The sequence below is a fragment of the Medicago sativa genome, chromosome 2, assembly GCF_051527215.1.
Source record: "Medicago sativa cultivar Bolivia chromosome 2, Bolivia_mono, whole genome shotgun sequence".
In the NCBI taxonomy this organism is placed as follows: Eukaryota; Viridiplantae; Streptophyta; class Magnoliopsida; order Fabales; family Fabaceae; genus Medicago; species Medicago sativa.
The window spans coordinates 20,184,490-20,256,359 of record NC_140750.1 but is presented as its reverse complement, the minus strand read 5'-3'; the positions used below and the strand labels follow the sequence as shown (position 1 = coordinate 20,256,359).

The 71,870-nt window shown below is 31.9% G+C and overlaps 7 protein-coding genes and 3 long non-coding RNA genes across 10 annotated transcripts in view; 4 read left to right on the top strand and 6 right to left on the bottom strand.

The window, feature by feature from the left end:
- The window catches only part of LOC146945362 (topless-related protein 2-like), a 7,663-nt gene extending 5,850 nt beyond the window's left edge, over nt 1–1,813 (top strand). Inside the window, exons 20-24 of the mRNA XM_085748057.1 lie at nt 32–154; nt 247–342; nt 467–652; nt 927–1,102; nt 1,437–1,813. Of these exons, the coding sequence (XP_085604183.1) occupies nt 32–154; nt 247–342; nt 467–652; nt 927–1,102; nt 1,437–1,560 (705 nt within the window). The 3' untranslated portion in view covers nt 1,561–1,813. The remainder of the gene's footprint in view (nt 1–31; nt 155–246; nt 343–466; nt 653–926; nt 1,103–1,436) is intronic.
- A 10,998-nt stretch (nt 1,814–12,811) lies between these two features.
- On the bottom strand, nt 12,812–13,650 carry LOC146945361 (uncharacterized). Its single transcript, XR_015028026.1, has 2 exons — nt 13,191–13,650; nt 12,812–13,054 (listed from the first exon to the last, which is right to left on the bottom strand). It is a non-coding gene; the product is annotated as an uncharacterized LOC146945361 (long non-coding RNA).
- A 5,208-nt stretch (nt 13,651–18,858) lies between these two features.
- On the top strand, nt 18,859–22,750 carry LOC146945360 (putative polygalacturonase). Its single transcript, XM_085747897.1, has 6 exons — nt 18,859–19,016; nt 19,781–20,092; nt 20,626–20,746; nt 20,847–21,021; nt 21,112–21,182; nt 21,631–22,750. Exons 1-6 carry the CDS (start codon nt 19,011–19,013, stop codon nt 22,302–22,304), a joined length of 1,359 nt encoding a protein of 452 aa, XP_085604023.1. The 5' UTR covers nt 18,859–19,010; the 3' UTR covers nt 22,305–22,750.
- Nucleotides 22,751–25,260: 2,510 nt separating this feature from the next.
- Nucleotides 25,261–25,676, bottom strand: LOC146945359 (uncharacterized). The gene is made up of 2 exons (XR_015028025.1): nt 25,537–25,676; nt 25,261–25,431 (listed from the first exon to the last, which is right to left on the bottom strand). It is a non-coding gene; the product is annotated as an uncharacterized LOC146945359 (long non-coding RNA).
- A 4,832-nt stretch (nt 25,677–30,508) lies between these two features.
- Nucleotides 30,509–31,719, bottom strand: LOC146945358 (pathogenesis-related protein STH-2-like). Its single transcript, XM_085747895.1, has 2 exons — nt 31,459–31,719; nt 30,509–31,002 (listed from the first exon to the last, which is right to left on the bottom strand). Exons 1-2 carry the CDS (start codon nt 31,640–31,642, stop codon nt 30,704–30,706), a joined length of 483 nt encoding a protein of 160 aa, XP_085604021.1. The 5' UTR covers nt 31,643–31,719; the 3' UTR covers nt 30,509–30,703.
- Nucleotides 31,720–35,456: 3,737 nt separating this feature from the next.
- On the top strand, nt 35,457–40,585 carry LOC146945357 (uncharacterized). Its single transcript, XM_085748056.1, has 6 exons — nt 35,457–36,130; nt 36,242–36,983; nt 37,367–37,896; nt 38,801–38,862; nt 38,991–39,268; nt 40,448–40,585. The coding sequence occupies exons 1-6, from the start codon at nt 35,457–35,459 to the stop codon at nt 40,583–40,585; spliced, it is 2,424 nt and encodes an 807-aa protein (XP_085604182.1).
- Nucleotides 40,586–42,537: 1,952 nt separating this feature from the next.
- LOC146945356 (major strawberry allergen Fra a 1.08-like) lies at nt 42,538–43,678 on the bottom strand. Its single transcript, XM_085747896.1, has 2 exons — nt 43,320–43,678; nt 42,538–43,101 (listed from the first exon to the last, which is right to left on the bottom strand). The coding sequence occupies exons 1-2, from the start codon at nt 43,498–43,500 to the stop codon at nt 42,803–42,805; spliced, it is 480 nt and encodes a 159-aa protein (XP_085604022.1). The 5' UTR covers nt 43,501–43,678; the 3' UTR covers nt 42,538–42,802.
- A 4,171-nt stretch (nt 43,679–47,849) lies between these two features.
- Nucleotides 47,850–50,435, top strand: LOC146945355 (uncharacterized). Its single transcript, XR_015028024.1, has 3 exons — nt 47,850–48,016; nt 49,239–49,325; nt 50,213–50,435. It is a non-coding gene; the product is annotated as an uncharacterized LOC146945355 (long non-coding RNA).
- A 4,409-nt stretch (nt 50,436–54,844) lies between these two features.
- On the bottom strand, nt 54,845–56,804 carry LOC146945354 (pathogenesis-related protein STH-2-like). The gene is made up of 2 exons (XM_085747893.1): nt 56,519–56,804; nt 54,845–55,319 (listed from the first exon to the last, which is right to left on the bottom strand). Exons 1-2 carry the CDS (start codon nt 56,700–56,702, stop codon nt 55,021–55,023), a joined length of 483 nt encoding a protein of 160 aa, XP_085604019.1. The 5' UTR covers nt 56,703–56,804; the 3' UTR covers nt 54,845–55,020.
- A 13,331-nt stretch (nt 56,805–70,135) lies between these two features.
- LOC146945353 (uncharacterized) lies at nt 70,136–70,738 on the bottom strand. Its single transcript, XM_085748055.1, has one exon. It carries the CDS (start codon nt 70,736–70,738, stop codon nt 70,136–70,138), a length of 603 nt encoding a protein of 200 aa, XP_085604181.1.
- Nucleotides 70,739–71,870: the final 1,132 nt, after the last annotated feature.

Genomic DNA, 71,870 nt, shown 5'->3' with positions numbered 1-71,870 from the left:
GTTGTTGTGACAAATTATTGTTGAATTTCAGGTAATGTCTGAAATTTTGCCAGATCCACCAGCTGCAACATTCCTTGCATTTAACCCTGTAGACAATAACATTGTTGCAGTCGGAAGGGAAGATGGGGAGATTAGTATTTTTATGCACAGTAAGGTAATTACTTTAGAAATTCAAAAAACCTATAAAGTATGAATTTAGATAGTTTCAAGAATTCATATAATGATTTTAACCTTTTTGCCTTTTAGCTTATGTTGGAACTAAGTGGCCACCAAAAACACATCACTGGTATAGTGTTTTCTCCTCGACTGAATACAATGGTAACTTCAGATGCTGATGCTCAGGTATGCTAACCGTAACCTCCGTAAGATTATTAGTCAGTGTTGATAAATAGCAGTGCTATGGCATAATACATTTTCTATTTACAGCTTGATCATAAAAATGAATATTTCTTTGATGTATTTGTAGCTTTTCTCTTGGTGCACGACGACATGGCTTAAGAAGAAACAAGTGTCAATCCGAATGCCAGGTGGTGGAAATGCACATGCAGGTGATACTAAAATTCAATTTCACAATGATCAAGTGAAGTTTCTGGTATGCCATGAGACACAGATAGCGATATATGACGCTTCGGAAATGGAACTGATTCGCCGGGTAAGCAGATTGTTTCCTCGTGTATTTTTTAAGAAGAAAAAAAAACAATTATCAAATTTTCAGAAAATGCTTGTTTTCGAAATTCAATATCAAATTATTATTTTTTTCAATTATATATCCTTATAGAAAACATAGCATGAAAACATGTAATGCAAGTTAGGATATCAAACTGAGGGAGTACATATTTATTTGTATGAAAGATTTTTTAAATGCAGCTATATTTTGTATTACTTATGACTGAATCAGTGACATGTTTTATGTTTGTATATAATAGTGGCTTCCACAAGGTGGATTGTCTGGTTCCATATCATCTGCAACATACTCCTGCCATGGTGAAGTAATTTATGCTGCTTTTACTGATGGAAACATTGGAATATTTAATGCTGACAACCTCATACCACGATGTCGTATTTCTTCGTCTTCATACCTATTTCAGACTCCATCAAACAGGTTTTTTAACTATTTCATGTATTTAAACTCTTTAGTTTCCTTTTCCTGTGATAACTATTTGTTTGCGCGATGAAATCACGAGACATTTAACAAATGATAAGTAATAAGGTAGATTGGGCCAAAAATATCGGTGACGAAAATCATAAATTAAAGATTTATAAGTGTTCCATTTTTTGTCACATGCTTTCAATTCATGTTTGATTTCATGAAACTTGGCCAGTTAGAGAAGTCAGAATTTGTTTACCTTTAACCAAGCTTATATAAATTTTCTTACATGATTTTTGCCAATTTTCTGCTGAAGATTAATCCTTAAACCTTTGTCAATTTTGTGCAGTCAAAATGTGTACCCTCTTTTTATCACAAGACATCCACAAGATCGCTATCAATTTGCAATTGGACTATCAGATGGGTCTGTTACAATTATGGAGCCCAAAAAGTATGAAGCATGGTGGTGGTAAAAAAGTGTCTGTTGTTAAAATGGATATGATGTGATTCATTTGCATCATTTTAGTTTTTTTTTTTTCTTCCAATTATTGAGTTATTAAACAGTTGTTAAACTTTATGGTTGGATGCTTTTCTATTGTGAGACAATGTTGGGATGCCCATGAAGATGTTTTGGTTAAGTAACCAACCTTTATGCTTAATTATGGGTTATAAATACATTATGTTGCATGAATTATTCTATATATTAAATGTGATAGATTTGAAGTACTATTTTCCGCTTAGCAAAGTTTGTTACTATACTAGTCTAAATTTTGATCTTCGAACATTTGAAGTGGCTTAACTTATACCTTTGTTGCTAATCTTTACTGGGGTTTTCAATTTGGGCTTTTAGTCCTTTTTGTCACAAAAAAAAAAAGTTAATAAATTGTTATTGGTTGTTTTTTAATTGTTTTTATCTTAACTCAATGGTACTTAGGACATGGAAATTTAGAGTTCGATCAAGGCCTAAGTAACATCAAACCAAAGATTATATTAATTGAAATTCGATCTCGTATCTTATAAATCATTGATGTAGAACAGTCTTAGAGCCTTGGTAGTCAATATGCTATTAGAATTGTCCAACCATCTATAAGTTGCACTTGTGGTTAGGATCATATTGAGCTCTCTCTTTTTTGGGCAACACCATATTCAGTTCTTCCTTCTTCTTTTTTCTTTTTTTTTCCTTCCTTTTATAATAATTTTTTTCAGGAATTCCTTTTAAAATATATTGATCTCTATACATTGTATTAAATTTTCTTATATAACCCTATTTTGTAACAAACAAGTATTTATAAATTATTAAAAAAATTGGAGAATGAAGGAACTTTTATTAATTAAAATTGTAACAATAAGACTATTTTATAACTGTTTCCGGGTGGATTTGGACTTTATACCTTGTCAAAGACTAAACTTTTATCATTGAGCTAACACCTCAAGTGTTTATTCAAATGAGCATATTTAACATTTTTCATTTGGTAAACATTTTGATACCCTAAAATTTAGTTAGGTACATACATATACTACAATCATCTAATATATTATTCTTTATATTTAAATATTTTACAACTAAATTCTAGAGGATAAAAGAACTCTCCTTTTAATTTTGGTGAAAGGGAATGTCATTGGTGAAAGAGTGACATTGATGTTGGAGTTAGTGTGGTAGTTAGCACTCTCATGTACTCATGAATGTTCCTTTCATTATTATGTGCATGCACATCAATGTTCCAAACCATATGTCTTGTGTGGATAATACTAGTACTAGAAAGCTTTGAAATTTGACTTAATTGGTCTCTTAAATTATGAAGAGTAATCAACGGTAAGTAACTAGATTTAGGGAAAAGCTAAATTAAATGTAAAGTCCCTATCAAACATAATTTAGGGGTATATTTGGTGTTGAAATGTTGTTGGCAAACCACGTGCGAATATTTGTTTTTTGGTTGGCATAAAAGTGTTGATAGATTCTTCCGAGATCCGCGGCACATAATGTAATTTTGTTTCTATCTAACGGCTCTGAATAATTGTCCCTCTTATCAAAATTTTGACTTTGATAAACTATAAGTTATCTCTTCTTCTTTTTTTTTCTTAGCCAAGCTAACACTGCTAGAAAAAAGTTACATCTCTTTGTTACCTTGCATATGTTTTTCTTTACCATCTCTTGTCTCTTCTTATTTTGTGTTTGCCAAAGAAAACGCTTAGACATAAATACGATGACAGCAATTTCCTTCGGGTATAATCATTTCTTTCTTTTTGACATAATAATGGATGAAAAAACTAGTAGGGGAAGAGAAAGTGACTGGTGTATGTTACTTTAGGACCTTTTCTATTTAACTCCTCCTAGGAATTTAATAGGAGTAAATATTCATGTTAATCTATAAAAAGTTATAAAGATAGGAATGTTTCAAAATCTATTCGTGAGCATAGTTCAATTGGTAGAAACATTTCATTACAAGGACCATGATTCGAATCATAGATTTCTCACATATTCATCTTATGAAATTCTAGCCAAAAGGTTATTTGACTAAAAAAAGAATGTTTCAAAATTAATTTTAGAATTGTAAAGTGTAAACCAAAGTTGTCATCTGTTTGTATTCGTTATTAATTACATTTCAGATATTATTCACTTAACTTCTAAATACATTTCCTACATCACGAACTTCCGTCGTTGTAATTAACAACATAGAGAAACTTTGATTAATATTTTGTAATTTCATATATTATTTTAGAACATTTTTTTGAACAAGGCAAAATGGAACTATAATTACAACAGAAAAAACAAACTACTCCGCACAAGGCGTGCGGAGTATATGCTTAAAAGTTCAATACAAGGATTATCAAAAATCCAAAACAAAATCAACCAACCCTCATACAATCAAAGTGAAATTGACACCAACTAGCGAAATCAACAAAAAATCCTACATGTTTTGCCTTCAACCACCAAAATGAAGTTAGTTTAACATTATCTAACGTTTGCATTATAGACTTTTCCTTATTATTAAAAACTCTAGCATTTCTTTCCTGTCAAACAGTCCAAACACAAGTGAACCAAATTAAGTGCATAAATGAACGTCGCACTTTTGAGCCAGTTGCCAAGAATTCAAATTGAGCATAATGATCCTGAATATCGAGCGGATCGACTAATGAGAACCCAAGCCAAGCATGAAACAAAAGCCAAAGTGAACCGAAAAAATCACAATGAAGGACTAAATGAGATGTCGATTCGGGTTCATGGCACCCACTCGTACACAATTGATCTTCAATAGTAATAACACGGTGACGCACCAAATTGTCTTTAATCGGTAACCTGTTACGAAGGAGGCGCCAAACACAAACAGCCACCATTAAAGGAATATCTTTATGCTAAATCAAATTTCTATCGTGGGTAATTCTACATATACCTAATAAATATGGATCCAATTGTTATTTCTACTTTTGGACAAACTGCAAATATGCTCAGTGTCTCTTTAATCGTGAAGTTAATAGTCAGGGGTCAGAGGATATGTGGACATTTTTTTTTCACACACATGGACATATAATGTGGTTATATATATGATGATCAAGGTGTTCAAAGGGACTCCTTCTCTCATCCTATAGAATTCTCGTGCGTCATATACGGTTCAGATTATATAATTTAAACGGCATAAACATCTCATAAAAAATTTTAAAACACGTTAAAACATTTCAGATTTTAAAATCTGAATAGAATGTGCGAGAAACGAATAGGGTGAGAAAAGTAATGACCAACAGCAGTAGAAATCAAAATAACTAGTTGGGCCCTACAGCGTATTGGTCTTGTATTCGCACGTAGTGTGTCTAGTTCATGTGGCCTACTTCGACCTCAGAGAATAATCATGCGGTGTACTAGTGTAGGGTGGGTAAGTAAAAACTAATAATATTACTCCCCCGCATAAAATGGTGTATGTTTTTGTTTTAAATTTGAACTAAATGCATTTTATTTTATTTACACGTAATGTGAGTTGTAGTCATCATTGAATTCCCAAAAAAAAAATGGTGTTAGTTTCCGATTTCATGAAGAAAATATGAACTTGCATGTATTTGAGCCTCCGAGTATATATTACATGATTCAACTATATAGATAAAAAAAAATATATATCTTACAGTAATGAATAATGCTTGCATTATGAAGTTCGGATGGTCCATAGGTTCAAGTGTGATGATTTAACCATATACGGAAGAATATTGTTAACGTTGGATGAGTTGACAACTTTAAAATCCTAGGATATTAAAATGGAAGAAGTGTTAAAGTAAGCCAATTTTGTTAGTATTAGTTAGTCCATTAGAAAGTGGGTTAGGGATTAAATAGTAGTTGGTGCAATTGAATTGTAAAACTAATACATTTAGTTATATGATTTATCATCTTTTTTAATCAAATACTTTTTTTGAAGAAGCTAAATAGCCCACCTAAATTGGCACCGGAGAGAATCGATCCTGAGACCTTGCGGAGGAGCACACTCCCAAGACCCAAACCAATACCACCAGGCCAAATACTAACAATAATATGTTTGATGATGAGTAGGTTGTGAAAGGATTTTGTTCATATTCAATTTGCATTGTCGGATTAGTTTAAGTAATAAGGAAGATTTACTCATTTTATTTTTCAGACTACTGCAATAATTTTCTAATGTGCCTTAAATCAGTTTTTTTTTAACCCTCTGATTTATAGGGAAACGGAATCCTTGTAATCTGAAGTTCGGCCGAAAGATAAGTAAGGTCTAGCCAATAAATATTCTTATCAAGAATCGAACTCTGGTCCTCTTGAATGATTCGTCCTTGGGTTCATATTAATTACTAGCCCAAAATAACTGCATTTAAAAGTGAAGTATTTCTCTTTTGTTTTAGATAGATTAAATGACAAAGTTATTATAAACTTACACACAAGTAGAGGTGTCGGTGTTCAAACTCCGGCCTAACAATTTCTGCAATTTTACCAGTTGAGTTAGAACTTGTGAATAAAAAGTGAAGTATTTCTCTAACATGTAGAAATATTAAATGAAATGACTATCTTAAATTTAGCTGTAATATATGTATAAAAAGGAGAAAGGTTAACATGTAGAAGTTGAACAAGAATAAAATTGATCAAAAACCCTATTATTGAGAATAAAACTATAAAAAAATATAATAATAAATGTAAGCGACCAATTTAATAATAAATAAATATAATATTGATAGATGGGCTCTTCTCCTGCCCTTTCTCTCATGTTTTCTCTCATGTTTTTTAAATAGAGGGAGGGAGAGAGAGGGAGGGAGGGAGGGAGGGAGGGAGGGAGGGAGGGAGGGAGGGAGCGAGAGAGAGAGAGAGAGAGAGAGAGAGAGAGAGAGAGAGAGAGAGAGAGAGAGAGAGAGAGAGAGAGAGAGAGAGAGAGAGAGAGAGAGAGAGAGAGAGAGAGAGAGAGAGAGAGAGAGAGAGTATTATATTTTACTTCAAGTTGAAATGGTAAAATTTTGAGGTGTAAATTTTGCATATCCCTTTCTTAGCATGAAGTTTGGAGTGCTTGGCCATCCCATTTTTGATGTGGACCAAGACAGTACAGCGTGCATAGACATACACAATCCTTCCATTGATTTCCCTTGGAATGTAATCCACGCATCCAAGTACTAAAGAGTTAATACATCCCATGTTTACAACTAATGTTACATCACTCTTGTTCTGCAATCTGTGTCTAAAAAGGCTAATAACAACAAACATGTACATAGAAAGGAATCAAAAGGACAAGCATGACAAGATTTCTATTCCATTCCATGGATCATAACTAGTCATTTTACATGACATTTAACTTTTAGGTCTCTGGCTATGTCTGTGATGACTTGAATGCTGAAAATATAACAGTTTCTAAGTAAAAAAAAGAACTTAAGTTGCTTTTCAGTTTCCATTATTGTACTCTAAATTTAGGAGACGCCAAGCCTTCATACTAATAGTCAAATCCAATGTCTTCTTCATTGCATGCATTAATTAATCTAATAAGACAAGATCTTGAAATTAAATATGATTGCTGCGGTTGTACACTACAACATATTCAATATTTAGCAACAGAGTGATGCTATTTATCTAGAAAATTTTGATCCCGAGAGCACCACGAAAAACTTTTAGCCAATTAAAAGCATGCTTGTCCACAAATCATGGGGGTGATGGATGAAATATAGGAAATATATTGAAAAGTTACACTGTCGTGAAATTATCGCTATCCCATTCCTCGGGATACATATCATTTTCCTTAGCAACATTTGAAAAGACCGTGTTTTTGTAAACTACACAACCATGGTATATGTACACATCTTATTTAGATTCATGTAACATTTAATTTTAATTTTTTTTATCACATTATTATCTATCACTCTTTTTTATCTCTCTCTCTTTGAGTGTACACATTCACATAGAGTGTACACCAAACATTTTCCTTTATGAAAAGTGTGTACCATTAGTGCTAAATCCGTCGAAATGGAGCGGGGAACAGATGGGTTGATCCATTAACCATATTTTAGTTTGGACTAAGCAAATAGATATATTTTGGGTCCTTACCATTTAACCCATATTAAAAATTAGGTCAGATTCCATTGAACTTTGGATCGTCCACTATCAATATCTCCATATGCAGTGGCGGAGCCCTTCATGGGCTGAGGTGGGCCACGGCCCACCCCAAAAATTAAAAAATCAACGATTATAGGTCTATTTTGCGATATTTTATACAATTTTGTGTCGGTTTTAGGTTTCGGTTGATCCAAATTCCCGCAAAGTGATGTAGTGGCCCACCCGAAAAATTTAAATAATTCAATTATAGGTCTATTTTGCGAGATTTTATACAATTTTGTGTCGGTTTTAGGTTTCGGTTGATCCAAATTCCCGCAAAGTGATGTAGTGGCCTACCCGAAAAATTTAAATAATTCAATTATAGGTCTATTTTGCGAGCTTTTATACAATTTTATGTTGATTTTAGGTTTCGGTTGATCCAAATTCCCGCAAAGTGATGTAGTGGTCCACCCAAAATTTAAATAATTCAATTATAGGTCTATTTTGCGAGGCTTTAAACAATTTTTCAACGGTTAATTTTAATGGCCCACCCTAGCTTTTTTTTCTAGCTCCGCCACTGTCCATATGATTCTTGAAAAATTAAAATTAGAAAAAAAAAATGAAATGGGTTGGGGTGGCCCGTAAGAGTTATGATCGTCTTCATTTCTCAAAAGATATACAATGACACAAGAAATTTGAAAGAAAAAGAAAATTTAAAGATAGTGGGATCTACTCGTGTCTATCTCCCAAATAAACATCTCAAATTTTTTTTATAAATGAAGATGATCTCAACACTTTGTATGCAGTTATTGGAGGATGTTTAATAATGTGCAACCCAATAATGAAATATATATTTGATTTAAATGTCATATTTGTGTAATTGAACCATCAAACCAACCCATTCCATTACTCTAATTAGTACTCATGTTTCAATTCTCACTATTAAAAATAAATGAATTTTGATACAATCATACTTTTTTTGAGAGGTTGATGCAATCATAATTGAAATACAATACTTAATACAACAAAGGCCTCTAATATAATTGAATCCATGCACATTATTTGAATGTCAGTTGTCTGGGCAATCTGGAAAGAGCGTAATAACAAAGTTTTTCAGAGAAAAGAATATCAGCTTCAAGCAATTTGCGAAGGGGTGAAGCTTCAGTCATTTTAGTGGTTGAAATCGAAATATACTACTTTCGATTTTGATTATCAATTATGGCGGCAGAGTCCTTTAGCTTGCTTAATGTCTGTTTTTTTTAGCTTGTTTCTTCTGTTTTCTTTTTACTATTTTCTCTTCAGTTCGCCTTTGTGGTGATTGCACAGTTTGTATGAACTCTATTTTGTCTAGGCCCTTACAAAGGCCTCTACAATTTTAGGGTTTTATAATACAAGAAAACCTAGAAAAGAACATTTGCCAAACTCAAATTAGGCTTTGTACCAACGACTGGATCTACCAAAAAATAAACAGCACCAATAGATTTTAAACCAAGATTTAAACCAATATAAAATGACATGGTTACCCCACCCATACTCATAATCTATAATAGAAAATGACATATGGAACTATCATTGTTATTTTTTTTTTTATATATAACTTCTATAGGATTCGCATCTTGAGTTTGTGTGATTTTTTTTTTTATATTAGCTCCATATAATAACTATATTCCACTATTGATGGCTACTTAGCTATAGCTTTCTGTGTTCGCAACATGCCTTGATGCACATATATAGGCCAAGGGCAGAAATAACGTGCAATCTTCGGTATGTTTAAATTGACAATTCATGAACAAATTTGATACAGTTGAGATTTGCTTGAATTGCTCTTTCACTAAAATAGTTGCAAGCACGTACACCCAACTGGTAAGTTATTTATTTGACATGAGCACATGCACTTGTAATAGAATTACACTTATTAATGTGATGAACGTTATAAGATGAAAGGATTGCCTAAAGTCTAAACTTTTGTTTGAGCATGAACAAAACAAAGAAATACTAGCTGTGCAATAATCATGTGTGTGATTGTGACTTTCTACTGTTGGAATGTTAGAATTGCTTCTTCACAAAGAAAATAAGTGGAACAAATTTAGGGTTGTAGCAATTTATTTTTCCTTTTCCAAAACCAGCAAAACTTACCATTGACCAGCAAGGTACAGCTAGTGGAACAGTTATGCAAATCTGAATTTACAAACCTGGTAATAACATTGACCTTCACAAGAATGCTTAAAGCGATAGGAAAGGTAGCTAGCCAAAATATATATTAATATTGGAGGTCTATAATTTGTATCTAGTCTAAAACTATTTTTATTTTTTTGGTCAAGGGTCTAAACCTATTTTTAATACGTTTAAATAAAATATTATATATGTTCTCTATTTTTTAGTATTATAAAATTCATTTTTTATTAAAACTAGTAAGGGTCACATTTGAACTATTTTTTGAGAGGTTCCTATTAGACACATATTAACATTTGGCCAATTTTGCATGTTTCGAAATTACATCACTTATGAACTAACTAAGTATCATAAGTTCACATGCATTGTACCCATTTTGGAACATGACTGCATGGCATTGGCAGTCAATGTTGGACATCGTACATAGGAGACGGGGAACTTGGAAAAATATGTTAGATTATTATTTTATTTTTAAATGAATATGTTTGGTTAATTATTTAATCAATCAAAGTAGAATTGACATAGTCAATTATTCATGAAACATTGTTAATATAAATTATGATCAATTGTTATTGAGCATTAGTTATTGATGAATTGGTTCATTGACATTTGTTTTTAATTAGATCATGATGAACTATGGATGGATAGGGTCATGAATATTCTAAGAAGTAGTATTATAACGGGGTAATTCAGATATTATTTTTTTATAACTCTAGATGGATAGGGTCATGAATATTCTCGACCGTACAAATATTTTTTTTTTTACTAAACATCGCTTATAACATTTCATTGCTTGATATGTGTTTAATATATTTCGAACATCAACCGAAAAATGACCGCCTCAGCACGATAGTGACCAACCACATTTGTTTGGCCTCCGAACAAACTCAACACTAGAGTTTACATAAAAAAAGAGAAAGTATAGTTTTGTGATTATGCAATATAACACCAAATTATGTTAAATCCTTCTTGTTATGGTGGGAAATATCCACTATCAATTTAGTGTCCAATCCAAAACCAATAGGACTTAAATTAAGTTCATGAACCTAGTTCAGCGCCGACAAAAACTTAAGAGTTTCACCAATATGCACCTCACAACTCGGTCCATACCATTCAATTTCAGGAAGTATAAAAACACCATTCTCATCTCGAATACAAATGTCAATTCCAACATGATTATTGTCAGGTGGAAAGGTGGAATCGATATTGCACTTTACTCTCCCCGAAACTGGTTTTTGCCATTAAATAACAATCGGCACATTACCCGTTCGTTCTATATTGGATTGAATCGAAGTATGTAGAAAGGAAATATCAGCTAACTCACTAGGAAAAAAAAATTATAAGCAATTTTAGATGAGTAATCACCATCTTTTTTGCCCTTCAAATTTGCTTACCCTCTTACCATAGGAGATAACAGTGTATTGACAATATTAGCCACATTATCATTTTGATCATCAACTACAGATGTAATCAATAGAATGTTCTAAGACTTATCATGTGGATTCAAGTTGTCACTAGGGATATTAATAAGATCATCTAGCAACGAGCCATCACTTAACCATCTATCATTCCAAAGAGAAATATTATCACCCTTAACATCGACTTCCTTCCCTAACAAAAAATTATGTAGAACACAATCTCCTCTTCACAAAAATTGGGTTATGTTCAATACTAGTCTTCAAAAAATTTGAATATGGAAACACACAACTTTTAACATATGAGCAGTAAGAAGAATTTTTCATGATGCCCCAATTTTTTTTAAAGCATGACTAAATCAAAAGCAATAGGTCTCTAAAGCTCCTACCATCATCATTCTTCTCAACATAAAGTTTTTTTAAGGTTGTCTAATGAATGCCTTTGTTTTGATTACCATAATGGCCCCCCAAAAATAATTCATTATCTCTTTTATCTCATCATAAAGAGACGAAGGAATAAGGAAGATGCCCATGAAATATGTTGGAATGGATTGCAACAAATATTTAATTAACACATCAATACATCATGACGTGCTCTAGTTACTACTCTATGAATTTATCTTCTTCCATACTATTTTCTTAATAAATCTAAACATATCTTTTTTTTCTTCTCCCTAATATGGATGGAAGACGCAAATACTTACCGATACAAAGAACTAGTTGAACACCACGAATAGTTATGATGGCGTCCCTAGTATCACTACAAGAAAGCTCTCTAATTCCAAGGCACAAAACTCCTTGGAAATCATCAATATCTCCTCGGAATACCAATATTTTCCGAGGAACACATGTCCTGGAAAAATAGTTGGTTGCAATCCTATTACCGAGGAACTTTCCGAGGAACTTTTGTTTCCGAGGAAAAATGTCCTCGGAATAATGATTTGACAGCGGCATTCCAGACTGACGCATCTGAAAAGCTGTCACTGAAGTGACTAGCATTTCCGAGGAACTTTGTCCTCGGAATGTATTTAATTTTATAAAAAAAAATTAAATTATTTTTTTGGTTACCAAAACTTTTGAATTTCAAATTTTTAAAAGACAGCCAATATTATTTTCAAATTTCAAAAAAGCGCTAATTTTATTTTCAAATTTCAAACAACATAATTTCAAATAACTCAACACTCAATCAACTTAATTTTACTAATTTTTCACGCAAAAAAAAAACTAAATTTTCACTACTTTCACACTTGCAGGAACTTATTGTTCAGTTTTTCACAAATTTTGCATCAATTCCACAATACATAAAAATAAAAACATGATTAAACACTAAAAAGTTGAGGTTATTCTAGATTGAATACAATACAACATAGATAATGCACAAAATTGAACATAATTGGAACTAAATCAAAGAAGTTTGTAACAACAACATAGATAATGAACAAAATGGAAGAAGTGTTAACACCAATACATAATGAACAATGGAGATTATGTTTTTTTTACAACATATTATATATATGAAAAGAGCTTCCACAAAGATAGTATGTAAAGAATACACATGGCTTTGATTCGGTTGTAAACCCAAAACAGAGAAATGATTTTTCATTTTCAATGAGAAAATAATGAACAAACTTCAAAACACTACCATAATGATAAAGATGTAACAAAAATAAGGAGTTTCAATCTTAAATAACACTTGGCCTAAACTAAATTACAAAGGCTTATATTCAGTGCTTGCAATATAAAGTATCAAAATTTAATGAGTGGTGTTTTCGCAGATTGAACTCTACTTTTTTTGTTTTCGGTCCTGGAAACTTTCTCAGCAGACTTTCGGCCAGCAAAACAACACAGATCGAGCCTCCCCTAAAGAACAAAAACACAAACAAAACATGCGATTCTTGTTACCATGAAATCAAATAGGGAAAAATGGAATTTTGGGGAAAAGGGTTTTGTGGGTTCAGCAAAAAATCAAAAACGAAAATGGAAAATGTTAACTCACCTTGATTCTTTTTAGCTTCTATTGAAGGATTTAAGAAGAAAAAGATACATGGAAAATTTCAATTGCTCAAAAATGGAGGTTTTGTGAGGTATGGGTGAGAGAGAGCATGGTGCGCAGTTGAGAGAGAAGATGGAGCACATGTTCAGTTTTTTTTCTTTTTCTTTTTCTTTCTAAGTTTCAATATTTTAAACTATGCAATATGCTATATAAAATCCTTGTTTAATACATTACAACGCTCATACACGCTTTGAAAAGAATTTAATAATGATAACATATTTTCCGAGGAACATTTTCCTCGGTATTTAACTTGGAAAAGCGCGCCGCCCTGATTTTTGCAGGAGAGAGGAGCAGAGATTCTGACTTGTACATACCGAGGAAAAAGTTCCTCGGAAATCCTTAATTTTAGCGAGAAACCATTGTTCCTCGGAAATTTTTGGTCGGAATACACAAACTTTCTTGTAGTGTATGTTGACTAACATTTGTGCAACAAAATATTTCAGACTTTTGAAAATTAATTTCTTAATTCACGGGTCATTCAAATATGTAGGGAGTGCCATTTAAGCTCACTCACCATAACTTCGGCTCTTTCCGCTGAACGTCACTCATTTGGTAAACGATCAAAGAAATATTTGATGTGTTACCTCATGAATTCAAACCCTAATAACTCTCTTCTTCGCACTCTGCGTGTTTAAGTCTTCGACTCCAAGTAGTAACCCACAGTATCTATATTAATTATATTATTTGATCTCAATATATGAGACCAGTCACCCTGTGCCGAAAAGTATTGGTTCTTTAGTATTATAATTTCATTTTAACTTTTTTAAAAAAAATATGAGTGTCTATGGGGCACTCTTTAAAGGTCATATTTCATTTTAACTTTTTAAAAAAAAAAAATGAGTGTCTATGGGGCACTCTTTAAAGGTCATAAGTGATAAGTATTTATGAAAACATGTATATTCAATGCATTGAAAATTGAAATATTTGAATTTTTTTAAAATAATCGTTTATTTTAAAATGCTTAAAGAGTGTCTCAAGAGCATTTGATAACAAATTGTTTTTTTAAAAGAAAATGCTAACAAGTACTATAAAATTGCTTTTTAAAAAGTTTAAGGAGAAAGTTTTGCACTTAAAACTTATAAATTATTTACTATTTTGAATCATTAACAAGTGTCTTTAGAATATTCGTTAGAAAAACCCATTTTAAAATTAGAAAAGAAAACATGAGTTGTTTAGGAGAGAGTGAAAGTAGGCATGGCAACAAAACCCATACCCGTGGTTATCCGCCCGAACCAAACCCAATTTGACAGGTTTTCCCCGTTTTGACTGGGTTTGGATATGGGTATGGGTTTTTCCCAATTTCAAAACACGGGTATGGGACGGGTAACGGGTATATAGGTACCCACCCCGAACCCATACCCAAACCCGTCCCAAATGTAAAAAAAATACTTTATGTTGATATGTCATGTTATTTTGTTTGATAATTGTCATGTTAATAAAACTACCATTGATATTTAAAGGATCAACTAAATCATTTCGTCTAACAAATGTTAAAGTAAGCGTATTGTTTGATAATGTATTACAACGTTGCTCTTGGGGATGCAAAAAAACTTCTATTTTTTATTAAAAAAAATTATTCAATGCGGGGACGGGGATGGGTCGGGAATACCCGAACCCATCGGGGACGGGGATGGGATTCAATTTCTCATCCCCGTTGGGTATGGGTAGGGTATCGAGTAAGTATATGAGAATCGGGTATGGGGACGGGGAAGGTAAAACCCGTCCCCACCCCGCCCCATTGCCATGCCTAAGTGAAAGTGAGGGCTCCGTTTTCGGTGGAAGACCTTAATAGGTCTCCTATAGTAGGATACATTGTTTTTGTTTTTTTTTTTTTATAAAAAAATTAATATGAATCATTGGATAAGGGTTAATTAACCCTTGGATTAAAATGCTTACTATACACCTTCATCACTCAATTACTTTCTTTTATTTTAAACGAGTAGTGTATTTACTCGACGTTGTTCGGGTTAGACATAATTAAGGACGAGAAAAATTTTGTATGCAAAATATCCGCATATAAAATTTACCACAAATCGGTGCAGCACAAATATCTTAATGGGTACACACGAATAAAAATAAATAAATATTTCCAGTACCCGTAAATTAATAGAATGAAATTAATTGTATGTTTGGTCCTTTATGTTTATTTTAGCTTTCAAGTTAGTCCCTTATGTTTTAAAAGTTTCAAGTTGGTCCTTTATGTTTCAAACGTTTCAAGTTGGTCCAAAACATTATTCATAGTTGAATAAGTTAGTCCCTTCAACCATGTAATATTGAGTTTAATAAGACAATAAAAAATTTAAAAATATTTTAAAATTGATTTTGTGAATAAGTTCAAAATCGACACTCATATTCTCAACCTATATCTCTAAACGGAAAAGTGACAAAAGGACTAATTTATTTCAATTCGAGTAACGTTTTGGACCAACTTGAAACTTTTAAAACATAAGGTACCAACTTAAAACGTTTAAAACATAAAAGACCAACTTGAAACCTAAAATAAACACAAGGGACTAAACATACAATTAAACTTAACAAGATTTAATAAAAAAATTGACAAACTGGATTTAGTAAAATTATTAACACATAGAATAAAATACATTTTTTAAGTTCCCGGACTTGCAGAAATTCATACCTGTTATTAAATTAGTAAAATTATACGATTGTTGTATTACTTAAATAAAAATCTCATTGTCATTAACAATAGATGATGGTAATTTTATAACATAGCTCATTTCCCTATCTAACATAAACATCCCAACAATCCATATCTACTTTTATTTTATTGTCCAAATATTTTATATGTTTGTTTTTATTTTATAACAAGAAGATTTTTATTCATATAAATACACTAGTTTAAAATAAAAGAAAGCAATTAAGTGTTACACTAGTTTAAAATAAAAGAAAGCAATTAAGTGTTGAAAGTATATAGTAAGTATTTTATTTCAAAGGTTAGTTAGTCCTCATCCAATAGTTCATATTCATTTTAAAAAAATATATATCTCCTACTATTTCTGTTTTTGGACCAAACATGCCTCCTACTATAGAATACCTATTATTAGAATACCTATTAAGGTGTCTCCTTAGCCGAAAGTGAGTTTTACCATCACCAACTCTTCAAACTTAAAATACCAAGATGGTCATGTTCCTAATTAATAAGGTTAATGATATTTGTACAACTATTTTATAATAATTTTTGTGAGTCTGCGTGAACTTAACTCAGTTGGTATGGACAATGCATAATATATGTAAGGTCTGAGATTCGAATCCCGGCCACCACCAAAAAAAATAATAACTTTTGTGATAACTTTTTTCTTTCTCTTTTTAATAATAACTTTTGTGATAACTTTTTCTTTCTCTTTTTATTGATAAAAAAACAATAGAGAGAAAAAAAATCATATAATTATTATAAGAAAGATGGTTTTTTTTTTAAGGGTATAAATATAAGAGAGATGTTAAAAAGTTATTACTCCCTCCGTCCCGGAATAACTGACCTATTTTCTAAAAAAAAGTGTCCCAAAATAACTGACTCATTTCAATTTTCAATACAACTTTCATCATTCCCAATACAATATAACACTAAATAATACTACTTTTATCATTCCCAATACAATATATTCCACTTTCCCCTTTATTTATACACTTTTCTTAATCTGTGTGAAAAACCAAAGTAGGTCAATTAAACCGGGACGGAGGGAGTACAAAATAGTAGTAGTTGTATAAATATCTTTTCTCAATTACTAAACATGTAGTACAATTGAAAACACTTTTTAAGAAACTAAAATTGAATTAAAAATGGGATAACCTAAGAGTGGCTTATGTCCCTGACTCACAGTCTAGTTTGACATGTCCTGTCAAGTGAATGCTGCCAGGCTAGCATCTTCTCCATGATTGGAGTGGGCACCACCATTCTCCTGTTTCTCTTCTGTCAATCCACATGCTCGACCCCTTCTAGTTCTAATCTCTCTGCCCCATTCACTCCTCTAACTTATTTGTTTTCATTTATTATATTGTCATCATTATTATTTTTGACATTTTTTTGTCATTATTATTGTTAATAATACGTTATACTACTACTATTATAGTATCATTTTTTTGGTCTTATATACAGATATAAATAACTACTACTAGTATTTTAAAATATGATTAACTTAGATTTAAGTTTTCAATAGTTTTCTATTATTATGGAATAAGTTTCCTTGAAATGTAATTTGAAAATAACAACTTGATAAAAATAATTAACTTTTGTTTATATTTATAACCAACAATGATAGGTTGTGTTGGTTGTTGTATTTGACATTATATAGATAGTGGTAGTATACTATAAGGAAATACTAACATAGTGCATTTGTTAAGAAATTTAAAAAGAAAATTTTATCATATGAATATTGCATTCAACATTTTAAAATTTTAAAAATTGATTTGTTCATTTTTTTTTTTAATTTGTTCACTTTACCATATAAATATTATATTCTCTTTTCGTATACCCTTCAATCTTACTGGACATATCATCGAGCGTCCAAATTCAACTCGTTAACATCGGTTTAGATCCTCTTCACATACTCTATCCTTCATTTAATGGAGAACATAAAATTCAAATAAAAACACGCTACACACATAATTATCAATTCAATCACTAATTTAAAATCAAACATCTCAAATTAAATCAAATTTAAACAACCGTGATTATTGATTTAGATCAAACAATTCAGATAATAATTTTGAAAAAAAAAAACTCTAATGCCACCATTCTATACCACCTGGCACTGCCAGCATGACTTTGAATAAAACTTTATCAATTCTCCACTCAAAAGTCCTATGTTCTCACCACAAATCAGAATCTTACAAATGTAAAAAGAACAAGAACGTTTTTTTGTTGATGATGTGTTTTCAAACACTGTCACAAACACACACACATGAAGGAAAAAAAAACACACACACATAAATGAGGCTAGTAATAATGTAATAATTCTCTGACAAGTAAAAACACCGAACAGAACACTATGCAGCCACAATCCATGAAGCCGTTTCAAACAATTTTGTCGGCGAAAGACGTTACTAATCATTTTCATTAACAGGTGCAATCACCAATTAGTGCTAATTAATTTATTCAATTTTATTCTTTTCTTGTCTTTTTCTTCTTCCTTAAGTAGAGTATTCTATTTACTCATTTAAATAATATTTTATTTACTATTAGTATTAGACTATAATAATTGGTATTTTTCGACTTAATAAAGGTCTTGAATTCGAATCCAACATTAATAATGCATTAGTGTTAAATATCTTGAGTGAGGATTTTGTTACTCGTACAAGTCCTACTCGATTCAAGATATTAGTGTCTGATGTTACGCGCATAAAATATTGTGTACCTCATAAGTTTCTCGATTAGTTGTTGCTAAACGACGATAAAAACTTCGCACCAATAGCATGAAATGAAAAAGCTGTCATTTTATTATTAATACAATTTAATTTTTTGTTTAAAAAAAAAATATTTCTTACCAAATATTTGTACGTATATGAAAGGACCATTAATCTTCTTCATTTGCTGTCATTTTTTTACATTGGTAGATTAATTCTTGTATAATAATACTCACAAAAACTGCATAAAGCTGCTTCTTTTCCTCTTGTTCCTGCTTCTTCTCTCTCTCTCTCTCTCTCTCTCTCTCTCTCTGCATTTTTTTGTTACTTGTTTTTGTGTTGGCATTAGTACTAGTTCTTGTCTCCTTTAGTCTCTGACCCTTTTGCCAGCTTTGACCTGAGAAGATGCTTGTAAGTACGTTTCACTCGGGTTTCATTTTATTTTTTTTGTTAATGCTTTCTTTGCCTTTTGAGTTTTCACCTTAAACTAGTTCCAAATCTGGGACTATATTGCTTTGTTTTTCATTTTAAGGGTCTCTTCAAGTTTTTATTTTTGGTTGGAATTTATATGTTTAAGTCAAAGTTTTTGTGTTTTGTTCATATGGGCCATGTTCAAATTTTATGTATGAGATTTGTTCTTTTGGGTTTTTTTTGTTCCTTTTGTTTGGCTTGTATATGCCAATGGTGATTGTTGTTAATCAAATTTTAATCCATTTTGATCTGATATATTGATCTGAATAATTTGCATTTTAGTTTAATTTCATCTGAGAATTCACTTTTGAAGTTTTTTCTCATAAGCTCTTGTACCTTATAATATTTTTGTTGAAGTGATTCTCTCATTGATTGGTGTGTGAAAATGAGCATTTTTGTTGCCTAGTTCTTTCATTGTTTTTGCTATCAATTTTCTTGATTCTTCTATTCATTTGTTGTGTTTGTTCATTCTTGTTTCAGATGTGTTCTTAACCTCTGTCAATTTGAAGTGAATTGTTTTCTTCATGAACAAATTAATTATTTGCTTATTAATTACATTCAATTAATTTGTTTGATCAAATTATTATCCGCGCTGATCACGTGTATGTGTTAATGCTTCATAGGTTATGTTTGGTTTTCTATGTCGTTTTAAATCTGGGATACTTTCCTTCTGGTGATTAATTGGTTTATGTGACCTTTTTCAGGTGGCATTGCTCTTGCTTCTTGCATTGAGCAATGCCGTGAATGTTTATGGAGATGTTGAGATATGTCGTTTGAATCCTAAATTGGATCCTAGGCCACACAGTGTCTCTATATTGGAATTTGGTGCAGTTGGAGATGGTAAAACACTGAATACAATTGCATTCCAGAATGCAATTTTCTATCTCAAGTCATTTGCTGATAAGGGTGGTGCTCAGCTCTATGTGCCACCAGGAAACTGGCTTACTGGTAGTTTCAATCTTACTAGCCATCTCACCCTCTTTTTGGAAAAAGGTGCTGTCATTATTGGATCTCAGGTACTTTTACCTCTTGCTTCATTTTTTACCAGTAACTCCTGAAATTTGATTAGTTTCGTCTTTTTTATGTGCGAGGCATTGTCACTATAATCTTTGAATGTATTGAAATTGGGCAAGCATCCCTGAGTAAGAATTTTGTTAGTGGTTTCGTGGACTAAGCTGACTAACAAAAGAGACACGAGGATCAAGCTTATTAAGGGCACACGTATCCAGGGATGTTTATGAAATTTCAATACATTCAAGAATTATAGTGAGACGCTTGTCACCTTCAAGGTCCAAAATGATTTTTTACTCATGGTGAATGTGAAAAATTATAGCGTAGCAGAATGTGAATGAATTGTGTATTGTTCCTATTTGGTACAAAATGTTGTCAAATGGCGGCTATAACAGTGCTATATTATTATAGCGTATCGGAAATTAAACAAACTACTATTTTCTGTGATTTGCTATTGATAACACTGATTTCTTGTGTATAAAGATATTTCATGTGAAACCAATTTGAGGGTAATTGAGGAGTGGTTTTTCTTGTTTAGGATCCATCTCATTGGAATGTTATTGAAGCTTTACCTTCTTATGGCCGAGGGAAAGATGTTCCTGACGGAAGATACAAGAGCTTGATAAATGGTAACCAGTTGGAAGATGTGGTCATAACAGGTTTGTCAATTCTGCTCCAAATTTGTTCTTGCTTCTATCAAGTTTTTGGCTTTTCTCTTTCTATATTGAATTTTCATATTTTTCATTTAATTTTTACCAGGCAATAATGGAACCATTGATGGCAATGGAATGGTTTGGTGGGACTGGTTTAAGTCTCATTCCCTTAACCACAGTCGTCCTCATCTCGTTGAAATTATATCATCTGATTTTGTGGTAGTTTCAAATCTTACATTCTTGAATGCTCCAGCATATAGCATCCACCCTGTTTATTGCAGGTAAATAATTTTCTGCTTCTTCTTCTTTGATACTTAATTTGGCAGACAAAATTAAGGGATGTTGATAAAGTTACATTTAATTTGATGCAGCAATGTACATATTCAAAACATTTCAATCTCTACTCCTCCAGAATCCCCTTATACTGCCGGTATAGTACCAGGTTAGTAAACATATTAAAGACTCAATTCTGTTATCCTCATTGTGAAATGGCAATGCCTCTATGTAGCATTGACACTTCAGATTGAATGAGTGTTCGGTGTCCAATACATGCTTGTGTCCAACTATGAGGCAAAAACACGGACATCAGACACGATACTGACTCTGACTCGTGGATACCGATAATTATTTGAGATGGTAAAATATTTGAATGTAAGCACACATGTTGGTGTTTTGTCGTGTCAGTGCTCCATAAGTGACTAACATCGACACGACACCGAGTATATTCAATTATATCATTTTTCAAATAATTACTAGGGTTGACGTGTTAGTGTCGTGTCTAATGTCACTGTCTGTACCAGTACTTCATAGACAACCTTTCAAATGTCAATAGCTTACCAAACCTTGGTGAGGGTCACTTAGCTAAACATTTGTGCTCTTCATGTTTTCAGATTCTTCTGATAATGTTTGTATAGAAGATTGTTATGTTTCCATTGGTTTTGACGCAATTTCTCTCAAAAGTGGATGGGATCAGTACGGCATTAAATATGGAAGACCAAGTGAGAAAGTACATATAAGAAGAGTTCATCTTCGTGCATTTACCGGCTCTGCTATTTCATTTGGTACTGAAATGTCTGGTGGAATTTCAAAAGTCCTGATAGAGCATGTTAACATTTTCAACTCAAATAGTGGCATTGAGTTCAGAACAACCAAAGGAAGAGGTGGTTACATAAAAGAAATTGCTTTATCACACATAGAAATGGAAAATGTTTATACAGCAATTTCAGCTAAAGGTAATTCTGGTTCTCATCCTGATGACAAATTTGATCCAAAAGCACTTCCACTTTTGCATCACATAACATTGAAGGATATAACTGGAAAGAATATCACAATTGCTGGAAGCTTGAGTGGAATAGAAGAATCACCCTTCACAAACATATGCCTTTCAAATATAACCTTGTCTACAAATTCCGTTTCTTCAAGTAAATGGGAATGTTCAAATGTCTCGGGATTTTCAGACTCGGTGTTGCCTAAACCTTGTCAAGAACTTGGTAACCCTTCAAATTCTTCTTCGTCATCGTGTTACTACCTCATGAGTCTCGGTCAAAATACTGCAGCGATTTAATAAACTGTTCTCAAAACACTGGATTGGCGTAAGTGGTTGGTGCACAGTGCGAGTGTTGTAAATCCTTGGATACCAAATTTGATTCTTGCTCATAAAAAAAAAAAGAAAAAGAAAAAGAAAAAAGAAGATGAAGTGAATTGTCATTTGCCAATTGAGAATAGGGTACATTCTTTCCAAAATAAAACAAGTTGTTCATTTTTTTCTCTTTTGTTCCTTTCATTCCTTAGATTTCAATTCTTGCATATTCCAAAATAGGTCATTATTTGTACAGCTTCATTTCTTCATTCATGTGTAATGAAATTTTGGTAGTGCCTTTACAAAAGGACTCAAAATGTGATAGTTTACATTTTTGCATTAGTTTCAATGTTATTTCATTTCACTGTAAAGCATGTAGTGGATTTGGTGATACTTCAATCAATTAAAGAAAGTTCAACTTCAATTTATAATTATTCATATCTTTTTAGTGATGTTGTTCTACCTACAATCTTAAATCACTATTTTTCAATGAGTCATCAAATATATGTATTTTTTTATGCAATAATGAAATAGTTTTTCATACTTTATTGTCAATAATATATCTGGATTTAACTGGAGTAGTTTGGTTGTTACATAAAAAATAAATTAAGTGTGTGATTGAATTCTATGGCGTGAAACTAATTATATATGGAATGTGACAGTAAACAAAAGTGACATGACACCTACATTGAATAATTGTTGGCATGGCATTTTGCCACCTAGCATAATCAATATATCATGTGGAAAGCACATTTCCTCATAGAGCAATGATATTTTGACATCCAATTTTCAACAACTTTTAGTGACAACTCTTTTCCTCTATTTTTATTGGACAATAACAATAGAGAGAGAAAAAGGAAGAGAGAGAATAAAAGTACAATGAGAGTATGAGAGAGAGGGTTGTCACAAAAGTTGTTAAAAAATGGATGTTCAAATATCATTTCTCTTCCTCATATTAGTATAATATGGAATATAATAGTGGTAGACATTATTCCTCTTGAGGATGAATTGTATAGTTTTCAATTTCACTTTTGATGACTTTTTTGTTTTTTTTTTTATCTCTCTAATTCATCAATCTCTCATTCTAACAATCTTATTCTAATCATTACTATACTTCTAAATAAACCAAATCTATGTCACAATCTTGTTTCCATCCTCTCCTACTTCTGAGAAATAGGACTCATTTGGTTAAGTAGTAGATCCAGCTTATGACTCTATTAGATAGACGATGCTCAGATAATCTAGTTATCTAACGTTAACTAAGAATACTATAAGAGGAGAAGTCGACTCATGTACTCTATCTACGAAACCTGCCGTGCCTTTCGTATTCAAGGAGCTCCATGGGGTTGTTGGATCGGAAATTGATTGTCTACATGTAGGATTAAGTGTATGTTTGGTTCCACGATAAGTACGACACGCGTTCAAGTGGTCAAACGTGATTCTAATGAGTTGTAAGTATGTTCGAGTCTCATTTTAGAAAGTAATCGAATTAATTCAAATCGATTATTCCTCTTGAAGCAACCTCACCTAACTTCTACATTTAACTGTAATTAATTTTGTAATAAATCACATTTAATTTAGCATAGCTGCGTAGGTTAAGGTGAAAACGAAGTTCCAAACACATGTTTACTAGTTTTTCCCCTTTCAACATTACCACTGTGGCCAAGCTTGATAACGAAAGCTTGTGATCTATGCAAGGGCATTAAGATGTTAAAAGGTCTTTGACGTGTGTAAAAAAAAAAAAGACCACTGTGGTGATTTATGGATACTGCATTGTTTGTTTCTGGCGTTTCAGGTTTTACACTTGCAACAAAACAAAAAAAAAAAAAAAACCAGTTAGACATGAATGAGAAATTGGGCTCCAAAAGCCCATAGTTTTTACTTGCATAAATCCTAGTCTGCTAACTTAAATGACATAAAATTAAAAAGTATTTGTTAATTAATGTATGGCTATTTTTTCCACTCTCCTTTTTTCTCACACGCCCTTCAATATTTTGAAAATGTCGTTTTTCCTTTATTTATTTTTTCACCAATTGGGATTCTTAAACCGAATAAATAATTACTTCGGATTTTAGGGGAGCATTTTTCCCCTATTTATTAAATAATCTGAACACCTCTATATACCATACATCCGATTATAAAATCTAAAAATGCTTGTTGTTTTTTAAGTACAAAATCTGAATACCCTATATACATGCTCTTGTGAACAAAGACCGGGTCTGTTTGCGACAAGGATATTCAGTTTAAGAATCATTCTAACCATCATAACGCCCTCTTTGTGTTTCAGGTCATTGTTGGTTTTTCCCGCCGTGTCTCAATTAAAAATAACGCCCTCTTTATATTGATTTTATTTTAAAGAAGACACATATACAAATAACCAATAGGCTTAAGTGTAATCATCACATTATTAAAATACAATGACATGATTCTCAAGATAAAATAATGTTAAATATTTAAACTTAAAATCTCAATGCAATTGCTTTTAGAAAAACATTAAACATTACTACTTATTTCAATAAAACTCAAACTTCTAGCCCATAATTCATAGTATAAATATTTATTATTGAATAAATCAAAATTATAAAAAAAAAAATGTTTTTGTATTCCAAAACTACCCTGACTTTGGGTATGAAAAAATCCACCGGTTTGACTAAACAACTTTTTATTATAAAAATATTTTTGTATAAGTCATTAGGAAATTTAAATTGTCTATTATTAAATGGCTTGCAGGAAATTTAAATCTTGACTCTACTCTAGGAGAATTCTTAACATCAATAATTTTATTGACTCATAAAATAGTAAAATCATATTATTTAATTATATTGGAAAATATACAGGACAAATATTTATGACTAAAACATTTCTCTTGTGTTGTTCTATTTGTTCGAACAAAGAGATAAAAGTTTAAAGAAATATAACTAAAAGTGTGGGAGAATTCATATGAGTAACAACATTCACTATGACATGCAAATAAAATTATAATATTAGAAAATATATAATTATTTTCGACTTAATTATTAAACGCATAAACATTGACCGTTTAAGCATAACATTGTTCCATGAAGGTAACAATAAGTAGTAAAACACTGGAGGACAGAAGTGCAATTAACAACTGTGATGCAAAACAAGAACAAAAGAGTGTTATTAAAAATGTTAAACAATATTATGTATAAATCAAGAAGGGAATATTTGAAAATGGTTATAAGAAAAGCCCTACCGTCGGCGTCAATTGCAGTAAAAAATAGAGAAAGTAAAATGATCATAGCATATAAAAATTTGAGAATCTCGGACATTTTTATTTTCATGTGCATGTAACAAACAAAAAACAACTCTATCACTTTATATAGTGGAGTATAAGGAGCTCTATTCGCTAAGTTAACTATTTTTTAACACTTATTTCAACAAAAAAAATATGTAGCACTTATGAAATTGAGAGATACCCTTTGAAAATTAGAATAGTTATTAAATGTCTCTTAAGTATATTGATATGTCATATTTTGTCGTCTAAATCAATCAATTGATTAATTACTTGATTTTAGTAAGGATCTCATATAAAAATATCATTAGTTATTTAAGTAATTAATTCTTTTTTCATAACATTTTATGATTATTACTATTACTTATTTTTCATGAAAGGGTTTTTTATTATTTTTATTTCTCTTTTTTCGTGTCAGAATAGACATGAGATGAGTCAATTAACTATTATTATTTATTATTTTTGAAAGGGTATTTATTATTATTTTTTTTGACAAAGAAAGGGTATTTATTATTGTTGTTGTTGTTTTCATGATAGACAAATGATTAGTCAATTTACTATTTAGTCAGGTCCTTTGGCAAGTATGATACTTTTTGAAAATATATCCTTGAAATTGGCTAAAAAATTTACCATTGAAGATTGATTGAACAATAAGAGATGCTGTAAGTACAGCAAGTAGCTAGTCTTCATATTGTACGAGTAATTAATCAACAAATACTTTAAATGGAACATATGTTGTCACCATATAGTAAATTTTCTTTTTTTATTATTCTAACATTCATAGATACACATTTCAAGACATGTAACTCACCCTTAAATATGTAACTCGCATAAGAAACAAATTTAAATGATTAGACAACAAACTGGTATTATAGAAGGTTCATACTTTAGATATTTTAGCTGAGAACATTAACAAAAAGATATATTTTTTAAGCAAATGGGAAGCAGAAGCACCTGCGATGCCCTAAGTAGATTAAAAATAAAATGGAAAAGTATAAAAGAATGGGGGGTGGAATCGAAGATATCAACACTTAAAAAATTGAGGAAGTTCGGTCTCAAATATCGTGCACACATCTCAATACGCGAGGTGAAAAAGTGAGTTTTTTTTTTTACTATTCATTTGTGAAGTCATATTATGTCAAAAAGTGACTATTGTTTTTGTTTCTTTTTTTTTTTTAGTTGAAAAATTGACTATTGTCCTTTTGCTTTTATTTGTGATGTTATATTATGCACAATTTTGTATCATTGTTAGATGATGTATTAATGCATTTATATGTTTATAAAAATTATTTAATTGATCTATATATGTCTTTATAAATTATATACTCTTGTATTCAGCCATTCCTAGAGGATTTGGTGGTAAAAGGAATGTTAAGATTTTAGTCATTCCTTCTAGTTTAAATCAAAGGAATGGTGCTAAATACACAACTCCACGTGTTATTGTACCATCTCCATAATCAAGTAATCCAAGTGTCTCTCTCATTACTTAGCTTGTCCCTTATTCTACTACAAAGAGAGCATCAACTCCACATCAACACATATCGAGTATGGCACTATGCCATTAACAAAAGAAGATAATGATCACAATAGTCAACTTGGACATTTGATCCCATTTGTAGATCTCACCTTACCTAAACCTCATAACTCACGCCTACCATGAGGCAAATATCATTCAGAAAATAAATGTTAGATTTATGCGAAAGAAAGTCAAGTTATTTATTTAATTTAATATACATGTTTAGTTAAGAAAATTAATATTTATAAATTATATATACTCTTGTATTTAATTTGTTGATGTAATTCATGTGCTGATTTTGACCGTTTTTATTATGATGATAATGCAACCGGAGATATATCGAAGGAAATGTTGATGTTCGAAATACACGAAAGATCATGGGGTAGGTTTTTTGTGATGGGAAATACTGAAGTGCATGAGAAAATCCTTATACATATTCCGCAAATGAGTTGGAATCCCCATAAAATGTCCAATTTAACCCTATATTATTTGTCAAATTACGTTCAACTTTTGACCAGACGTACCTTCGCCGAACTCCTTAGTTCACACACAACTCCTCCCCTTACATGCAACTATGCGTCTTTGACGAGAAGCTTCGATTTTTGATTTCCACCGTGAGCCTCTTTCTCCATGTTTTGTTGTATTGTAAATTATGTAATTTATAATTTATCATAAAATAATGGAAAAAGCTTCGATTTTTGATTTCCACCGTGAGCCTCTTTCTCCATGTTTTGTTGTATTGTAAATTATGTAATTTATAATTTATCATAAAATAATGGAATACTACTAAATCTTATGCAATTATTTATAAAAATTAATTCCGTTATTAGAAATATTTTTTTATGAATTAAAAGTGTGGTTAAACATCACGATGAAACTTAGACGTTCCAACTTTATTGACACTTCAAAAAAAATTATCATCTGTTACACACTCAAATAAAAATTGTGGGGGGGGGGGGGGGGGGGGGGGGAGGAAGGGGTCGTAACCAAAACATGTTATAATATTAATTTCAACTACATATGAATCTAAACTCAACTATAACATGTTATAATATTTTCAATTATACAAAAACATAATTAAAGGTATATATTTTGATAAATTCTAAAATACAATTGCCAGAGCTAGGTCAAGGATAAGGCCACCAATGCAATCACAATTGACCTCAAAAATAAAAATAAATTACATGATAAAAAGACTTCATATTCTACTATTTCTAAAACTTTACTTGATTTTGCAAAATAAAAAAGTTACTTGAAAAAAGTCTCGCATTCTACAAAAATCCATACTACTGTGTCAATAAAGATTAAATTGGTTAATTATATCATCAATAGAAAAATAAATACCAAATGAAGTTGATCATATTAGTTTAATATATGATTTTGCATCTAAAATGTCTGACAAAATACAGTTAAAATTAAAATAAGTTAATTTTATTGAAGTACTATTATGAAATTTAAAGGGTCTTATCTTAAAATTTGATTTAGGCCTTAATATATGTTGTGCCGACCCTAACAAATGCTATTTAAATAAATTACACACAATTGATTTTCTCTCATATGCTCATGAATTAAACATGACATTAGAGTAATGTATTTCAGTCACAAACTACATGCATAAACCACCAATATATCTTACAAAGAATACAATATGTCACATTCTTTGTGTATTAAATATGACTTTCATCTTTCAAAAAAAAATATGACTTTCATAATTACCAAAAAAAAAATATGACTTTCATAGTCTTATATTTAAATCACAAATAACAATACCAACTACATACATGATCCACTGATATATCCTTCAAAAAATAAATATTTTTTTCATTCTTCATGTATTCAATAAGTCTTTTTGAGTCATGTTTGTAATGTGAGAATAATTAATATATATGTTAGAAATAGAAATACAAATAGATTCTAACTTTCAACCCTTACCACGTTTATTCTTGCCTATAACACTCGCTCTGGCGGTGAACAAGGTGTTGATCAACAACACCTTCCTTTGAGTTCTTTAATTTCTTTCCTTTTCCTTTTCTTTTGTGCACATTTTGGTTGCGCCCCCTCCCACCCTCTCGTACATTTTTTTTTCTTTTAATATATTTATGAGTGGGTAACAGATGATAGAGATTTTTTGGAAGTGTCAACAAAGTTGGAACGTCTAAGTTTCATCGCGATGTTTAATCACACTCTTAATTCATAAAAAAATATTTCTAATAATTGAATTAATTTTTATAAATAATTGCATAAGATTTAGTACTGTTCCATTATTTTATGAAAAATTATAAATTACAAAATTTACAACTTTGAAATTACACGAGGAAAATCAACAAAGTTAATTATTTATTTGTATTATCATATATTATTTTTTTATTAAGAAATTATTTTACGGACTTGAGTCTATACATTAGATTTAGAGAAGGAAATCGTCCCCGTGAGCTTAGCTCAGTTAGTAAGGACAATGCATAAAATATGAAAGGTCCGGGGTTGCCTCGGACACCACCAAAAAAGATTAAGAGAAGGAAAATGTTCCATTAGAAGGAATCCAAAACGCAATAACATTGAATACACACACATACACTCTTATATTTATACCCTTTTTATCTTAAAATAATGTAGTTAAAGGATCAAAATATCTAAACATCTAAAATATAAAAAAATATCCAAAACGCAATAACATTGAATACACACACATACACTCTTATATTTATACCCTTTTTATCTTAAAATAATGTAGTTATTAACTGTTTAATCACACCCCAAAATAATTTTAAGTCCATAATGCACCCAAGCAATCAAAATTGAAAAAATAAAAAAAAGGACGAAGTTACACATGAAATGATAACACATAAATAAATGATCACATTCTCCATGTTCAAACCTCAAATATGGATCCTAAACTACACAATAGTATATAATGATCACAAACTATATTATGATTTGTATTAAACTAATACACTTATTCGTTGATCATGACAACTAAAACTACTGGTTACGTGGTTGTGGCTAACATACACTTTTAATAGCTTCACCTATAGCGCTAGCGGGATGAGTCTTGTCGGACGTTAATGACCATATTTCTTTGAGATTCTACTCAAGATACGAAAGTAACCACTAGTATTAATAACCCAATGAATTTTCATTTTATCTTGATATTAAAATTTTATTTTGTTTTGTTTTATTTTATAAATCAATATAACTTCAGTGGGAGATTGATAGCAATTTTTATTTCTAAGTGTGGATCTTCAATTGAATTTTGAAACATAAAGTGATATCTTGAAGGATCCTAAAAATTAATTATCTTGTGATCAATGAATTATGATTATATTATTGTTATGATGTGTAATATATTATAATATGTGACATTAGAGTCTTTCATTTGTTTCTTGCAAGGTATTGTACAGATAACAAGTACAAATAATATTTTACCAAATCACAGAGAATGCCCTTTTGATGGCTAAGGACTTATTAAGGACTTCAACACTTACAAATTCAAGGTGTCTCAAAATGTTTGGGTGGACTCTTCACACTAATATTGTAAAAATTGAATAAATTTGAATTTCATCTTTAAAAAAGATGACTGTATATATTTGAAAAAAAAATGAACAAGAATAATAACTAAACATAGACTTGTGGATTCTCCAGCAAGTATGCTTCCACAACTTTGCAAATTCCAATGGAGTTTTCCCTTCCTTCCTTTATCTCTTCCTCTTTGACTTCAAAATCCCCAATAGCATTGTATTTGCTAGTCATTTTACAAAAACAACCTCCATCATTAATGGCCTCAAACTTAACCTCATAAGCAATTGACTCAAGCTTGTCACCTAATGGATCTCCTTCAATCATAGTGTAGTTGCACACCAAGTTATCATTATCAATCATATCAATCCTGTTTTTCAAATATTTGAAAGGACTAGCTGCAATGATAAATAGAACATATAAGTAAGAATTGTTATTGAGGCAACATAGGAGCAAGTCTTGTATTGACACAACCCTAAATAAGATTTATTTGGGCACACAAACACATGATTGATGAAAATTTAAAAGAGAAATGATGTGACTAATTTTTTTTTTTTTGAGAGCAATGTGACTAAATTATTTTTCCTTTAGATTTTATCATTCATGTGTATGTGCCTAAATATTTTTTATTTGAGGTTGTGCCAAACTAAGTATTTCTCGCAACTTAGAAAAAAAAAATCACTTTTCAATAAAAATATAAGTCTATTTTTTCTCTCTAAAATGAAACATGTAAGTAAGAAGTTATTCAACCAACATAAAGAAAAAAAGAAAAATCTCTTTAAATTTAAAAATAAAAAATAAAAAGAGCATTTTAATTCTTCCAGCTTTAAAATGTTTTTTTTTTTTTTGCTAACCTTCAGCAAAATTAACTTGTTCAATTGTTCCAGCTTCTCCATTTCCTTGGATTACGTTGACATCTTTTATGAACTGAGGTAAGAGTTTTGGAAGCAAATTGCTAGAGTCTGTGATTAAAGCCTTGAACATACGTGATGGAGCTATAGGGGAAGAATAATTATTTGTAAAGGTTGAGACGACCATGGCGAGGTATGTAGATATTACAGAAATTACAGAAAATTAATTAATAAAGTTTGTGAATGTTTTGATATTAATGAATTTTGTGGCATAGCACCTTGGTCTTTTATAGCTATATCCTATAGTTCTACATATGAAGTAGGTTTCGTATGAATGATCCCTTTTGATAGAGACTGAAAATATTTTAGGGTTTTGCGGGTATATAAAATGGATATTTCTTTGGTAGTTAAGAATGGGAACTATTTTATTATTTGAAGATGTTCAATATTTGTGGCTGATGGATATGTTTTTAGTTTCATATTTCAAATTAATTGTATTAATCAAACTTATACAACATCCATGGGCGGCTATTGGTAGAATAGAATCAATTCATTATTACTAACATTTTAATTGTGATATTAGTGCTTTACCTACCATATCTATAGTATGAAGTTTGAATCACATCACAATAGGAGTGGGAATAGGCCAAGCCGCTCGTCAGGGCCTACGGCTCGGCCTACTAAAAGCCCGGCTCGGCCTAACTCGTTTAATAAATGGGTCAAGCTTAAGCTTTTTAAAAAGCCTATTAATTTAATTAGGCTAGGCTTAGGCTTATAAAAAAGCCTATTAAACCTATCAGGCTGGCCCGTATACGAATATATTACATTTTTCCATATTTATTATTCATATTTATATATATATCAAAAAGAATTACTGATCCTTCAAATTCTCATACCACATTTATTATTATTTCAGGTTTTTATTTTATTTTGTATGGCTTGCTACTGATATGCATAAGGTCAAGTATGATTATTAGATTAAGTTTGAAATCCTTGCTCTTATCATACATGATTATTCTTAAGTTTCTATCTATCTATAAATTTTACAATTGTATTTTATTAGTTTAATCTGTATCTAATTAATGTTTTCTCTATATTAAGTATGTTGCACAAATTGAAAGGAAAAAAATTAATGAACAGACTTTGTTTGAAATTTGTAACACAAACTAGGCTGTTAGACAGGCTAGGCCATGCCAGACTTTTAAAAAGGTCAGGCTAGGCTTAAAATAAAGCTTTTGACATGTAAAAGGTTAAGGCTTAGGCCTTAGTTTTTTCAACTAGGCCTAGCCTATTTAAGCAAAATCCGGCTCGACCTGACTCATTCCACTCCTAATCACAAGGTATCACTCACCCTTATGAACCCTTTACTTGCCTTAAAAAAAACCTTATGAACCCTTTACTTAGGTAAATATTCAAATTAGCCTTTAAAATTGCAGGGTTACATCAACTTAGTCTCTCACACTATCAATTACTCCCTCTGTTCCTTTATATGTGTCGCTTTTGCACATTTTGCTACAACCAAGGCATAGCATATTTAGCTCTCTTTTTCCTTTTCTACCCTTATATCTTTAGTGTAACTTTTCCTTGGTACTCCAAACGCATGGCTCACTTTTTTGACAAAAGCATTGGAAGCCCAAAAGCTCTCTTTTTCACTACATAATTTGCTCTCTTTTTCTTCATGCAATTAATGTGGCAGATTTAGTAATTGAGAGGTTAAGGGTATAATTGACATATTACACTCTTAAACTCTTAAAGTGACACTTATTTAGGAACAAATTTTTTTAGCAAATGTGACAGTTAAAAAGGAACGGAGGGAGTAATTCATAATGGTCATTGGAAATGCAAAATATTATCAAATGGGTCCCCCTATATCTTGATCTCTTAACAAACGCATCATTGGAATTACTCATTTAGTGTCAAATTCATTTCTAAATTACCAATGTAAAAATTCTAATCCTTGAATATCTAACCGAGGAACACATTGATTAAAATTCTAGGGATTATTTTGAATATCTATGTAAACCAAGGAAAGTGGCTATAATGCACACCAAGAAAAATAGCAAATCCAATGGGGTTAGCTAATATCTCATTGACTAAATCATAAGAATTAACAAAGTTGGAGTACTATTAAATTTGTTGAAACTTTATATTACTCTCTCCGTTTTAAAATGAGTGTCGTTTTAGGTGTTTACACACATATTAAGAAACACAATGATTAAAAGAAAGAGAATGGTTATTTTACCAAATTATCCTTATTAACTATTGGTTAGTTTTAAAAGTAATAGTTTGGAAGTAGTGTGCAGAGTATTAATTGGAGGGTACAATTGAAAAGAAAAAGTTATTATTGCATTGGAAACTGAAAGTGACATTCATTTTGAAACAATTTTTTTTGGCTAAAGCGACACTCATTTTGAAACGGATGGAGTATTTGATAGGTTTATTATTTACGAGAGAGAATTAGTTGATATTTCCATCTTAATATTTATTTTACAATGTAGAAAAAGATGTAATATAATTCTTCTTTAAAAAATAAAAAGAAAAATATATACTCCTTCCGGTAACTATTATAAGCAAAAAACTAAGGTCACTATTATAAGCAAAAAACTAAAAAGTAGTTTTTTGCTTATAATAGTTACCGGAGGGGTATATAAAAAACTTCTAATTTAGAGATGAAGATAGTGCTAGATCCGCAAATAGAAAGAATATATGTAAAGCTACGGCAGAAGGGTATATGTATTTTCTTGTGAGAGAATATATGTAGTATTTTCCAACATAGCTCCGTTAGTTGGTAAATTGTGGATTTCATAAAAAGGTCAAGCCTAATTTAACTAAAGTACGCAAATAGGCACTCGATTAACTTTACATAAATACTCCTATGAAATTTGTGACACACAAAATAACGAGTTAACGACCTTTACAGGCCATTTGATCAGCGTCATGATGTCAACATTTAACTGCTTATATAGATATATAGTTCCTTGATCTTTATTCTCACAAGAAAGGGCTTGACTCGTTAGAAAAGGGAAAAGCACAAACAATCATAGCCACCATTCTTTTTTTTTTTTTTTTTTTTTATAACAACCACCATTCTAAGATGAAAAGGGAGAATGAAAGAGAGAAAATTTTACCGTATAAGTTGAAACAATTGTTAAAATGAGTGATAGACAAATTTTGGAGGGAAAATAGGTATATGGTCCTCCAAAAATACTTGAATGGTCACAATTATTGAGATTTTTTTTAAAGCATTGAAAAATATCATTTAGACAAAAAAAAAACATACATATTATTCTTATCCTTCTTGTATTGAACATTGGTTGATTAATGATAATAGTTAACTTTGTTTCTGTCAAAAAAAAAATATTTATATATCAAATTATAGGTTGGTATAAAATATACATATTATTTAATTAAATTTTATGTAAATCTTTGTTGATACGATTATACGATTTGCGATATCGATCCCTACGTGACATAAAGAATCGTTTTGGACAAACCGCTCGTTCAAGGCCAATAGCGATGTCTCTACGATGGTAAAAGGAAGGTTCAACAAACTCAATTCTTCTTAGTTTCAATTAGTCTGCTACTGTCAAAGTCCTTTACTATTTTTTCTAGGAGCACTAAACCGCCTTTTATCATGTAAACTACACCATCGTTCTTCCACCTTTCCATAAGGAATCACGCTTCTTCTTTTTATCATATTCCAACCCAAAATCAACCAATCGAATCACGTTTCTGCATAACTACAGGTATACACACCAATTTCTTTATCGGCACCGTTATTATTCATGAACATGTCCCCTCTTCAAGTACTGATGCCCTTAACGTGTTCGATGAATTTCTCATAAGGACTTTTGGTTTTCCCTTTTAATAAGGAGTATAAGGACTTTTGGTTTTAATAAGGAGTATTGTTTTTCCCTTTTAATAAGGAGTTTTGATTTTCCCTTTTAATAAGGAGTATTGTTTTCCCTTTTTAATAAGGAGTTTTTTGTGTTTATCAACTAATGAGTTTCATAGCTTGGAATTGTCGTGGGCTTGGCAATCTACGAACAATTAGTGCGTTCAAAAAGCTCTTACGAGACAAAAATCCCACATGTGTATTCCTATCTGAAACTAAGAAAAAAGACTTTGAGATGAATAAGTTTCAAAATATTCAAGGCTTATCTGGTGTTGTTGTTGTTAGTTGTTCAGGAGAAGGTAATAGACGCGCAGGTGGTCTTGCAATGTTTTGGAAAGAAGGAGTTGAAGTGGAGGTATTATCTCTTTCTCAAAACCATATTGATGTTTTAATTGCCATTGAGGATGGAGAGGAGAAATGGAGATTTACTAGGATATATGGTTTTCCGGAGACTCACATGAAGCATAAAACCTGCGAGTTAATTGACCAGCTAGCATTGGTGGAAAGTACTGATAAGTGGCTTCTCATGGGGGACTTCAACCTGATTCTTTCACAGAATGAGAAGGAAGGTGGAAACTTCAGTAGCTCTCATATGATTTTGATGTTTCGGGACACTCTTCAAAATCACAATCTTTCTGACTTAGGTTTTGAGGGTGATAAATTTACTTGGCATAATAGACAAGATGGTGCTTCTAATATTAAGGCTCGCCTTGATAGGGTGGTAGCTACACCAGCCTGGTCATCATTCTATCCTTCGGCTTTAGTGGTGCATTTAACTATGTAAGCTTCAGATCATTTACCTTTGTGGTTGCGGCTTGCTTCTAGAAAGCCGAAGAAAAAACAAAACGTTCTTAAATTACAACGTTTTGAAGAATGCTGGTTGCGCGATAGTGGAATTTTGGAAGCAGTGAAAGGTTCTTGGGAGATGACAGGTGATTCTATGTCTGATAAAATTAATCGATGTGTGAATGATCTTTCTAAATGGAGTAAGGATCGTTTTGGTGATGTTCCCAATCAGATAAAAATTGCTCAAAAGAAATTGGATGATCTTAATAAACAATCTCAACACGAGGGAGTAATGTCGAAAATCAGACGAGTTGAGGCTAGACTGAATGACTTGGTGGAGAGTGAAGAAATTTGGTGGGCTCAGAGGTCTAGTGCTTTGTGGTTAAAGCATGGAGATAAAAATACAAAATTCTTTCATCAAAAAGCTTCTCAGAGAAAATCTAGAAATTGGGTGGATTCTATATGTGATGATCATGGGGAAAATTTTAATGATGAGGAAGACATTGCTAGAGTTTTTAATGATTTCTTTCAGGATCTTTTCTCTACCAGTCACCCTGAAAGAATTTCTGAAGCTATGCAAGTGGTCAAAGATAGACTGTCGGATGCTATGCATAACATATTGGAAGCTGATTTCACAGAAAATGAAGTTTTCTTAGCCGCTAAAAATTTAAAGCCTCATGCTGACCCGGGACCGGACGGAATGCCTGCTTTATTTTATCAACAATTTTGGAGTATAGTTGGAAAGGATGTGACTTCTTTTGCTTTGAAGATTCTAAATGGTGGTGGAAATCCGAGCAACATTAATTATACATATATCTGTCTCATTCCAAAAAAGAAGAAGCCCAAGGTGCCATCTGATTTTCGACCTATTTCTCTTTGCAATGTTATTTTTAAAATAATTACGAAAACAATTGCAAATAGGTTGAAATTGATTATTTCGGATATCATTGGAAAATTTCAAAGTGCTTTTGTGCCGGGACGTTTAATTGCTGATAATGCCTTACTAGCTTTTGAATCTTTTCATTATATGAGGAAAAAAAAAAAAGAAAATGCAAGAAGGGGTGTGTGGCATTAAAGCTAGATATGTCAAAAGCATATGATCGTATCGAGTGGAACTTTTTGATTGAGGTGCTTCAGTCTATGGGTTTTTTTAAAAAATGGCAGAACTTGATCTTCAATTGTATTTCCACTGTTTCTTTCTCTGTTTTGTTGAATGGATGCCCTTGTCAGAAGTTTTATCCTCAACGAGGCCTTCGTCAAGGGGACCCTTTATCTCCTTTCCTATTTATCTTATGTGCTGAGGTTTTTTCCGGGCTTCTAAATAAGGCACAAGCAGAAAAAGGCCTTCATGGTATTCAAATTGCTAGAGGAGCTCCAAAAATTAATCACTTATTTTTTGCAGATGATAGCCTCATTTTCTGTAGGGATTCTTTTCAAGATTCTCAGACCATTCAAGAAATTCTTAATACTTACCAATCTACTTCTGGTCAACCTATTAATTTGGACAAATCTGAAATCTCTTTTAGCCGAAATGTACTTGATGATCGTAAAATTTTGTTCCAAGGTTGGATGCAAATTAAGGCTGTTGAGTGTCATTCAAAGTATCTGGGGTTGCCTGCTTTTGTTGGTAGGTCTAAGAAACAAGTTTTCAATTTTGTCCAAGATAGGGTATGGAAGAAGCTGAAAGGTTGGAAAGAAAAATTTCTATCAACTGCTGGGAGAGAAGTTTTGATTAAATCAGTGGTTCAAGCAATTCCTACGTATGTGATGAGCTGTTTTCTACTTCCGATGGGTTTATGTGAGCATATTGAAAGTATGAATAGTAAGTTCTGGTGGGGTAGTAAACAAGGTGAACGTAAAATTCATTGGATTAAATGGGAGACATTATGTAAGGAAAAAAAGAAAGGTGGAATAGACGTTCGAACATTTCATGAGTTTAACCTTGCAATGTTGTCTAAACAAGGTTGACATATTATGCACAACGACGACTTATTGATCTCACAATGTTTGAAAGCTAGGTATTTCCCTAGAAGCAATTTCTTGAAAGCTTGAACTGGTTACTGCCCAAGTTATACATGGAGAAGTATTTTGCAAGCACGAGTGGATGTTATTGAGAAAGCTGGTATTTGGAGAGTAGGAGACGGTCGTCTAATTAATGTATGGGAGGATAATTGGCTTCCTTATCAAAATGGATACAAGATTTGGTCCCCTAAACCCCCTAATTGTGATATTATGTTTGCCTCAGATCTCATTCACCATGATATTCGATGTTGGAATGCTTCTTTAATTAATGAAATTTTTCTCCCTTTTGAGGCTCAACAAATTCTTCAGTTGCCAATTTCTTTCTCTCAATTGCAAGATGAATTTGTGTGGGGTGCTTCACAGTCAGTTAATTTTTCTGTGAAGAGTTCATACCATTTCTTAAAGGCAAGGCGTGAAGCAAATGACTTACATAGCTCAATGCAGGACAATAATCACCAATTGTGGAAAAAATTATGGAAAATAAAAAGTATTCCAAGACACATCCACTTTTCTTGGAGGATTCTACATGAAAAACTACCCGTAAAAAATGATCTGTTTAAAAAAGGAATAAGTAGCGATCCATTGTGTGTTCTTTGTGGGGAACATAATGAGACAATTTCACACCTCTTTATGGAATGTCAGCGGTCAAAGCAGATATGGTTTGCTTCCTCTTTGGGTGTGGTATTTAATTCGCATGATTCCAGGTACGTTCCTCTTCATAAGTGGTTGGAGAAAAATATTATTGATGTCGATGAGGATATTATAGTTCATGTTTTGGCCTTGTGTTATGAGATATGATGTGCTATAAATAAGAAATGTTTTGAGGGGACAGATGTTGATGTGACTGCCACTGTTCAAAAGGCACAAAGATCTATTGTAAATTTCAAGAGTGCTAGTATAGTGTTGGTGGAGACACTAAGTGGAGGTTCAATTTTGCCAATATCTGATGTTCATTGGACACCTCCTTTTAATGGTTTCTACAAGCTTAATGTTGATGCAGCAGGTCCGATAGAGGGTGATAAGTGGGGTATTGGTGTTGTGGTGAGAGATAATGAAGGTGTTGTCGTTGGTGCTAGTTCCTGGCAAGTCTTTTCATTACCAGATTCAGAGGTTGCAGAAGCTTTAGCTATGCGGAAGGGTTTGGAATTTGCAAAAGACATGTCTTTTCTGAATCTTATAGCAGAATCATATGCTTCTAATGTGGTTTTAGCGTTGAATGCTCACCAACAATCTCCCAACTATGTTGGCTCTATTATTCGATATTGTATTAGTTTTAAGGGTAGTTTTCGCAGTTTAAATTTTTTCCATGTTAGGCGTGAAGCCAACCAAACTGCTCATTATTTAGCTAAATATGCTCTTAATTATTTAGATTGCATATGGGTCGAAGAAACTCCGCCTTGTATTTCTGCAGTCTTGGCATTTGATTTATTGCCAGACTTTCATTAATGAAATTGTCTTTTAACGTCAAAAAAAATTTTACGTAGATCCTCTCAAGGTTTTGATGTTCCTAATTACAAAAGTCACCTATCATTCTTTCTTCACATATCAAACCTTCTAAAATAGGAGTAGGATGCTAATGTACACCTTCTAAAATTATTTTAAAGGGCATATACTTATTGGTAATTAAAAAAAGAGAAAGGGCATTTTATGTCAAAAGTAAATAGGTGTAGGATGCTAATGTACACCTTCTAAAATTAAAGTGTGTGCGTATTAGCATTCCCATATATATATATATATATATATATATATATATATATATATATATATATATATATATATATATATAGAGGACATATCTAGTGAGAATGAGTTAATTATATGAGAATTGTGAGAACACTTATCAACCTTTAGATAAAAAATAAATGGTCCAGATTAAAAGTCTCACATGTGTGTCACCCCTATTCTATCAGTTCTCTTAAACCAATTCCTTTCTTCATTTTCTTAATACCATTCGACAGCAACAACCTCTTCCTCTGTCAATCACTCTTCACCACCATTAAGATTCAAATTAACATAGACATTAAGATCCAAATGGTTTTAATTGACTGTAAACATGAAAAATGCTTCTCTTTCTTCATCTTTTTTATATAATTTGGTTCATAGAAAATATAGATCTGGTGAGTTACACTTTTAGATTAAATTAGAATTGGTAATGAAATGTTAATATTTCTGAAATTGGTTTAGATCGTTGGAGGAATCGTGTAGAACAAAGAATAAAAAACAGAGACAATTGCATGAAATTAGATCTGAAATGGTTTCTGTAGGATTTCCGATTGTGAACGTGTGCAGGGAGGTGGGAACGGCGGGTTTTCAACCGTGAGCCGATGGTGGAAGGTGGCGATGGTGGGCTTTGGCCGGAGAGGGTCGGGGTCGCCGGAAAAGATCATTGATGGTGAGGGGGAAGAAGAAACATCAGCTTTGGAATGAAGAAGAATAAGAAGCGTTAAAGCTAGCTTTCAGAGAATGAAAGGAAATTGAGTGAGATTAGTCACATGGTTGGCAAATACTCACTTTTCAATCACAGCCCTTTCTTTTTAATCTAATGGCTGCAATTTATTCTCGTCATTCTCATATAAGTTATTCATTCTCATAGTATACATCCTCTATATATATATATATATATATATATATAGGGTTTTGCTAGAAGCCACCCATGAATGTGTCTTTTAGCAATCCACACCTCAATGTGTGGTTTCTACTTTTTAGTTATAACTTTGCTAAAAGACACCTTCATAAAAATTAGTTGGTATCTTTTAGCAAATGCTCATAGAATAACTTGCTAAAAGACATCTTCATAAAATGTGTCTTCTAGCAAAACCCATATATATATATATATATATATATATATATATATATATATATATATATATATATATATCTTCTCCTTTCTCTCTCACAAAACCTTGAGGTAGTGATTTCTATTCCTTTTTTTTTTTCTTCCTATTTCTTTGCTTATTTGTTGCGTTTGTTCCTTTGACTCTATTTCTTCTTTCTTTTCTTTTTTTGCTTTGTTCCCTTTGTCTTTGTTCATATTTTGTTTGCTTTTGTAACGATTGATAAAGAGGTTGAATGGGTCAATTGAAAAATATATATATGGTGGTTGAAAATTTACATGTCACAATTGACTTTAAAAATAAGGTTATGATACTTTGGTGATCGTCCACTGTCAATATTATTAGGGAGGTTCATGTTGCTAATATTGAATTGTAAACAAAATAAGTACAAGAATACCTAAGTTTTGATGAAAATTTTGCATTTTCATTGAAAATTTTAATGTTTATAATTTTGGCCATGGTTTATTTTTCTAATTTTATTTGTTCCCACTTTTACATTTTTTAAGGAATTGTTCCCACTTTTACATGATGGGTTGGGGTTGTGCTCGAATTAAATGAGCAAGTGTGCATCAAACACGTGATAAGATAAAGACTTAATTACACTTTTGGTCCCTTAAATATTTTTCAGGTTTCATATTGGTCCCCTAATTAATAAAAGTTACGAATTGGTCCCTTAACTCCTTCTCCGTTAGTCACTTTGGTCCCTTATGTTAGGGGACCAAATCATAACTTTTATTAATTAAGGGACCAATATGAAACCTGAAAAATATTTAATGGACCAAAAGTGTAATTAAGCCTAAGATAAAATAATGTTATCAACTTTCTTATCTTGTGTGTATTATACACATGATATGATATATGTTTAACCCGTCACTGTGATATATATCTTTAATCTACTCCTTATCCTATAATGTGTCTATCATATATTGCACACCAAACGAGTCTTAACAATATTTGAAGCCCCGACAAAATTATAGTCATTTTGTTTCACTATCAATCTGTGAGATTGGAAAAGACTTTGAGAAGAAAGCAAGGGTAAGTCTCTCTAATTCAAGTGTAGCTACATGTGAATTGATGATTGAGGTTCTCCTGATGGATTGTATTCATCTCGAATTGAAGAAACATAAATAGTTTGATTTTACATAGAGAAAAATTAGTTGGTATTTTGGAGTATTGTTAGTTATGATCAGATTTGTACGAAAAATTAATTCAAAATTAATTTACTTTAGGATTGGTTTTGCCATCCAAAAAGGCCTAGCGGCGTAGTTTGTTGCTCGTTTGTCTTCTATTCAAGTGTAAATAATAATTATATAATTGGAAAAAAAATAATTAAATATAAAAAATATCGTGTGATTAAATTATTGGGTGATGGATTTGTATAATGTGCCCAACAAATCTCATTATATTGTTTTTTCTATTTAAAAAATATTGTATGAATAAGTGTCTCAATTTTACTAATGTAATTGAGTAGCTCATCATTAAATGAACACATTGAAAATCTTACCCTATTTTTTCCCTCGAACTTATATTTAGAGCAAACACATCTAACAAAAATCACTTTACATTAAACTTAATCGTAATCAGATTAATGTTACAAAATCAATATTACTCGAAATCGCATTTATCAAATGTTTTTTCGAACAAACACATAGTAATTAATTTTATTGTACCATACCTATCAAACCCCAATAAAACACAAACTATTTAGTCTTATTATTAGCCATATCATATTTGGCTTCAAAGCAAAGTGAAAGTAGATCATCATAATATAATGTAATTAGGCATATATGTAGTTGTCTCATAAGTCACTTCAAAGATAGGCTTCTGGGTTTGCCACAAGATAGGTATCAACTACCTTGAGAATAACCGATGCTTCCTCCTTGGCATCCTTCAAATCATCCTCTTTGATCTCAACCCTATTTTTTGGATGATACTTGCTTACATTCTTGATCTTGCAACCACCCTCCGTACTAGGCTCAATCTTGACCTCATGTGAAACCAATTCGAGCTTTTCCGGTTTACCATCCCCCTCGATCACTGTGTACTTGTATATCAAATTATCTTTGTCTATTCCATCAATTCTATGCTTCACATGTTTGATGTTAGCACCTGCATTGAAGGCATAATAACAATTAGCCTAGTGGCATGGATTAAGACGCAAAAGGAGTTTAAAAAGGAGGTTTAAGGTTCTATCTCTAATGCTAACAACTTTTCACTGTAACAACTAACATTTGCTTAATAAAGAGAAAAACAATTTGAATAAATAGCGTTGCTGCAAATTGTAGTAATATAAGTGAAATTAAATGAAAATGTTGCAACTAATTAACCTTCAACAATGGTTATCTCTTGAATGCTTCCGGGGCCTCCATTGCCTTCAACAAATTGAATATTCTTAATAGCTGGCAAAAGCTTGGGGATGAGGTTTGGTGCATCAAGGATCAAAGCCTTGAACATCCTCCCTGCCTCAACGGTGCTAGTGAACTCTGCGGAGAATGTGCCGGCATCCATGTTCGTTGTTTGTTAGATTTGCAAGATGAAATGGAGAAGGTTCGGAATATATACTTGAAAATGCAGTGTTTTGAGTATGAGATGACATAAATAGTGGTGGTTAGATTTAACTATTTATAGATGAAGAGCTAACATAGGTAATTGATGTTGCAATTGACAATATTTCTTCAACTAACTTATTGCCAAAACTATGAAAATGCATGCCTCGTTATTATACAATTGTATTGTCCTTGCATTGGATGCCTTATTATTTCCAATGAAAGTCTTTATCAAGAGGCATAACAAATTAACAAGGCAACCTGTTACTGGTCACATAAATAAACAATTAGTTAGAAATAAAAGCTTATGCCTTCATTTTTCCTTTTCGGAGCTTAAAAGTGAAAATATTGTGTCCTTTTTCCTCCCTAATTTTACCCTCATTTCCAAGTTGTAACGGATGATGCCTCAAAACACTAAAATAACAGGTTTGTCTGCCCTATGCAATGCAATATTGCATAGGTTAAGACAACATAAAATGGTACTCACTCCGTAATTATTTTTGAGGAAGCATTCATTCCGTATTTTCCTTTATTATATGTCAATTCGAAGAAAAAAAATATTTAATGTATTAAAGGAAATTATGTAATGAAAATTATGTCAATTTTTTTCTCAAATTTTTTATAATTATTTTTTTCAGTAATTACCTAGTATCTGTGGAAACTTTATCATGTAACCTTAGGGCACATGTTATCATCGCCCTTTATTATATGTTACTTTAGAATATTAATACATTTTTTTAAGGAAAAATATTAATACATTATTAGTGTTTCTTTTTCTATCAAATTTTTTATTATTTATTACTCTTTCTTTTTTCAATTTTTTAATCTTTTTTTTCTATGTAATTATGAGATGGATTTTAGAATGAGGGCTCAATTAATTAAGTCCCTCGCCAATGAAGCATATAAAAAATACGGTTAGATTAACTCAATAGTTCAAATTTATTAAAAAAAACAATGAGAACATGCCTCTATTGTTACACTCAATCCTGTCCCTATCTCTTTGTTTGGTACTGAATTAACAATTTATTGTGATTGTCTTAAGACTAGGTTGAGTTATAACCCTTTAATCAAGACTGAAACTCTTCTGTTTTTGCTCGGTTTGGTTTGATTGAATCTGCCAGTTAAGTGTTTGATGCAATTAATAAGTGATATGTCTTCTTCACTTAGTTGGAATAGTAAGATAAATTTTGTTGCAGAAGGACATCTATTTTACACACTACCAAACAAAGATCTCATGAGTTGATTCTAGCAGGTTGCATTTCTACTAAGTTGTATCTAGCAGTTATACATTTCTTCTATTTAATGCTTTCACTAGACTTGATTCCTAAAAGTAATAACTCTTCAGCTTATACCATAAGACCAACCACGTGGGTTTAATTTTTTATTTTTTTTAACTGCAAAATCTATTAAAACTTGATCCGGTACAAGGTGAATAAAGACTAGTATATGAGATTACAAAACAAATATAAGCAGAACATCCAAAAGAAACACCATAAAAGACGCAATACATCCATCATCTAACCAAGACCTACCTTCACACACATGCGAACAACAACCACTAAAACCCCACTTCACCACGTAAATCAAGAAACAAGAGGTGGCCTACAACAAAAACACCAAGAGCCAACCATGTGGGTTTAATTGTTTTTGAGTTTTTTTAAAAGGAAATTATCTAAAAAAAATTGGTCTAAGAAAATTATCTAAATTTTATAAATTAGAGGTTTTTTTTAAGGATTTATAAATTAGAGTTAGAAGACATAAAAATGGATGAAAAAAAGTTAATTTCTACGAGTTATTAATCATTTTTTTAATGACAAATATTAATTGTTAGATTATTTTTTCTCCTTCATCCAAGTTTGAACATAAGACTTGTTCAAAAAAAAGTTTAATTGTTAGATTATTTTTTCTCCTTCATCCAAGTTTGAACATAAGACTTGTTCAAAAAAAAGTTTAAATGTAAACCTCCAACTCTTTATGACTAACTCAAACGAGTGAGTTGAGCTGGCAACCCAGAAATAATAATCATTACTGTTTTGTTTTATTTATAAAATGAAAAAATAAAAATAAAAACAAAAAAAAAATCAGAGCCATTATACTAATTCTACTATGCCATATATTATTGGATATCAGTGTCTACTATGCCATATATTATTGGATATCAGTGAAAACGTTTTTAAATTATTCAGACATACATTACACTCGTTATATTAGTTACTAAAATTTCATATTTTTTGTTTATAGAAATCATATTCAAATATTCTTGTACCGTTTGTAAAATAAAAAACATATCTTTGTACCGTGTTTTCATTTCTTAATCTAATGCTCAACTTTGAGTAAAAGAGTTTTAATCCTCAACTTCTCAAGATGCATTTTTTTTCTTTTTAGAAAATTGGGAAATTATACGAATTAAATAAATAAAAATGTGCTTGTCAAAAAAAATAAATAAAAATGTGGAATTTGTTACAAAATTGTGAAAATGACATTTTTTTTTTTTTTGTGATTAGTATCTATCATTTAATTTTTTTAAATGAGAAAACATATGTTATATTGAACTACAATGACATGCTCTTTTTTGCACGTCATAGCTGTTGTTGTGAGGGAGAACTATTTATTATACATTTGGTTTAAGGAATGAAAAGTGTTTTGGTATCCAAAATGTCGAAATTGAAAATGTGAAGTTATTAAGTATTGTTAGACATAGCTCATTTGATAATTTGGATATTGTTAATATTGTTACATCTTACACATTCATTTCCGAGTTTAAACTTAAATTTTATAATTGTGTGTGAGTTTTAAGGGTTATACTACTAAATATTGTCGGAATTTTTTATTATTTAATTATTCATTTTAAAGTATCATTATTATATTTATTATTTAAGTATATTATTTAGAGTCATTTTATTTAATACTCTATTCATTATTATAATGATAATTCTATGTCAAATTTTTCCAACATATATAATGGTCAAAAGAACCGCTCTAGACCATATTGGAGACTCTCTTCAGTGTGAGATGAATATGAGGAAACAACCTCGATTAATATCATCCATCCATTTCATTTAATAAAAAATCAATGGCTACAATCTAAAACACCAAAATTAATGTCTTACATTTTTTCACCTCTTTTTTATTTCACTCATTCACGAGTTTAATCTTTCTAGTATGAATAAAGCTAGAAAAAACTTTATAAAATAAACTCATGATTTCTTATTTAGTATTATGCTTGACATTGATACAGCATGGTGCTCTTATGCGTAGCTGCTATCATGCTTCTGTTTAAGAGAATTCAGATATGGTTACAGTAGGTTCTTCATAACACTTGACGTTCTCTGTGTTTGATCTGAAAATGGTGCTATACTTATTTGATATTTGTCTTATTTAGGTGAATTTGGTTATTACCTGTGAGCTTCCTCTAAAGTACACTGATGGCTCTGAAGGTCAAGACGATGTCACTGATTTTTCTGTCTACATGCGAAGGGTTTGACGACTCTGGAGAGGTGGGCACGACAAAGGTAAGTTACTAAAAATGGCTACTTAGTTTTGTATAGTAAACTTTTTGAATCATAGTTGAAATTCAGCATTGTGCAGAAGATTATGCATCTCATATTGTAAAATTTCAGTCATGCTTTAGGTTAAAATGGTATTTGTGCCTATCAAAAGCTTAAAAGGGTCATCCATCAATGGCTGAAATTCGCCTCACATGTCTAATATTTGGGTTTTTAACTGGTGCTAAGATCATACATCGACTACTTGTTTGGATAAACAGCTATAAAAATCAATACCGTGTCAATAAACATGTGGTGTTGCTGAATGGAAACAACATTAGGTGGAGGTGATTTATATGTCACAATTTTGATGGTGGTATTAGGCGGTGGTGATTTATATGTCAACATTAGGTGTGATTTTGTTGAACATTGGTGAGGTTTTGGTCTTGTGGTGTTGTTTGCTCGTGGTGACCTCAAATATGAGTCCATATCCTTTTCCGCTTACTTGTGCCGTGTAAGACCCGTAATTTAGCTATAACTAAATTTAGGGCTTTATATTTGTTTTGATATTTTTTGTTAATAAATGACCTATATTTACCGTGAAATTCATCCATGACCGAGATTAGACGCGTTAAATTAGAAACTTGAGGACCATGCCAATGATGTGGCATAGAGGACAAAATATCTAAGATATTTTGATAGGATATTAGTTTAATATGTTTGTGAGTAGTAAAAATGAATGGCTAAGATTGAACCCACATGTCTTACTATTTGATCAAATGGCTAGGATTATTTTGTGTGGCCTATTTAAGACAAGTTCCATGACTAAATTTTATCTTCCTGCCTCTTGAAATAAAACGTGAACCCCTTCCTCTTGGAACTCCATTTCCGTCATTTCTCTTCTTCCTCTCGCGTGGTGATTAATCTTAGTTAAGGTGCAAGGTTATTTAGCTCAAGAGTTAGAAGATTAGCTTGCTTGGGAATAAACTTGAAGTAAGGATTTCCTTCTCTCTTTTTCTTTTCCATTTCAGCCGTGTATGTGGGTTTGTTGGGAGATGATATTTATTTTGATCTTTTGCTTCTTTTGATGAGTTAATCATGTTTCTATTACCATTAATTTTAGTTGTGTTGAAAGAAAGAAAAGCAAACAAACTTTCCTTTTCAAAACCGTGTGATACATATAAAGAGATAATGGTTTTGGATTATAATTTTCATGCTCATTTCTTTTATTAATGTGGTAGAGTGAGTCTATGTGGTAGTAGATCTAAAAGAAAATTTACGATCGGATCATTTTAAAATCTTAGCTTTTTGAAAAAGTATCGAAATGTGAATTTTATTTGATATCTATGCTTTAGACGAGGAAATGAGTTGATTCAACCGATTAGTTTTTGAAAAATATTGTCTGGACGAAAAGACTGAACTGTTCAGGGGTATTTTCGTCATTTTAATACTGTTGAAAAGTGAAAGAGGTTGACCAATGGATTCGCCTCGTCGAGATGGTCGAAATGGACCTATGGTTCGCGACGTTTCGACAACGGATGAATTTATTATGATTTTCTGAAAATAATATGTGTCTGAGCTTTCGATGTAAGTGACTGCGGACACTTTTAGAATTAAAATTTTAAATGTTTGAAATGTTGAGTTGTGAAAATATTTTGTCTGTGAATTTGTGTTAGATTGACTGAGCCAGAGGCTCTGGTATGCGATGTAAACACAAAGGAGACTCTGTCGAAAATTCGTCAGATTCATTTTATCATAGTTTTGAGTGGTTTCGAAAAGATGTTTCAAAACGGAAAACAGTTTATCAATTGCTTTGATCTTTTAAGATTTCTTGAGGACTTAAATTATTTATAAAATATTTATTTTGGGTGATTTTAAGGAAAAGTGATATATTATTCAGTCGGGGAAATATTTAAAAAAAATAATTTAGAAACAATACTTCGTGATCGTATTAAAAATGTTTTGAGAAGATAAACAGGGGAAAGAAAAGTCTTTGCAGGAAAAAAATTTCCTTAGATATTTTGTTAACTTTATGGTCATGATAAGACTTAAAGTATTTTCAAGGATTTTGAGACGAATGTCATGTTGGAAAATATTTTATTTATGTTTTAGAAAATATCGAAGTTGATTGTATTTTTGAGAGTTGCTAAGGTGTCACCTAGAATGGGTAGGAAGCTTTAGAGTCGATATTTACCTAAGCTATTGTATATGTTAGGATACTTAGCTCGAGGGTTTAGAGACGTTCCTGATGTAGATGCTTACGAGTTGTAGAGTTGTACGTTATAAGGAATGCGTTGCTCAGGTAAGGGCACTTTCTTCAACATCATAGTTACTTAAATGCCTGGATGGTGTATGTGCTATTGTGTGTATTGTGAATATGATATGTTAAGTGAATGTGTTTGCCCAGTGTGGGATTTGTTTGCAATCAACTTGATTATGATATGTTGATGTGCGTTGCTTTCATATGATTTATGAATAAATATATGAAATGCATGTTGATTTATGAAATGTTGTTTGATATGAATTAAAAGATAATATGTGAACTGCCAGTTGAGGCATGTTTTTATACTACATATGTTGAATGATGTATAAGAGTTGCATTTGCACATATTGAGTGGACAATATATGCTCATGCATTTCATGGTACGTGTTAGTCCGTTGGACGCACGGGTCTTATAGTACGCGGTAGTTCGTGGAGACGCACGAACGCGCGGAGTGTGGACTGCCGTGAAGGAACCCACCTTAAATCTATGAGATTGGGTCTTATAAGACGCGGTAGTTCGTGGAGACGCACGAACGCGCGGGGTGTGGACTGCCGTGAAGGAACCCACCTTAAATCTGGTCTTATAGTACGCGGTAGTCTGTGGAGACGCACGGACGCGCGGGGTGTGGACTTCCGTGAAGGAACCTACCTTAAATCTATGAGAATCATGATTTTCTTACCCTCTGCAGAGTGGATTATTCCGGAATCATTTGCATGTGATAGGCCAGTGGAGGTTGTATCACACATGTAGAGTCTGCATTTGCTAGGCTAATTGTGCATCATTATATTTTGTGTGAGGAATGTTTATACTGATGCCATTTACCATACTAGTATGTATGCCTGCAGTATTTTTGTAATTATGTTGTTATTAGATCGTGACCCTTCACATTAATCTGTGGATCGGGCTTTGCCCCATATCCAAATAGGGAGTGTGCTTTGCGGGAATAGCAAAGGCTTTGGAGGTGTAGCAGTTTGGCGGCTTGATGCCATTGGTGGGATCTTGTACCATGTCATCCCAGTTCAGAGTTAAGGATCAGCTTAGATGTTTTACTTGTGGTGTCTTATGTTTATGTATTTTTACTTCTTTTGTTTGGGCACCGCTGTAAATGATACTACCATGGGAAATGAATACTCGAACACTAATTTATACTTTCGCAGTGCATAATTTGATATTAAAAGCTCATTGCCTAATATTGTTTTATAAAATGTGACATTTGATTCAGATTGTATTGTTAGTAATGCTTTCAAAATGTTTTACTTACTCTGATTTTAAATTAAAGACGATCCTGAATCCTTTAGTGCATGGCATTGAGTTATTTTAAAAAGAAAAAAAAATGCACTCTTGTTTTGAAAATCGGGTTGTTACATGCCGGTTGGGTTTTCTTTTCGTTTTGACTCATTGCTTGATTCGAGTGGTTTGATTTTGGATTGTTTTCAAGCTGGTTTTGTTTGCGCTATCATTCCACTTATTGGTTGTCTTAGAGAATTGTCTTTTGGACTCTGGTGGGCAGATCACTTTTGCTTCGAGATCGGAAATTAGTGTCTAGTTTCAAGTGTTTCTCCTGGTTAATGTGACTTCTCTGGTGGTCGGGGAGTTGAGGGATGCCATAGTGATTTGTTTCTGGAGTCTGGTGGGCCGATCGCTTTTGATTCGAGATCGGGAGTCAGTTTCTTGACTCAAGTTTTTTGGCTTGTTATGGTGTCTTCTCCGACACACTGGGTCGATTGGGGGTGGAATACGAATAAGTGTTGGAATAAGTCTATTTTGGATGTTTAATAGGGCTCATTGGTGGTGATGAGATGAAGAGTTTTTAGGGGTTTTGGTGTGAGCGACGACGATGGGTGATTGGATTTTGTTTATGTGGTCATTTGCGATCAAATTGGAGGTTATAGCTCAGTTTGGTTTATGAAAGTATGTATGGGTTTAACTTTGTTTTGGCGTTTGGTCTTGTTTTTGGAAGTTTATTTTTATTGGTGTTGATGGTAGCACTCAATTGGGTTTTGTTTTTATGGGTGATTATGATGATCGAGGTGTATGATTTTTCTTTTGGATATTCCGCCTATATACGGCACCTTTTACTTTGTTGTTTCTATTTTGCCGGTCTCTCTTCGTCTTGTGCAAAGACTTGGTTATTAATAAATTTTGCCGTTCAAAAAAAAAACATCGTGCCTATAATGATTAAATTGGTTAATTCTACCATCAATAGAAAAATAAATACCAAATGAAGTTGATCGTATTAGTTTAATATATGATTTTGCATCTAAAATGTATGAGAAAAAATAGTTAGAATTAAAATAAGTTAATTTTATTGAAGTACTATTATGAAATTTAAATGGGTCTTATCTTAAAATTTGGTTTAGGCCTTAATACGTGTTGTGTCGACCCTGAAAAATGCTATTTAAATAAATCACACACAATTGATTTTCTCTTATGTTCATGAATTAAACATGACATGTCACATTCTTTGTGTATTAAATATAAATTTCATAGTCATGCATTTAAATCACAAACAACAATACAGACTAAATACATGATCCATTGATATATCTTTCAAAAAAAATAAAAATATTCTTCATGTATTCAATTAGTCTTTTTTAGTCATGTTTGTAATGTGAGGATAAATAATATATATGTTAGAAATACAAATAGATTCTAACTTTCAACCCTTATTTCATTTATGTTTGCCTATAACACTCGCTCTAGCGGTGAACATGGTGGTTGATCAATAACATCTTCCCTTTGGGTTTTTTAATTTCTTTCCTTTTCCCACCCCCACCCTCTCATACAATTTATTTATTTTTTAAATATATTTATGAGTGGGTAACAGATGATAGAGATTTTTTGGAAGTGCCAACAAAGTTGGATCGACTAAGTTTCATCGTGATGTTTAACCATACTCTTATTTCATAAAAAAATATTTTTAATAACTAAATTAATTTTTATAAATAATTGCATAAGATTTAGTAGTGTTCCATTATTTTATGAAAAATTATGAATTACATAATTTACAACTTTGAAATTACATGAGGAATATCAACAAAGTTAATTATTTATTTTTACTCTCATTTATTTATTCTTTTATTTTTTTTATTTTTCCACAAATGCATAAAATAAAAGACACTTTTGTGAACACACGAGTAAAAAAAATGGTTATCCTTTAACTTTTTGATATATAACATTAAGAGTCCATTTGTTACAGCTTTTTTCAGGAAAAAATCACTTTTTTTAAAAAAATAAAATCACTTTTAGGAGTTTTGCATCCATTTGTTACATCTATTAAAAAAAATAGAATCTAAAAAAAAATTAAAAACTTAAAAGAATCTTCTCAAAAAATATATTTTTTTAGAGGAGAGAGAAAATATGATTTAAAATATTGAACTAATTTTGTAACAAAAAATCCCTTTTATATAGGTGTATCCAAACAAATTAAATTATTTGTTTAAAAAAAGTGATTTTTATCGTGGTAAACAAACGCAAAATAGATTCTGATTTTTCATAAAATCTCTAAATTATTTTATGTGAAAATCACTTTTATTTTAATCCGTAACAAACGGGCCCTAAAAATAATTGGTGCATATCTAAATATTTATATTATATCTATGTATTATTATACCATAAACTTAGTCTGATATGTGCAATATTTTTTTTTTTTTTTTGTAAAGTTAGCCTAATTTTTTTCTAAGGCAACCTTTTAGTATACTTATATTTTTTTTAAAGGAAGTATACTTATACTTATAAGTTTGTTCAAATTGATTAAATCTATCTATGTATTTATCTACCTATCTATTAGTTTTTGTGTATATATTCTATAAAAATAACAAAGTTTCGGAGACACTTTTTTCTCCACTTTTTCATCTTAAATTTTCATCATTCAGCGTAATTATTTGAGTTTATATAATGGCTTGAGAACACGCTATTTCATCGGTTAGGTGTGACAAGGTTTGGTGGTACTTGGGATGAGGTTTATGCCAATAGATCTCTGGTTTATGCCCTGCGATCACGGTTGGACTAGGATGCCAGTGGTGCCATGGAAATTCTGATGTTGCAACAATCCAACTCACAGTTGGGAGTCAGATTTTGGTATTTCATCTTAACCAAGAAAAAACTTTTTTACCAGTCTTTTTACGTCTCTTTCTTTCGAGTTCTTTAACTCGTAATAGAGTTGTCCTAATTGTTCATATATTCAATAGTGTTCGCAATCATTTGAAACGGTTTTTGGATATTACATCCTCTATTTGCATTGACGTGGGTGATTTGGTTACCAATTTTAAATAAGACTTAAAAAGTTTTTTAGCAATGATCTCAAGAATGCAAAGTTTTTGAGTCGCTGTGGATGTTTGAAGAGTCCTTGAACAGAGATCAAGTGAATATTGCCTCTATCATCCCTTACACGCACTAAGTGCATTCGCGAAATTGGATTTGACAATTAGTTCCAACTATATCATCTTTTTTTCTCGGATTTGACAATTAGTTCCAACTATATCATCTTTTTTTCTTTTTTTTTTGTATTTTTTAATTTCTCGATTTTCTATTTGGCACGTACTATATCTTTATCCACTGTGGATGCATTGCATGCAATTAGTGTATTATGTACGTGTCAGTTACATTAAATTGTTGATTTATTCTTAATAAAGTATTATCATTATTTGTTATTCATAATGTGATATAATATAATGTATAGTATAGTGGTATTTAATCCCTTCCCGTTCCAAACCTATGTTTAATATGCATGAATTAATTTGACATGTGTCTTGCTCCTGTTATATGAATGAGACTATTCGAAACCTAAAAGCTCTCCTTGTTTTATCTTGATATTAAAATTTTATTTTCAAAATTTTATTTTGTTTTGTTTTATAAATCAGTATAACTCGAGTGGGAGAATGTTAGAAATTTTTATTTCTAAGTGTGGATTTTCTTCCCTAAAAAAAAGGTGTGGATTTTCTATTATGAAACATAGATCGAGTGATATCTTGAAGGATCCTGAAATATTAATTATCTTGTGATCAATGGATTAATGTTGGACCTCACGTGGTGAGTGATAGACAATTTTATTTTCAATAGTATCGTTTGATAACTTATAACTATTCACAAAAGAATTGATTGAACCATTGTTACTCACTACGCGAAATAGTAGGTCCTGTCTCTTTATGCATAAATCTATGTCTTTTGACATATGAATAATGGTTTTATGACAATAACTTAAGTAACTAATCATCATGGCTTAAGAAAGAAGAGACGAAAGATTTTATCATTTATATAATCACTAAAAGGAGACGTTAATCAAGAGCATCAAAGCAACGTTTAAGAGGATGATTGCAAGAGATAAGTATTCTCACCATTTTTCATTGTTATTATATATGATGTCCTAAATTCATGCAACTATGCAAGACTAATTCACCAAAACATTACATACTATGATTATGATTATATTATTGTTATGCACGTGTAATATATTCTAATATGTGACATTAGAGTCTTTCATTTGTTTCTAGCAAAGTATTGTACAGATAAAAATATTTAAAAAAATAACTTAAACAAGTAGAAATATTTTACCAAATCACAAAGAATGCCCTTTTGACGGCTAAGGACTTATTTCCAACACTTACAAATTCAAAGTGTCCCAATGTTTGGGTGGAGTCTTCACACCAATATTTCAAAAATTGAATAAATTTGAATTTCATCTTTAAAAAAGATGACTGTATATATTTGCCAAAAAAAAATGAATAAGAATAACTAAACATAGACTTGTGGATTCTCCAGCAAGTATGCTTCCACAACTTTGCATATTCCAATTGAGTTTTCCCTTCCTTCCTTTATCTCTTCCTCTTTGACTTCAAAATCCCCAATAGCACTGTATTTGCTTGTCATTTTACAAAGACAACCACCATCATTAATGGCCTCAAACTTAACCTCATAAGAAATTGATTCAAGCTTGTCACCTAATGGATCTCCTTCAATCATAGTGTAGTTGCACACCAAGTTATCATTATCAATCATATCAATCCTGTTTTTCAGATATTTGAAAGGACTAGCTGCAATGATAAACGGAACATATATGTAAGAATAGATATTCAGGCAACATAGGGCAAAGGCTACGGTGGGAGACCTTGATAGGTCTCCTACCGGTGAGAGACCTCCTTTTTTTTTTTTTTTCTTGCAAAATATGAAAAAAATGGAAAATTATATAATTTTTTGAAAAATGAAAAAAAATGGAATATATAATTTTGAAAATCATTAAAAAATCTGATTTTTTTTGAAAATATATTATTTCATTTTTTTCGAAAAATCTGGATATATTATTTCATTTTTTAACGAAAATTTCAATTTTAAAAAATTATTTCATTTTTTTCGAAAAATCTGGATATATTATTTCATTTTTTTACAAAAATTTCAATTTTAAAAAATTATTTCATTTTTTTCGAAAAATCTGGATATATTATTTCATTTTTTTACGAAAATTTCAATTTTAAAAAATTATTTCATTTTTTTTCAAAAAATCTGGATATATTATTTCATTTTTTTACGAAAATTTCAATTTAAAAAAATTATTTCATTTTTTTTGAAAAATCTGGATATATTATTTCATTTTTTTTACGAAAATTTCAATTTTAAAAAATTATTTCATTTTTTTCGAAAAATTTTGGTAAATTATTTTAATATTTTAAATTTATTATCGTTTTTACCAAAATACCCCTAATTTAAGAATGAAATAACAAAAACATCATTTTTGTCCTTTTTTACTCAACCATTGGATTTAATCCAATGGCTCCATTCATTTTGCAAAAAAAAAAACAAAAAAAATGAGGTCTCTCACCGGTAGGAGACCTATCAAGGTCTCCCACCGTAGACGGCGCCGCAACATAGTAGCAAGTCTTGTATAGACATAACCCTAAATGAAATTTATTTGCGCACACACACATGACTGATAAAATTTAAAAGAGAAATGATATTAGGTGATGTGATTAAATTATTTCTCTTTTAAATTTTATCTTTTATGTGTGCCTAAATACTTTTTATTTGAGGTTGCGTCCAAGTAAGCATTTCTCGCAACATGGAGAAAAAAATTCCCTTTTCAATAAAAATATAAGTCTACTTTTTCTCTCTAAAATGAAACATATAAGTAAGAAGTTATTCAACAAACATAAAGAAAAAAATAAATCTCTCTTTAAATTTAAAAATAAAAAACATTTTAATGCTTCCAACTTTAAAATGGTTTCTATTTTTTGCTAACCTTCAGCAAAATTAACTTGTTCAATCGTTCCAGCTTCTCCATTTCCTTGGATTAAGTTGACATCTTTTATGAACTGAGGTAAGAGTTTTGGAAGCAAATTACTAGAGTCAGTGATTAAAGCCTTGAACATGCGTGATGGAGCTATAGGGGAAGAATAATCATTTGTAAAGGTTGAGACTACCATGGTGTATATATGTAGATATTACAGAAATTACAGAAAATTAATTAATAAAGTTTGTGAATGTTTTGATATTGAATGTTGTGGCAAAGCACCTTGGTCTTTTATAGCTATATCCTTATAATCCTATAGCTATATGATGTAGGTTTCGTAGGAATCATCCCATTTGCAGGGAGACTGAAAATATTTTAGTTTTTGCGGATATGAAAAATGTATATTTCTTTGGTAGTTAACTATTTTATTATTTGAAGATGTTCAATATTAGTGGCTGATGGATGAGTTTTTAATTTCATATTTCCAAATAATTGTATTAATCAAACTTATACTATTGGTAGTAGAATCAAGCCATATTAGTATTACTAACATTTTAATTTGCGACATTAGTGCTTTACCTACCATATGTATAGTATGAAGTTTTAAACACAACATGACATGGTATCATTCACACTTACGAACCCTTTATTTAAGGGTAAATATTCAAATTATAACCCTTAAAATTGTTGGGTTACATCAACTTAGTCCCTCACAATATCAATAATTCATAATGGTCATTGGAAATGCAAAGTATTATCAAATTTGTCCCTATATATATTTGGATCTATTATCAAATGCATCATTGGTATTATTCATTTAGTGACAAAATCCGTTTCTAAAGTACCAACGTAATGTCATTCTAATCCTCACATATACACTAACCAAGGAAAGGAACACATTTGATCAAAATTCTAGAGATTATATTAAAATATTTATAATGTTAGGGGAATATATATATATCAGTTAAACTGATCTAAAAAATGCTTGAAGACATTTCATTGTCGTTCGACATCAAACGGTAATCAATTGTCATTCAGGTGTTTCTTTAGGGCGCCTAGAGATCAATCCTCTCTACGTTATCCCCTTTGGTTGAAATAGATCATCTCTCTTAATTTAAATGAAAAAGGAGAAAGAAAAAGAGAAAATTTAACCACATACTTCATCCGTCCCTAATTATAAGCATTCTTTAAAAAAAATTATCCTTAAATATAAACCCTCATACAAATTACTAGTAGTATATGTATTTATTATTATTTTCATAGACATACACCAAATTAATATCTTAACACGAGGTTCACGTGTCATAAATATCGAACTATTTTTTCTTTATTTGAGGAAACAAATATCGAAGTCTTTCGTTGTACTGTAGATTTTTTGAATTTCAAATATTTTATTTTCCATCACACATGGCTGACTGGCTATTTTTTATGTTTGGGTGCAATCGATCTTTGCAACTAGCTAGAATTTCAAACTGGGAGGCAATTGATCATTTCAACTAGCTAGAATTTTAAATTCATGCAAAAATATAAAAAACATGCCAACAACCGATCATTATTTGATACATTAATTATTTTTTTGTGAAATTACACTCCTTATTTTTGCTAAACGTTTATATGGGTTCAATGTTGTCGAGTATAACTTATTAGAATTTAAACAAATAGGACAAATCGTTAATTTAAACTTTTTTTTTTTACAAAAATAAGCTATATATATTTATTCATTAATTTAAGTTTATAGAGTAATCGATACAAAACAAATTCAAAGATATGCTAAAAACGGAAAGGATGAATCCGTAAACAAACTCATAACATCCATGTTAATAGCATAACACGACAATGTATATTTGTCTACAAATATGACTATTTTCAAATCTCCATAATACAACTGGCTTAGAATCAGCAATGTTGACAATGTCAAATTCATCCATTGGATCTGCACTCGATCAAAGCTACTCTTTCAACCTAAATCAAATAAACAACGTACTAAGATGGGAAATAAAAAACATATCGCACAAAAATGGAAAATCAACACAAACAACGACGAAATCACAAAAGTATACGAAAGAAGACTGAAAATATGTGAAAATAACTTATTTAACTAAAATATAAAAAGAAAAAGCAATTTGGAGGGGTCATTTCGGGTCAAAATTAACCCTAAATCACCCTTTTAGGTAAACCAAAGAAGAAGAAAAGTAGTGACAATTAGGTTTGATAAGGAAAAGAGAGAAAGAGAGTCTCGTCAATTTAATTTTGATCATCTAAATTATAAGAGTCCGACAATTCAATCACTCACAATTTTTAAATAGCAACTTATTCCTTTAATTTAAAGAACCTTAGTTAATTTGATCTCACAACCAAATTTTCTTTTTAATCGATAATGAGCTTTATCAAAGAACGAATTCTTTAGGAGAATCTTATTTCGATCTTTGGGAGGTACAATTCTCAATCAGACTATATTTATCTCATGATTGAACTCCATATTATCAGGACTCACTCCCCTGTAAATTGAAGGATTAACAAAACAAAAAAAAAAAATTTAAGAAACATCCATCAAAGTCAATAATATATGTGTCTGTATATTATCTTTAATAATCTCATGTTTGCATTAAGACAAACATGAAACCATTCAAAATAATTTTGAATAGAATAAAATCTTGATTAGGGGAGATACATCTTATGCAACATGATCGACATCATTGAGGATTTACAGTGAAAATTTTCGGATTGCTTAAAATTTGCACAATTATGGGCTAGAAACAAGTCACCAGAAGTGTGAGCGGTATTATTATTATTTTTTTCTCTTTAGAGGAAAAGTGTGAACGGTATATTAACGACAATTGATAAAAGAAAACTTTTAAAATTGTGATGGTGTTAGGAAAGTGGACTAAGTTGAACGAGCAAAATGTGTGTCCCTTGATGGAAGTATGATGTTTTCGTATATTCATTAACATAACATGAGAGATGACTTGTAGTATTATATTGAGAGGAAGGGAGGGAGAGATGACTAACGGTACGTGTTATGACTTTGTTTTTGTCTGTTTTGGCCCATATTCAACAACATAATAGGAAACATAAAAAATGTTATTTGCAACAAATACGACACAAGGGTAATTTGGCCATTTCAACATTTGATTGGGGCCAGCTTTGTAAATTCATGCTTATCTTCCCTCTTGCTGCAATCCTTCACATGATCTCTCTCTCTCTCTCTCTCTCTCTCTCTCTCTCTCTCTCTCCCCCCCCCCCTCCCGCACCTCCACTACAACTCTCACACACACACACACACAAACACAGATCCGACCGGCGTTATTTTTTGATCGATGGATGAATCTGGGGGAAGAAGAGAGTAAGATATGCGTTCGTGAGATGTGATGGTCAGAAGGAGGAAACAACGACAATGGCGGAGTTGGTTTGGTATGGTGATGTTCGCAGAGATTTGTACAGGGAAATGAGGGGGAGAGAGCTAGAGAGAGGACGAGAGGAAGTATAGGGAAAAGAAGAGGTTAATGGCCCGTGTGATGGACGGTGGTTGACAAAGGTGAAGACAGAGGGAGGAGATGAAAGGGTGTTGAGAGAGAGAAAGACGAGAGAGGCAAGAAAAGAAAAAAAGGAAAAGGGTGTATAAACATACGGTGTCGTATTTGTGTTTAGTTTTATGTGTTATAATAACACACTTGAATTAAAAAAGAGAAATGATATTTAAAGGTCAAAAGTCGACAACTTTATTTTTGTTTCTTATTTTCGAACAAGAGAGAGAGAGAGAGAGAGAGAGAGAGAGAGAGAGAGAGATGATGCAATAAAAGTATGAGAGAAAGAGATAAAGTTATCCTTTTGATTGTTCTAATGACATTACTCATTTGAAAAAGACTATGCGATGAAAGCAAGGGTGAGTCCCTTTAATTAATTCAAATGTCACTACATGTGAATTGGATGTATTCCTCTTGAATTGAAGGAACGTAAATAGTTTGATTTTATATATAGAAAAGTTATTTCGTATTCAAGAGTTTTGTTAGGTACTGATACTCTGTACGAAAAATTAGATTGAGTGATATCTTTAAGGATCCTAAGATACTAATTAACTTTAATGATCGTACCTGATCAGAAGGTGATTGTCAGTGTTGTTTTTGTACGGTGGTGGAATGTGTCAGTTGGTCACTGAAACCGGGGGGGGGGGGGGGGGGGGGGGGGTTTACCTGCAGACACTCCCATGCTCAAGTGAGTAAGAGATCAGAATGAGGGTTTAGAGAGAGGTTAGATTCTACCTTGGGGTCTGCAAAGTATCCCCTTTATATAGAGGTGGGTGTTAGAAGAGACGTTGTAAGGCACATGTGTGCTTGGCGGTTACAAATTCGTAGGAAGTGTGATCACCAAGGAGAGATTTGTGGGAGCCATGATGGTGCCTGTTATCGTTCATTTGAACTAGTCTCTGTTGCTCCGAGCACCTCCTCGCGAGGAGGGGTGTTTTGCGAGTAATATTGCCAAATGTGGAATTTGAGATGTATTTGTATTGGTCCTAAGAAATTGTGCCTAAGGGTTTTAGTCGGTCCAGACCAGTAACCCCCCAAATCGTTGCTCTTGGTAAAGAGTGATGACTTTGAATGAACAAGGGAACTGCTTATGGAGGTCTTTTATAAAGCTGTTATCTTATGCTTAGGTTAACAGAATTGTGCGTGGGAAATGCTCGTTTGGTGGTAAAGCCTCTTTGACATGCCTGCGATGGAACTGTATAGTTTGCAAGAGAATGCCTCACAAGTTCTACCACGGTTGAGTTGATTAGGTAGAGAGCATAAAGGTACCTCAGAACCTATCATATTAGTGATTATGTTGATATCAGGGTTAACAGTGTTGTTCACAAGGATGTGCTTATTTGGATAATGAATATGCTCGAAGGACAACGTGGTGCGAGCCTCTTAGTTCGTATAAGATAAGTTCGTCGCACATGTGTTCATCTGTTATGTTGAGAAATCAGAAAGATTCCCTCGTCATAGAGTTGGTTGTTTGTCATTTAGCAAGTAATGTCCATGTCTCGAGGGTGAGACTGAGGGGACATGACTTTTGGTTCTTGGATGCCACGTGTAAAGGCTAGTAATGTACTTGAGTACCAAGTTCCATGAGTGTGTCTTGGTTCCTGTTCCCAAGACTGGATCATCACAGTTGATTAAATCCTGACATTTGAGAATTTGAGGTGTTTGATCAGAATCGTTAGATACGTGAATAGGTGCGATTTGGACCATTGTTTCGCTCAGTTAATCAATGGTTGTATGTGAAGGACTGCACTGGATCGGGCTTGCTGTTTCCTGAAGAGTTGCGAAGGGGATATAAATAGTTTCAAATGTTGTTTGGAAACACTTTTCACCATTTTCGTATCTCTGCAACTCAGAAATTCCAGAAATCCTTCATCAGTTTAAGTGCATTTTAGTCCTTTAACTTTTCATTTCCAGGATCAGTTCCTTTTTAACACAAAACAGGTTTTCCTTCCTATGCATTTCTCATTTATTTTTGCATTTTGATCGTCTTTGTTTTGTTGGAAAACCGTTAGGCATGGCAATGGGGCAGGGTGGGGACGAGTTTTACATTCCCCATCCTCATACCCGATACTCATATACTTACTCGTTACCCTACCCATACCCAACATGGATAAGACATTGCACCCCAACCCCATCCCTGATGGGTTCGGGTATCCCCGCCCTATCCCCGTCCCCGCATTGAATAATTTTTTTAATAAAAAATAGAAGTTTTTTTTGCAACCCCTAAAGAAATGTGGTAATGCATTATCCAGTAATATACTCACTTTAACATTTGTTTGACCGATTTATTTAGTTGCTCCTTTAAATATCAATGGTAGTTCTTATAACACGGCAATTATCAAACAAAATAACATGGCATATCAACATAAAGTAATTTTCTGCATTCTGGTCGGGTTTGGATATGGGTTTGGGGTGGGTACCTATATACCCGTTACCCGTCCCATACCCGTGTTTTGAAACCAGGGAAAACCCTAACCCATACCCAAACCCAGTCAAAACAGGGAAAACCCGTCAAATTGGATTTGGTTTGGGAGGGTAACCACGGGTATGGGTTTTGTTGCCCTGTCGAAAAACCGTAAAACTGCATTCTTAATTAGGTTTGTCCCGGTTATAGTGGTTTCCGCCTTTATGGTGGTGGTTTCTACCGTATGTAGGTAGTTTTAGGACATAGAGTCCCTGTTTTGCTGTTTTTTGGGAAACCACCGCGATGATTTATATCCGATTCGGGTTATGACTCATTGTCATCAAGAAGGGTGTTGCACCGCCGTTATTGGTGGTTTCCTCTGTGCTTTTAGTTTCCCTCCCGAGTCGTCATCTTTTTGCGAGGATTTAGAGCCGTTCGTTGCCATGATTAAACTAATGGGTGAAGGAAGGGTGGATTTAATCATCAAATTCATTCCCCTTTCTTTCTCTTTCAGGTTTGACATGGTAGGTAATCCAAATAGGAACGAGGTTGTAATGTACGACGTTTCCTGGGTGGGAAACGAGCCTTTGGAGGCGATATCGTCGTTTGTGTCGTATGGGGTGGCGGAAATTCCATATAGTTCCATTGGGAGGTGAATTTTCCGAGAAAGCAGGTTATAACAAACTGCGTTAGTTCATCAGCTCCTTCCTGCCTACCGAGGTGGTAGATGAGGAGGGGAGGCATGTGTTAGATTCACGAGGGAACCAAGGTACAATGCCTCGTTTGATCAAAACTTGTGATCTAGTGTTGTCTAGCAATCTGATGGAGTTGTTCGGTAGACGTCTTTAATTACTTTGCACTTTTGAACCGTTGTATTTCTTTCATTGCTAACATGATCGCGTTGGTCCTAAGAAATTATTAAGGAATCCGTAATAATTAAATGAACAGGTCATTGCTGGAATTTTTTACGTATTTGTGGAAAAAGTTAATTATTTATTCTTTTAAATAAATGAACATAAATGAGAGTACAAATAAATAATTAACTTTGTTGATATTCCTCGTGTAATTTCAAAGTTGTAAATAATATAATTTATAAATTTTCATAAAATAATGGAACACTACTAAATCTTATGCAATTATTTATAAAAATTAATTTAGTTAGTAGAAATATTTTTTTATGAATTAAGAGTGTGGTTAAACATTACGATGAAACTTAGACGTTCCAACTTTGTTGACACTTCCAAAAAATCTCTATCATTTGTTACCCACTCATAAATATATTATTAAAAGAAGAAAAAAAATTGTACGAGAGAGTGGGGGATGCGAGGGGGGAGCAACCAAAACATGTTATAATATTAATTTTAAATACATATGAATCTAATTCCAACTATAACATGTTATAATATTTTAAATTATACAAAAAAAACTTAAAGGTATATATTTCGATAAATTTTATATCATCAATAGAAAAATAAATACCAAATGAAGTTGATCATATTAGTTTAATATATGATTTTGCAACTAAAATGTATGAGAAAATATAGTTAAAATTAAAATAAGTTAATTTTATTGAAGTACTATTATCAGGGGTGGATCTCTATTGAGACCCCCAGGTGCCGTGGCACCCCCCAAGTTTACTATATATATAGTATTATCCATAATATAGCAAGGAATTTCTAGTTGTTCTAGCGGATAGGGGGTGCTTTTACAAGGCTAAAGGTCGTGTGTTCGACCCTTTAGTTAGCCAGCCTCATATGTTAGCCAGTATATTTTTGATGTTAGCCAGTATATTTTTGATATTTTCTTGTGCATTTTTAATATTCGACCCTTTAGTTAGCCAGCCTCATATGTTAGCCAGTATATTTTTGATATTTTCTTGTGCATTTTTAATATTTTATCAAAAAAAACGTTTCCAAGGAGAATCGAACCTGCAACACAACACAATGCTTATTTAAAGCAATTCAAACCACCAAATCACTTATGATTGTATGATATTACTTGAAATATTGTAATATATAAACGTTCATTAAAAGTGGAGTATACAAAAGCATTTGACACCCCCAAGAAAATAAGTGAAGATCCGCCACTGTTTATTATGAAATTTAAAAGGGTCTTATCTTAAAATTTGATTTAGGCTTGAATGTGTTGTGTCGACCCTAACAAATGCTATTTAAATAAATCACACACAATTGATTTTCTCTCATGCTCATGAATTAAACATGGCATTCGAGTAATGTATCTCAATCACAAACTACATGCATGAACCATCAATATATCTTACATAGAATACAATGTGTCACATTCTTTGTATATTAAATATGACTTTCATAGTTATGTATTTAAATCACAAACAACAATACCAACTACATACATGATCCACCGATATATCTTTCAAAAAATAAATATTTTTTTCATTCATGTATTCAATAAGTCTTTTTTGAGTCATGTTTGTAATGTGAGAATAAATAATATATATGTTAGAAATACAAATAGATTCTAACTTTCAGCCCTTATTACATTTATGCTTGCCTATAACACTCGCTCTAGTGGTGAACTCAAGGGTGGTTGATCAACAACATCTTCCCTTTGAGTTCTTTGATTTCTTTCCTTTTTCTTTTCTTTTGTGCACATTTTGGTTGCGCCCCCCTCCCATCCTCCACCCTCTCATGCAATTTTTTTTTTCATTTGATATATTTATGAGTGGGTAACAGATGATAGAGATTTTTCTGGAAGTATCAACAAAGTTGGAACGTCTAAGTTTCATCGTGATGTTTAACCACACTCTTAATTCATAAAAAAATATTTCTAATAACTGAATTAATTTTTATAAATAATTGCATAAGATTTAGTAGTGTTCCATTATTTTATGAATAATTAGAAATTACATAATTTACAATTTTGAAATTACACGAGGAATATCAACAAAATTAATTATTTATTTGTACTCTCATATATATATTTTTATTAAAAATTATTTTACGCATCTGTGGAAAAAGTTAATTATTTATTCTTTAATAATTAAAATATTAAGAAATCCGTAATAATTAAACTGTTGTATTTCTTTTAAGTCTCGTTAAATTATTAACCAACTTGCTAGCTATATATCCTTTTTATGCATAGAATTATATCCTTTATAATTTCACAAAAAGAGTTGAGTTTTAAACTTTGATATTTTCTTCCTTCAAGAACACTAACCATGTCTATAGTATAATTTGACGATAATAGTACGCGAAAGTTGTATGGGATACGACCAGGTGGAGAACTTGTCACTGCAACTTTGACATCTGAAGAAGGTGAAGTAATTGAGTAGTCAGAGAGTACCCTCTTCCATCATTTTGGTGTTTCAAGACTAGGATCTTGGGATGAAATTCGTGCAAACATGTCATTGGTGTTCAGTGACGTGTGAGGGAACTTGAAACTCCACCGAATATGGTAGGGTTGAGATGCCGCAACGGTGCAACTTCTAATAGAAAGCAGAATTCTCGTCTTTCGTCTTAACGAAGAAGAACGTGGTTTCCCACTCTTTTTACGTCCGTTTCTTACCTGTTCTCTAACCTAACAAAAAAGGGTCTTCATCATTGTTCATAGATTGAATAGTGTGCGTCAACATTTGAAGAAATTTTTTGATATTCAATTTTCAATTGTATGTTGATTTATAATAAAGTAATTATATTGTGTAATCTCATTATTCGTCATTCATGTTTTTTGCATCTCATTATTTGTTATTCATGTTTTTGGCCTATTGTGAAAAGTGATTTGATTGTTCATTCTTGACGATTTTAACATATTTTTGGTCTTTTTGATTTTTTTTTTTTGTGGTGGTCGGGGTTTGAACCCTGGATCTTGTGTATATTATGCATCATCCTTACGAACTGGGCTAAGTTCACGATGACGGTCTTTTTGATAATATAATGTAGAGTGCGCATTTAAAATCCCTTCCAGTTCCAACAAGTTTAATTCAATTCAAATAACTATAATGTGATATTGAATCCCTCTACTTTTGGTCTCTTTCGTAGATTCTTCTTATTGACCATTATAAATTCAGTTAGTTTATGGTCTATTTTTGGTTTAAAAACAGATAATGTTATATATATAGAGGATGTATATTATGAGAATGCCTATCTTATATGAGAATGATCATCAACCATTAAATCAAAAATAAATGGTTGCGATTAAAAAGTCACATATGTACCTCACTTTATTGCATCAATTCTCATAAACTCTTTCCCTTTTCATTTTCTTCTCCCACAATCATAGCTAAACAAAATTAAATAATATTCCATCTAATTAAGAAAACAATTAAAAGTAAATTAGTTTTGTTTTATATTTTTGATTGTTCTGATACATTATATGATACATACATGTTGAAACTCCATGGAAACATGAGAGAGCTGAAAACACAAGGCGAAAGGGAAACACGATTTCAGATCCACAATTGCGAAACCGCCGCCGCCAGAGGCACAATCCGAATGACGACAATGAAAAGTCAAACTCAATTTCAACCATTGTTGTGATTTTGGATTTACAAACGAAAATAGCATTGTACATATTTGAAAGTGATGAGCACAGAGAAGGGAGGCAGTGACAATTTAATTATCACATACATTTACAATTTATATTAAAAAAGGATTCATGTATTTTTACAAAAAGGGAAAGAAAAAAAAAAGGTGTAGGTACCTTCAACTTCTTAGTTCTTGCCATTTTAGGTTTTGTTGAAGATTTTAGTAAGAAAAAAAAACGAGAGTATGAGATTGGGAGTGATGATCTAAACCTTCAGGCGAGAGAGAAAGAACCTAGGAAGTTTATCATGTAAAATCCTAGTATTAAATCTCTTTTTTAAATCATATTTATGGGAGTAATGATTGTGGAGATAAGAAGATGAAAAGGGAAATGAGTTTATGAGAATTGATGTAATAAGGTGAGGTATATATGTGACTTTTTAATCTCAACCATTTATTTTGATCTAATGGTTGATGATCATTCTCATCATTCTCATATAAGATAGTCATTCTCATCACTTTTGTAAACCTTGTCTCCTTCTATGCAAAGAACCTACAAGAAAATATATTTATACATTCGATTTTGAAGAAATATAATTATGCAAACAACATGATTTTGCTAAAAAAGCACCATAAACTCTTCACCTTTTCACTTCCACGACATTTTCAACCAAGTGAAAAACAACAAAACAAACTATTGTGTTTTGTTTCATTTCATGTTCTTTCTTTGTTTTGTTGTTGTCTACACTTGGATCTCTAAACCATGAAACTGAACAACTACAAAATTTCCATGCAAACCTCAACTTCACCATCAAACTCCAGTAACCTTGTCTCCGACCAGTTTCCGGGTCTCCGTGTACTTGTTGTCGATGATGACCCTACTTGCCTCATGATCCTTGAAAGAATGCTCCGCTTTTGCCTCTATGAAGGTCTTCAATCTTCATCTTTGTTTCACTATTCACTACAAGAAATGATGGTAATTCCGACCAAAAAATTCCGAGGAACCATCGTTTCTCGCTAAATAGAGGTAATTCCGAGGAACTTTTTCCTCGGTATGCACATGTCAGGAATCTCTGCTCTTCCTACTGCATAATCAGTATGACCCGCCTTTCTAGATTAAATACCGAGGAAAAAGTTCCTCGGAATGCAAGTTATGTATTGTTTAGCACGCTTTGTCAGTATTGGTAGACCCAGTTGAAGTCATAACAAACGCAAACACTCTATTCTTATATGACCGTCCTACTTGTGTTGTTTATCATCCCTCAAAAAACATAAACACCCTATTCTTTATCGCTACAATTCTTTCTTAAATTTATCATCCCTCAAAAAACATAACACTTTATTCTTTATCACTATAATTCTTTCTTAAATCCCTTAAAAAACATGTTTCACGAGAGAAAGATAGAGAGGCTCCAAAACACACCACAACAGCATCAATAAAGAAGGAGGAAACAATTTCCAGATTATGAAGTTCCTGTTTTGTGGCAAGAGTTTAGGTAAAATCAAAATTTTGAAGAAAACACGCGGTGTTGTATATTTCACTATTTCAATGTGTTGTGTCTATTATATCTCCCCCTGCATCTTTTCCAGGAAAATTACAGTCTTTGTATTTTTATTTTCATTTCATAATTTCTCAGTCATTTTGCCTATTAGGTTCATTTTAATATTATACCACTGATGAGTTGATGACTAAGTTCTGTTTTAGTGTTCAGTCTTGTTGAGCACTTGACCACTTGTCCATAAGTACCAATATTTATTTGTCCACAAATACTTGTTAAGAAATCACAAGGAGAAAGGAAAGAGGAGATTGAAGTTCTAGTGAGATTTTCATCGATGAAAGTTGAATTTTGTGACACAAAAAACAAATACAAAGGAGGCTGGATTTACATCAAACAGGGACAGATCTGAAAAATATAACAGATCTAAGAAGTCTAGGCATAATAGAATGTTGAGAAGAAATGGTGGAAGTTGTTCAAGTAGGTGAAGAAATTGGGTGAGGTTGCTGTTAGACAAATGGCAGCGTTTCTGATTCTTCTATGGTATACAATGAACTTGTTAACCGGAGGTGTGTATGGGGTCGTTAGAGGCGGAAGAAGAGAAGAAAGATGATAATGTTTCTGATTCAGTGGAAATAGATAATGAACCAACGGACAATAATTCATATTATCTGGCGGTCCAAAATTTAATTAATTTTTAAACTAAATTACATTCCGAGGACAAAGTTCCTTGGAAATTATAGTCACTTTAGTGTCAGTCTCGTCAGTCTGTGGCTCAGCTGTCAAATCAATATTCCGAGGACATTCTTCCTCGGAAACAAAAGTTCCTCGGAAATTTCCTCGGTAATGGGATTGCAACCAACTATTTTTCCAGGAAATGAGTTCCTCAGAAAAAAGCGACATTCCGAGGAGAAATAGACGATTACCCAGGAGTTTTGTGCCTCGGAATTTCAGTGATTTCTTGTAGTGATTGCCCATCATGAATTAATGTTAAAAATCTTAACCTTACCTCATTTTTTTCAACGTTTTTGTGCTTAGCAATTAGCAAAACACTTTTGTTTGATTGAGTTTTTTTTTTTATTCAAACCCGTTTTTATTTTTAGTTTAGATTCTGTTTGCAACCATCTTTATAATTAATTACTATTATTTTTACAATTTTGTCCTTCAAAAAGGGCTTGGTTTATATTTTCAACATAATATTATTTTTTTGAACAAGTTCAACATAATATTATTATTTATTGTTGAATAAAGATAACGATGTAAAATAAATATAGATATATATGTTTGGTAAATAAATAATTAATATACTTGAAAATAGCAAAAGAGTCTTATAAAAAGGAGAAAAAAAATTTCTAAAAAAGATCTTATAATGAAGGATAGAAGTACCAACTACCAAGCACTAGTCGTCCAACTAATTCAAAAATGTAAATCAATGGTAGGCCACATATAAGCCAAATAAAATATTCATCTACGTACCCTGTTGATTTTGTTTCGTATTTTGAACTCTTTCAAAAGGAAAACACAGTGATATAATTCTTTAAACAAAGACAAAGGAAAACAGTTGATAAACACACAAAAACTAAACAAAAACAAACAACATATAAAGCAAATAACATATGAAGAGTAACCCTTATTTATTGATCAATTTAAAAACATTTAAATTAAAAAGAGTAAATAAGAAAGAAGCTATAAATGGAAGTAGTTTAGATGCATAACTCCCATGAGTGCAACTTGTTCCCCATGAGATAAGCACAGTGAGTTTGAACGCAAGTATAAGCAACTTGATCATCACTAAGACACTCTTCACTCCAATTACTCATTCTAATCTCTTCACTCAGATCCACTTTCAATCCAAGGCTTTTATAAATAATCTCTTCCACTGAATCATGATCGTACTCTTCTCTGTAGAACGAGAGATCTAAAGGATCTCTATGAATCTCCAAACCGTGTTTCGATGACTTAAGCATGTTTCGTAGCTTAGGATTCTTAAACCTAATGAATCCGCAGTGTCGATTCAGAAGGAAATCACGGAGGTTTTGCGGTATGGAATCTGCGTGTGCTAGTTGGAATATAAGGCACCGGTTACCGGTGCAAAGTTGCAAAGTGTCTGCCTTAGGATCAATGGCGATGCCGGTGAGAAGTGCCCGCCATTCATAGTCTTCGCGCTCGAGAATGAAGGTTGTTTTGATCCAGTTTTCCACTACGGAGGCGAAGGCTGTAACTGTCACGGTTATCTTGCTTCCGTGCATGTTGACGGTGTAAGTGCTGTGATCGGAGTTGTGCTGGTGGTTGTTGACGGTAGCCATGCTTTTTCTGGAAAAATATTGATCGATAATGCTCTCTCTAAATTGAACCAACGATGCTCTTCTTGCTCAAAAACGTTTTTTAAGATTGAGATGAGTTATGAGTTCCTAAGCCCTAAGTTCCATATATATGGGCAAAGACTTGAGAAAATTAAGGGTTGTTATGTGTAACAAACTCATGATTTGTTATTATTTGTTATGATGTACAAACTATTTCTATTTCACTCTTTAATTTTTATATATATGGAAACTATTTAACTATATTTTAAAGTTTATCTTAATCTTTATCCTTAAAAAATACTTATCCTAATCTTAATAATATTCAGTAGAAGCTCACATAAATGAATATACCTCAGCTTATTTTTATCTAAACTTTAATCAAGATAATACAAAAATTCATTTTGGGATTTAATGGGTTTGAACATAGATCTTTTTTTATTTTTATGCAATATGAAGCTATTGTGATTTCCTTAGAATTATTGATCGATTGCACTTCAATTGAGTTTTGAGGTAATCATCTCTAATTTGTTGGATTGGAATCAATTAATTTGTTTTGTTTGATACCTCCTTTGATCGTTCTTATTGGTTAATAAAAGGATGCATTCGAAACATATTTGATTTTGTGTGAATGGTTGTTCTTATTGATCAAAGAGCAAGGTTGATTCTGGATGCATTGATGTATTTGATTTCGATAACATATTTTTCGGTAACATAATGATTTTGTAGTTTGCTTTGTTATAATATTTTGGTTCTATCACAACTTCTTTGTGTTGGCTAGTGATAAGGATGATTTGCACCAATATGTTCGTGTTTAACTCTGATCAATGGAGAAAATTAATCAAATTGAAGTTATTGATGACTGTCATATAGTGATTTTAGCATTAATTAGAAGTCGTTTCAGGATCATTGTAGCATCTGTGAATATGTGATTTCACATATTTTTTGTTTTCTTTCGTTTGTTTTGTGATTTCGTCGTAACTCTGATTGTTTTGATTTCCCGTCTTTGTGCGGTGTGTTTTTGATTTCCCGTCTTAGTGCGGTGTTTATTTGATTCAGGTTGAAAGATTAGCTTTGAACAATTGCAGATCCGATCAATGACAATGACTTTGGCGTCGTCAACGTTGCAGATCCGAAA

Bases quoted from the DNA above. Each gene is read 5' to 3' on its own strand.
- LOC146945358 (XM_085747895.1), bottom strand. From the start codon at position 31,642: ATGGTCGTCTCAACCTTTACAAATAATTATTCTTCCCCTATAGCTCCA. The intron at 31,003-31,458 runs GTTAGCAAAAAA...TTATCATTGCAG, and splicing joins ACAAGTTAATTTTGCTGAAG to CTAGTCCTTTCAAATATTTG.
- LOC146945360 (XM_085747897.1), top strand. The intron at 21,022-21,111 runs GTAAATAATTTT...AATTTGATGCAG, and splicing joins ATCCACCCTGTTTATTGCAG to CAATGTACATATTCAAAACA. The intron at 21,183-21,630 runs GTTAGTAAACAT...TCATGTTTTCAG, and splicing joins TACTGCCGGTATAGTACCAG to ATTCTTCTGATAATGTTTGT.
- LOC146945354 (XM_085747893.1), bottom strand. From the start codon at position 56,702: ATGGTAGTCTCAACCTTTACAAATGATTATTCTTCCCCTATAGCTCCA. The intron at 55,320-56,518 runs GTTAGCAAAAAA...TTATCATTGCAG, and splicing joins ACAAGTTAATTTTGCTGAAG to CTAGTCCTTTCAAATATCTG.
- LOC146945357 (XM_085748056.1), top strand. From the start codon at position 35,457: ATGAGTTTCATAGCTTGGAATTGTCGTGGGCTTGGCAATCTACGAACA. The intron at 36,984-37,366 runs GTGCCATCTGAT...TGCCCTTGTCAG, and splicing joins CAAAAAAGAAGAAGCCCAAG to AAGTTTTATCCTCAACGAGG. The intron at 37,897-38,800 runs GTATGTGATGAG...ATGGAATGTCAG, and splicing joins GTGGTTCAAGCAATTCCTAC to CGGTCAAAGCAGATATGGTT.
- LOC146945353 (XM_085748055.1), bottom strand. From the start codon at position 70,738: ATGGCTACCGTCAACAACCACCAGCACAACTCCGATCACAGCACTTAC.
- LOC146945356 (XM_085747896.1), bottom strand. From the start codon at position 43,500: ATGGATGCCGGCACATTCTCCGCAGAGTTCACTAGCACCGTTGAGGCA. The intron at 43,102-43,319 runs GTTAATTAGTTG...CCTTCAATGCAG, and splicing joins AGAGATAACCATTGTTGAAG to GTGCTAACATCAAACATGTG.